Here is a 69324-nt window from a genome sequence, read left to right on the forward strand (position 1 = left end):
TATTTTGCGCTTCCTATGACGGTTTTCATCATAGGAAGCGCATGTTTTCTTTTGATAACAACTTTTTAAACAAAAGCATTATGCTTTGACTTTAGCTTTTTAACATCACTTGAAGAATGTAAGAGGTCAAAACACTCGTATATGTTCTTCTAATTTACCTTATAAGCGAAAACCATATAAAGAGCACTGTGGAAAAAATGTTGCTAGCGACAGGGATTAAAATTCAATTTAAATCAAAAAACTACATACAATTTTGAAGTCAAATCAAATACATTATTAAGACCAATTCATGCCTATTACATTAAAATTATTTGCATTCAAAACTTTCACCATGTTTTGCTGAAATCAGTTCTTAAACTGGTTTTCGAAAAAGTGAATTCTGCCCGAGTCGCGTGCTAATGCCTTACATTCCCCTAATTGCCTTTAAAAAGATGAAATGCCCGAAATCGGTCTTAGATCCAATTATAATGCTAACTAAGGGCTATAAGTTTCAAATTTTGAATAAATAAAATAAAGTCTTTGTAATTTTTTTCCTTTTAATTGTTTTGTAATTTTCTTTTATTTGTGTTTACTTTTATTTTATTTATGTTTACTTTATATGTGTATAAAGAAAATCAGAAATTTCAAGTTTATGACATACATATCCGACCATATAAGCTATTGTTGATCACCAGTCACGTCGATTTAGCCATATCCTTCGCCTCTCATTTTATCTATGCTTCCCCCTCCTCCTCCTATTCTTGAAAATATCTAATTGCTAACAATTTTGTCTCTTTTTCCTAAGATTTCAATTAAATGATCTTAAAAAAAATCATTTTCCTCTTCTTTAGAGTGTCCATAATGCGCTGTGCTTGGTGTTATCTCTCAGTATTTTAGTTAAATCTTCATAATAATATAGTTTTATTTAAATATGGGCACGATTTGTATTGGGACACGAACTTCCTATCTCTTATCGCCAAAGTTGTTTGTATAAATACAGCGCTTTCAGCCCTTCCAAAATCAATACAAAACGTACAAAGCCACGATGAAGATTTCCATAGTTGGTCTTGTCGCTCTGGCAGCTCTCTTTTGCACTTTGCAATTGGCCACAGCGGCTGTAAGCTTTGTACAGATTCATCATCCACATAAATACTAATTTCAATTTTATTTTATAGAGCTTTAGCTTGGCTGATGCTAAAAAGTTTTTCTTTCCACCCCAACTTTCAAAATTGTGTCCACCCTCACCTGGTTCTGGCTCAGGAAATGAAGACAATGCATCAACAGGAAGCGGAAATGGAGCTGGAGCTGGCGCTGGAAATGACACTACGGGATCGGCAGGAGCAACGCGAGCTTTACCTATACTTGGCTTACCCATTGGCAACATACTGCCTTAACAGTCGCATAACACTGGCAATGCAACCTTCCTCGCTTCACTAAGCATTTATATGCTAAATAATATTAACTATCCTGTAAATCCTGATTTATTTGCACTTAAATAAAGTATATCCCCCAAGCAATGTACGCTATTCATTCTATTTATTCGGAGTAAATTAGATGTAAGGTTAGATGAAACCCGAACGGACCTCGAGAGGCGACGCATAGGCTGATATGACCCTTACCTTTCCGGATGTGTGTTTGGATCTGGAGATTAGGTAACAGGTTTCGAAATCCTTAAGGATGTAGTAAGCAAGTAGTTAACCTGGCGCCCTCCTGGAGGCATCATCTAGTGATGCCAGTACCAGTATTCTTATCAGACAAGACACTAGAAGGCTTCAATCGCCTCGGATACATCGCATTTCCTGTGACCTGTGAGTATTTCCACTAACAGACTGCAATCTTTCCGTGGTAGGTGCAGAGTGTTTTGCAGATCGTAATGTTTCTTTAACTCGCTTTGGAGCGAACTTAGGAAACCGGCACGCTTTCCAACCAACCCGATGTCTCAGTAAGTTTTTCCGCAATCTCGTTGCTTAACTCCAGTTACTAGCCTGGTCCATGTGGGCATCGGAGATCCCAGTGCATCCTGCACCTTTTCTCATTGTGCAAAATAAGCAAATAAGATAATCGAATAATTTAAACGGCATTTGACAGGTAATTGTTGTTTAATTTATATCTGCATACGCCCACTAATTTGCCTTTTTATCAACAAAAGTTGAATAATTTTGTAGCTTTTTTTTGTTGATTTAATTAAATAAAAATATTTTGAACACGGAAAATGTATTATTTATTTTTATTTTTAAAATTAAAAATTACTGTTCTAATCTAAGATATACAAACTTTCCCAACTTCACCTGCACGAAGTTTTATTTACATACACTTACTGACAGAAACACAGATTTTAAATTATAAATTGTTGAATGTCATTTTGGGTCTATATAGTCTTGATACCAATTGATCTACACCTAGCGAGTGACGTCATAAAAATATTAATTTATGTATGTGGAAGTAAAAAATGTTTGAAGAATTGTTGCCTATTTAACTTGTCGAAAAATTCCCAAGTTCTTCACTAGGAATGGTGTGTTTGAAATATTAAGTGACAATATTAAAACCTCTTTGAGTTATGCTGGGCGTGATGATTGATAGATTTGCCTAGTATGCCACAAAAAAAAAATACAGCTTTATCCGCACACGATTCGTATGGGGACACTAACTCTTTTATCTAATGTCGCCAAAGTTGAAATGCAACGCTTTCAGACATTTCAAAATCACTCCGAAATATACAAAGTCAGGATGAAGATTTCTGTAGTTGGCCTAGCCTCATGGGCAGCTCTATGTATGTTTTATATAATAAAACAGTTTTTTACTTTACGAATTTGAATTTAATTTTATAGAGCTTGAAATGGAAATGGACCTGGAAGGCTGGAAATGAAACTGAGGGATCGATACCTATACTTGGTAGTTTTTATTGACAACCTATGTACTTCCTCTGCGCTTACAAATGACAAACACCAACTGCATTTAACAAATATATTATTTATTATATTACGGTATTAAAATTATATGGAAAATGAGAAAACCTTTGCTTACGTGTTAGGAGAAAAAAAACCAATCGATTAAGCATATGTACTAGGGTATTGACAATAAACAAGGAGAGATTTTAATGGGCTGATGAAAATATATTCGATCCAGAAAGGAAGATATGTACACCCATTTGAAAAAATAACCTAGCAGGAGAGAATAAGACCCCGACTTTCAAATAGATAAGATATAGTTGTTCAATCTGGTCCTTTCCGAATAGTATAATACAAGAAATCTGAAGAATACCAAATGCAATTTTTAATCTAAATGGATAAAAAAACGGAGATAAGAAAAGCGAAATAAAATTAAAGTTTTACAATGTTAATTTTCCGATTGTTCCTATGACAGCTACATATAGTCGTTCATTTTTCACAAAATATATAATGGAATTCTAGAGTAATAAAAAGTGTCGATGTGTCGAAGAAGATACAGATAATATTCTATCAATTTCGTTCGTCGTTCCTGTGGCATTTGGTAGTGCATCATTATAAACTTTGAAGTAATTTTTCTCAACTTTTTAGCATGAATAGATATTGTTTGCAAAATTACCAAAAATACACGCAGCACGATATATACACACCATATATGCATGCATGTACATACATAGGTATATCTGTATATTCCATGTCCAGGTGCTTATTTACCCAACCCCCTGACGGTTATTCGTGGGTCCATAATGTTCGGGGGTAACAGAAAAGTATTGTTGCCCTGCTGGGCCACTCTCAATTATTGTTTTATCTGCTCGCTTCCATTTCCGTTTCCATTACCGAGGCACTTTTATGGTCGCGCTCTTTTACTTGACTTGACCTGGCCCCGCTTCCAGCAAGGTCACTCCCAGACACGCCACACACACCGCCGTGAACACCCTGGCAGCACTCACGAACTTAGGCATACTTGGCGACTAATCAAGCCCAAAACCAAAACAACAAGGGCCATGGAACGGACACTGGGCTCTGGGAGCCGGAGGTGGGCGGCGGACAGGTCGGTCCTCTTTGTCAAATGTGTGTCATGACCTTACGCACAAACCAACACACTGGGCCAGGATGACAACTGCAAAGTGTGCGACGATATGGGCACTAAAGGAAGCTTAAACATTAAATTATTCTCAACGGAAAAGCTATAAAAAAACCTTGCATACATTTTCAGAATTCATCCACTGAGTGGATATGGAATGGAACAGGATAATAAGGTAACGGACGATATATAAAACATTAAAACAGGTTAGTTTCATAAGGATGTTTCAATTGCTACCACATCGTTGACCCATACTGGTGAACTCACACAGAAAACTACTCATAAAACCACGTGGTAGGAATACCTATAGGTATAAGTGGTGAGGTGGTCCAAGCACTCTGCAAGTGCTCTGGTGTCTCCTGTTCCGTTGGTTTCTGGCAGCTCCTGCAGCTGTTGTAATATGGCAGCCCCATATTGCGTGTGATCCTATTGCCCAATAGCTTGTTGAGCCTGTTGTGATCCTTCTTATATTCTTCTTACTTTGGGATAACAGCTCTTTTGAACGCTTCCAGTCGAAGTTTGGCAAACATAACTTCGATTTACCATGTTGGCTTATCCGTGACTATTCTCTGTTGGCCTTAGTTTTGAAATACTCAATTATTGCAGTGTGGACCGCTTTAAGCAGTATTGGTATACCTCTAATGTCACTACGTTCAGCCGAGCCCTTCCGGGCCAGCCCGTACGCCTTCCCAATCCTTGGTATGGGCTTCTTGGCATACTGTGAGAGCTTTGATAGCCGCTTGACTATCAGCCTAAATCGTCACTTTGGTATCCCTAAGGCCTCGATAGTCTTGCTGAGATCGGAAGACTGAAAGTCAATTCAATCCCAAAAAGTCCCAGCGAAAGTGCCAGCTCCCACACCACAGCTCATCTTAGAGCCATCGCATAGTAGCGCCTCTTGAACAAACATCGATGCAAAAATAGAAAAAAGTCATGTTCCAAGGATCCGAGTCTGTAATGAAAATAATTATTTTTCCGTAGAAGATTAATAAAACATAAAACTAGCTTTGTGGATCAACGATCAACGTTCGTTTAGTCAAGAAAGTACCCCTTCATGAACTTCTTGAGTAGATACGTAGTCCGGGCAAGGTCGTGTCTGTGCAGAATTTATTTGGGGAAAACATTTTCAAGGACTTGACACACTATCTCCTCCTAAATTCTGGACAAATCAAAATTAATTGACATAATTTATACGGCATTAAACCTAAAATATGTCGGAATATTAAATAAGACGAGCCGGAATGGGAAATACAAATTGAATTAATAACCTAATCAAAGCTCTGCGAAGACTTTAAAAGGCAGGTGGAATTTTCAATTAGGCGCAATCAAGATATGGCTAGAGTGGAGATAAATTCGACTTGAAATGATTTGTTATTGGAGCTGCAAACAACACACAAGGCTAGAGCTGTGGCACACGCACACATAATAAATGAAATCAAGTATTCAAATATGCTGCCATTTTCTCGACTAGAAGGGGCTCCATCCCGTCCTGGCAAGTGTTCAACCGCAACTAAGATGGCACTCAGTTCTTGGCACATCCTTGCTGCCTCCTCACCGGGATCCTTTCCCCCGGCTGACACTGACACTGAGACTGAGACTCACTCCTTTCCCCAGACTGAGACGCTACGCATCCCACATAAGTTTGCTATGGATTCTGTCAGAATGTTAATCCAATCCCATTGCGGTTGCTTTGTAGCCTCTCTATGCGAGTGTGTGTGTGTGTGTGGCCCGGGATGTGTTGATTTTTGGCTAAACAAAAAACCAAAGCCAGCCCCCGCAGCTACGCCCTGACACCACAGGCCTTAACCCTTAAGCTGTGACCATGCCCTATTTTAATGAGACGTACATATGTTTATGAAACAAAATACATAAAATTGGATTGTATATACTTGATTTTTTACCGGATCTTTTAGTTAATATTCCATATACCATATCTAAAAAAAACATCACATTCCGGTATAATATTTCAGTGGAAACGTTATTTATAGTTGCTTGGAGATAGCATGGAAGAATTCGCATAAAAGGGTTAAGCCCTTCTCCGGCAGCTCCGTCTTCGACTTTTGCTAATGAAATAGTCCCGCTCTTCTTTCCCCGAGCTCATGTGTTTGTTTTTCAGACCTAACATACAAAGGCGCCAGCTGAAAAAAGGGTACGACTTCCTCTTTCCAGCCATTTCCGGCGCTTTCTGTGGCTGCTTGCCTCTTTTCTTCGTCTTAGCCGCTCAGCTTCTGGTTGTTTTTTGGCCGCATTAAAATTCAAAATACGTTCACCAAAAGGCAAAAGCCAATTTCAACCTTCGCTGCCTGACAAAATTCATTTGGCAATCGACTGCGAACCACTGCACTATGGGGTTTTTGACCACTTTTTGTGGCATTTAATCATTTTTTAAAAGTTCTTTAAATTAAAAAAAAATAGTGGGATTGTATTAACAAAACATCGAACTGTTATGCCTCATACTCAAAATGTTAATACTTAACAGCATATGTTAGCAACAGAGCTGTAAAGTCAGCTGTTGCATCCGAAAGCCCGTCTGCTAAGTCTGCAATTTTTAGGAAGTGATCTTTGAAATTAAACTATTCGTGTAAGACACAATTTGCAACGGAAAAAACTAATGGACACTGATTTCACAGGTTTTAACTATATGTTAAATATATTAATTGTTTAAATTGCGCGTGTTTATACTGACATTTTGTCATTTTATAAATGCACCTTAAGCTGAATTTTGAGAAACAAATTTCAACTTTGGGAAGAGTTTTGAAATAGAAGTTCGCATTAGTTTTCAATGCGTCCAAGTGTATGTTGTAGCGTTGTCAATTCTGAGCAAAAATCAGTTAGTCTTATCGTGCACTTTTCCGCACTTTTTGTGTAATTTGAATTTTTCTTAGATAACCTCACTGTTTTCAACGCCAATTTGCTTGCTGTTTGTATGGGAAAACACTGAATTCCGGTCTTTTGGTTATTTTTGTTCCTAGAGAAAGCGTTGTCCGATTTTGTTCAAAATTGGTATATAGTATTAAAAGGGCAACAAATTTCAGCTCCTTAAATTTCATTAATTTATCTTAAGTTTTACCTGATCGTTTCTATGGGAGCTATAGGATATAGTTTCCTGACCCGAACGATTTTCATACTATATGTGCCTAGCGACAAAAAATGACGATATGTAAAGTTTCATGCCGATATCTCTAAATCTGACCAAGTTATTAATTAATGCCACAAAAACAGGTCAAAAACCCCATAGTGCACTGGTCCGGCTTTTTTTGTGTGTGTGTGTGGGGGGTGGGGGTCCTGCAGGAAATATTGGGGAATAGGATAGGGTTTTCGGGAGCTTCCCGAAATCCTCGAACTGAATTTCAGTGTCTCCGCCTCATGCATAGTCCATCGGCTCTTGCCATCCTTCTTGGCTGCAACGCGGGAAAAAACATATCTCTTCGAGCTTAAGACATACATACATACATACATGAAATATAAGGAATATTGAATATATATTTATATTTATTGTGTATTTAGATACACTGTTACCCAGCAGACAAAGAGCGGACATAGTGCGGATGGATCTGAAAAATGTCCCCTAAAAATATTAAATACGGACAAAGAATCGGACTTTCCGCATTATTTTCGCTAAATGCTCAAAAACGAAGGCGCAAACGGACGAACAGGGGACGAATGATGTCGTAAAAGGTCCGCAATCGATATCTTGTTCGGATTCTGAAAATTGGATTATAATTTAATATCGTTTATGAGCCAGAATCGGACGTTTTGTCCGCTTGAATCCCGCAAAACTATCGTTTTCAATATCATAAACGAACGTTTTTGTCTGCTGGTTAGCATCGAATTGAAAATTAAAATTTCCAGTATTTCCAATAAAGCGTTTTCTTATTAAGTCTATACAAAAACTTGAAAAAAAACGTATACATACATATATGAATTGGTATCGTGAAAATCTTCACAATGCAAGTTGATGTTTGAAGTTGTTTTGTCTTTTCTCCTCTCCCCTTTTTCTCTCTTGATTTTTCCCCTGGATTCGATTCGTTTGCAGTCCGCCAAATTGTGCGCTTCGTTTAGTTTTTCCTCTCTTAATGCGTATGTATGTGTGTGTGTGTGTTTTGCTGGCGCGTGTGTGTTGGTTAGTCAGCTGACAGCTGTAAGCTGAAAATTGCACGCACCAACAAATATACCCAGCAGGCATATTCCAGCTAAGTGAGTCTTGGGCTACGAAGACAACTTGAAATAATGAACTCGATGACATTACCATTCCCTTGAATATTTCATTAACAAGTTCAGAGTATGAAGCCACTCAAAATTAGGCAGTATCATATTGATTTTTTTTTAAAGATATTTTCCACACGAACTTTAGTAACTACCCTGCTATAACATTCATTTGTGTTGTAAATTAAAAAAAAAAGTCATTATAAAAATGTCAATCAAAAGAAAGAAAGCTTATTTAAATGCGGCGTCTGAAAATGTTCAAGAACGATTCGAGGTTAAATCGTCGAACTAATCCCAAACATTCTTGATTCAAGTATGAAAATTCTTAAAGCTTAAACAAATTCTTAAAAATTCTAAAAAAAAAAAATTCTTGATTCAAGCCAAAAAAATATAAATTTTTAGCTCACGTTCGCGACACTATTAGATTCGCCTCAGTGAAGAAGTTGGTAAGCGGATGGTCTGTGAATTCTGAGACTTGAGTTCGAATCCTGGCCGGGAATTAAGAAATGTAAGTACCTTTTAATAACATTTGTTTACTAATTTATGAGATTTATACCTCTATAATTACAGAAAATAAAATCGTTCACAAGGAAGTTTAGAAATAACATAATCTTAATTTAATATTGTTTAGTACTTAAATTAAGCAAGTCCGGCCTTGGCCCGAAATCATACCTACTTGAGTTTAAATTTGACAACAATAGCACGGCATGTTTGTGATAATTTCATCAACAAAAATTCATTAATAATTCATAAACAACTTACGTTTTTTTTTTACTGACAAAAGATCATTGAATTTTTCGTCAGAGTTTCATCGACCTATTTCAAAGAGTGAAAATGAGAGAGCGGAAAGTCGATTTTGGCGCGATTGTAGAATGGGAGCACGTTAATGAAATGACTATGAATTTGGCCTATTGATGATATAGGGTATACCTAATAAATATTAAAACTGAATTAAGTTTATAAATAACAAAAACTTTCTTAAACACTTTTTTTAGCATAGCTCAAAGCTGGAGACTTCGGTATGACTTTCGGCTTCCCTCACGACCACTGCTGGAGCCTTGAAAAACCAGAGCTCCCGGTCCTTTCCTTATATCCGTCCAATAGTCCTGGGTATACACTATTCGCCATCTTGCATGTGCGTCTTTACGGGGGGGTGGGGTTTATCTGACTTTTACGCATTGCAAAAAAAACAAAAAAAAAAAAAACGGAGAGAAAGGGAGGCGATGCGAAAAAGTTGGCTATGCTTCATGAAGTTTTGCCATCAATATTCCACTCCCCGCGAACCCTTGAGCCCGGCATACTGATTGTGTGGGTGCGTCCAGTGTGCGTGTGTGTGTTATGGACACGTTGTGGCGATAAATTTTGTCATGCTGCGTTATTGAACCCTTGAACCTTATAAAAATTTATAAATGTCAGTAAACTGCTGAAGGTCGTCAAACAGGTCTAAAGACCCGGCGCCCGGGACGTCAGGGCCTTTTCCCTTTGCCGGGGAACTTCACAAAAATGGAGATGAGAGATGAGGAGGCGGCCGCCACTGCTCAGTCAATGGACTGATGATGGAAGCCCCAGCTGGATCCCGGAATGCCGTTAGTCCTATATGTGTGAATCAGTAAATAAGTTCATCTGCAGAAGTGGAACTATGTATGCCTGATCTCTGGGGGAATGTACTCCCCACCCAGTTGAATCGGAAGGCAAGTCACTATTTATAATTTAGCACAATCAAATATTGATGAAAAACTTGTCATTTTATGGCTGTGCTTAAAAATGGAATTAAGAAATAGTTTTGACTTACAACTTAGGTCGCTTACTTTTCAATTTAAAGTAATCACTTCAGCAGGACAGTAGTGCAGCAGCAGAAAATGAAAAAAACGCCATTCGTTTAAACAATTTAATTTCTTCGGAGCACTTTTTATAATGCCATTAGAAATGAAAATTGACTTGGCAGGGATGCTCGTTTAAAAACCGAGTAATTTCCATGCAAAAGTGACCAGAGAAAAGATATTCAATTTTCTGATGAGTCGCATATAATAGCTCGGAGCTCTGCAACTTTATATCCCTATAGAATCCATTGCCCCTTTTTGGCAAAGCCAGCCTGCTAGCTAGTTAGAAGCTATTTCAAAAACTATAAATATGGAAATACTCACTTTGGTGCCGCAATGCCAAAAGAGCCAGTGAGTGGACAGAGAAATACGTTGTGCAAAACGGAAAGCACTGAAAAAATCACTTGGCAGAAATGAAAAACGAGTAAGAAAACAAGAAATTATTTTAAATGAAATTACAATTTTTACCAGAAAGTAGTGCAAAGTAGAGTAGGGTTCAGTTCTGACCCCGTCAAGTATATATATCCATGAATCATTCAATAAAACCATTTACACAAAACCTTTTAAATTATTTAAAATATAACTAAATTAAAATATTATATATTCTTTGCATAGCCTTAATCAGTCTGATTTCTTCCTCTGTGAAAATAAGCCCGGCGCGGGAAGTGCACCGGATAAAGAGGACACACAGAATGGAGATGAGGATGAGGATGAGGATGAGGACACAGCGCAGATGCCGCACCACGTCACTTGAATGCGCAAACACAAAGACTCGCATATGAGGCAAGGTCGGACTGGGCTTGGACCTAGGTTTTAGCCAAGATGAGTGCTGCGCTCTGTCTCGCCGAGGACCGCCAGGACTGATGGCGATGAGGACGAATGAGCTGCGACTCCGCACCTGCTCTCATAAACTTGAACATAATTCGCCGGGGTGTCCTTGACGGAATCCTCTTTAACTATAAGCTGGCAGGACTCAAGCCCAAAACGGTCGAGCACACTCGGCAAAAAATAAGTGAAAAGAAAATGACATACAATTTCAAAATCAATCAAAGAATAACATTTCAGCTCGAAGAGGGGAATACATACAGCATTCACAAATTTCAATTTCACAGAGCTTAAATATATTCTCTATCAGCATCAACAGCCAGGTCAATCTAGCCATGTCCGTTTACTTTTCTAATTTTTAACACAATATTTTCGACTTCTTAAAAACTTTTTTTATATTATATTTGTAGTCAGAAGTATAGTTTCATTACATTTAACTTGTACCTCTTATAATGTTTATTATATTAGATATTTCAAATCTAAAATTTAGTTATTTTATGCGCTTAATTTTTTTTAAATTTGATCAAAAGCAAATTATTATGTAATATGCATAAATATACAACTTTTATATATTTCCTTTTAGTTTTTCCCTTAATTTGAACAGAATGGATCGGTTCCTAATGATCCCCCTGCAAGCTTCGGCGTGCCCAAGTTAGCTTCATTTCTTGTTTATTTTGATACAACGAACATTATCTTTATCTTATCCTACATCTGACATAGATACGATGTGAAATATAAAAATGTTTTTGTTTTTTCACATAGGCATATCGAAAATCTGCCTTTGCAAGGGTATACAAAGTTCCGAAGCTGGTTTCCTTTCTTGTGATTTCTTTTTCGTTCAACTGTTAGAACGGAATCAGTGGTCAGTACTCTAGAGGACCTTCTCACATGGTATCCCTGCTCCTGGCCAAAAGGCTTTAGGTTTTACAAATGGTCAAACAGTTCAGAGAGAAATCCAGTCCTCGTTCCACGCCTGCCTGTATGTTTTCCCTCGTTAAAGATGTGAAACCGCCTGCTAAAGCTCACTCAAGTGAAAAATTTGAAAACGTCCAGTAATATGAAATGAAATGAAATGCGAAGCGAGGCGAGGAGTAGTAAAACACACACCACACAGCAAGGCCAGAAGGAACACAAAGACGGGAGTCCGAGTCAGTGGCCATAAACGAGCCAGGACAGAAAGCGGAAGCTCACGTACGGCATATTAAATAAATTGGCATGGCTGTGTGGTGCGGTAAGGACCTTACACCCAATTCCATACCACTCCTCACCATTCCGGCCCCGTCCCCGTATCCGCATCCCCGAAAGACACGAAGGCAACTTACCCGAGGCGAAGTGATTAGAAGGCAGTCATTAAAGACGACCACAATTTGATCACTTCAACTTGTTATCGGGGGCTTGCCGGGGCATACTAACAGAATTTTCCGAGTTTCCGTAATTTGCCACTGCAATTTAACGTTGTGGAAAGTTACTAGACACGCTTTTTTTTCGGTTTAAGTTTTCATAAAGTCCAGCCATCAATTTAGACAGAAAACACAGAAGTTGGGCCACTAAAAAAGGAAGTTACATGAGATTAAGACACACCAAGAAGGCCCATTTTTTGTGCTTAAAATGAAATATTATAAAAATGTATTAATCGTGTTTTAAAATATGAAATATTATTTTGAAAATAAAAATATATATGTTACTGAGTTCACTCACAAATAAGAGTATAACCACAACGGCAGAGTGCCGCAGCATCCTGAGGAGAAAACGTGAAAAAATGTCCGGGAAAGACAAATCGGTTTAACCTTCCTATACTACACTTCCTATACTACACCCGCACAATAAGCCCACAATTGAATTTATGTAAGCCCGAGTTCTAGCAGCAAAGTCTAGTGGCAAAAATCGAGAAAAAGGCAGTGAAAAAGTTTGCGGAGAACTTGGACTGCCTGGGCGTTTGTGTTATCGGTAATTATTTTGGTAGTTTTTCAAGCACTATCGCTACTTTGGGTTCTTGCTCTGCAACTAGCTCCAGCAGTCCACCAGCCTCGTCATTGCACCCCCACCCACACCCTCGGTCGAAGAGTGAACTAAGCTTATTTACCCATTCTTACTAATGGCCCGGGAGGAGTCCAGCGGACAGGCAGATAAATATGGAAGCGGGGCGAAAAGTGGTCCACCAGAGACAACTGCAGAAATACGATAAAGCAAAGACTAAACAGTACAGTGGGGCGATCGGATCGGAAATACTGGAATAATAATTAGAAATAGGTATACTTATGTAATTAAATAATAGTATAGAAAAGGAACAGTAACTTGAATACGTGGCAGAATAACACAAATAGAAAATAAACCATCTGTATTACATATGAACAGTACTCAAAAACTGACTAAGCACTCGGGAAATAAGATGTACTCTTGTCTAGAGAAAGCCGGGATGCCGTTGCTTGAGCCTTCATCTTGTTTTATAGTCATACATAGATTCGTAAAGCCATCCACTGTGCGAGTCCTTTGTCTTTGCCAGCCACTTGAATGTTTGCTGTTCGGAGCCAGGGCAGAATGCAGTTGCCCAACATATTTGACCCAAGTCGGAGGAAGCTCCCTTTTCCGTTCCCAATTTTCTCCCGCTCCTCGTCCTTTATTGTTAAGGTCCAGCTGTGGCATGCGTTTGTTTGCAAACTTGATGAACTATGCACTTCGTTGCTGCTTCTTCGGTGCTGCATTCCACCCGGATGCTTTTTCGACATCCTTTTCTATTTCCCTGTTGCCAATATAGTAGTACATAGAAGGCTCACAGTTTGGGCTGGTCAAGGTTGAGCCGTGAAATATTAACCCAGTCGATCACTCCCGAAAAAAAATTGGGAGAGCTGCAGCAAGTCCCTTTCGTGGGATGGAGCCTTGAGAAAAGTCTTACTTTTTACATCAATTTATCAGCATCAAAAATAATATTAAGTATGGTATGTATGAGTATCACAAAGTTTACAGCGCTCTCCTGTAAAGTACCATTTTGAAAATCGGTGTCACAATAAATTAAAATTTTAAACGGGCAAAACGAGCGACTTTTTAAAAAATTATTGTGGTGAAACGGCTAAAGATAAATTAATGTATTAAATACCATATAATAACACAACATTTGAACAATTTTTGATACCTTTGTATTGCAAAATATTTAGAGGTAGAGGAGTTATAGGGAATCTCCCGAGTTCCTCCAAAAAAAGTTGGTTTGCGGTGTACATCCTAACTGTTCTAAATGATAAGTGTCCCAAGGTACTCCGTGGCGTTTTTATTTACAAAATTTTTCCCCGATTTTTTATAAAAATTTAAAGTCAAAACCCCGATTTTTGACTAAAAAATTAAGTTAATTTGTCAAATTAGAAATATAATTAAATTAAACATTTAAAAAAACTCAACGTGAGTACATGTAAAACTACCTATAGCAGTTATGTTCCAAATTTCAAACCGATCAATTTCTTTTGATTGCCTTATTGTAATCGAACGATTCACCACCACCTCAAATATGGGTACTCCCTTGACTGACCCACAGCAATCCTTTTGAAAATATTTAAAATAAATATAATACTTTCTATTTCTCTTTTCTATGTACATTACAAATAAATGATTACAACTTAAATTATAAAATAATACAAATTGAATTATTTATTATTGAATAAAATACAGTAAGACCAAATTCGCATTGCTAGATGGCACATTCTCGACAACAAAAGCCATCTGTATCTCATAAGCACCCCAGGTATGGGTACTTATATCACGAAATGGTGGCATTATAATGTATTACACTTTTTTGATATCGGATGATTCTATTGACAGTTAGGAGTACACTGTAAATTAACTTTTTTGGAGGGGATTCGGGAGATTCCCTATAACTTTCATAACTCTAAATACATTTCAATCCAAAATTTAACAAAAAATTACTTAAATGTTCTATTATTATTAAAATTAATAAGCTAACTTTAGCCGTTTTGCTACAAAAATGTTTCTAAAAGTTTTCTGTTTTACACCGAATTAAACGGTAAATTAACTTAATTTTTTATACTGTTGCAGGTTATTATAGTTTTAGTCAGTATTTGCATCGCAGTGAAGAAAACATTTCCGACCTTATATAAAGTATATATATATATATATAGAATATATAGAGTATATATAGTTTTGCTCAGCATCAACAGCCAAGTTGATCTAGCCATGTCCGTCTGTCCGTTTCTACGCAAACTAGTCCTCAGCTTTAAGGCTAAATGAATGAAAATTTGCAGATAGTCTACTGAATACTCTTTACCATATAGCTGTCATAGGAACGATACGAAATATAAACTGGGAATGAAATTTAATCAAAGACAAATTTTTATTTACTATAAATATATATATTTTGTATATATCTCCTGTTAGTTTTTCGTTTCATTTGAACAAAATGAATCGATTCTTAATGATCCAATTGCAAATTGCAAGGGTATACTAACTTCGGCTTCCTTTCTTGATTATTACAAAAATGTAAAAAAAAAATTAAAGAACCATATGTGTTTTTCTTGTCTCCAGTAAAACTGTATGTGTTGATATTTTATTTCTGCTGTAGATAGCTATTTTACTTAACACTTCGCTTTGTGGTTTATTTGTCTGCGTACTTGTGTCGTACTTATGTTTCCTCATTTGTTTGGCTCTGATTTAATACGAGCAATGACACAATGTTGACGCAGCCGAGGACAGGCAATTTAACTAGGATGTCGCCGCTGCAGCGTCAAGGACGCGAGCATGGCAGTCGGATGGTCCGAAAGGTCCGCCCAGGACATCCTCTCCCCTCCGTGGTCCGTGTCCCATTAGGTGAGGGCCTTTGTCTTTGCTATCATTATCAACACCCTGCCATGTTGAGTTCTTTCTTTTTTTCTCGCCTCGCTGCTTATTCTTCCTCCCATCTCGTCACTCGCTCGTATTCTCATGCACGGAAAGAAAACTTTGGAGGCTCCTTGAGGCCCACGGTACGTATACGCAATGTCCAAGGCGCAGCATTTGTCGCTGCACTGGAATTCCCCAGGTGGTCTTGCGGCTTCTTCTTGGTATCCATCCAAGCAAGCACGAAATGACGCGGAATAGGTCCTTAGAGCCAGCTTATTGATGTTGAAAAATCTTTGCTTATTCACCCCTTTATTTGATTTTACATACATATCAATGTCATCACTTCCTGCCTAGATTTTCTCCCTGTGCAGCTGTTGCCGCCTATTTCGCTTTCGCCTTCGTTTCCACTCAGTTCAAGTGTTTTGCATTTTATGCTTGGAACGGGAATCAAATGAGAATAGCCAACTGAGTGGAAACCATAATGTACCCTGTTTCAGGGACAAACCTATACTGGCTCCAAATAAGAAATAAATTAAAAAATGTCTCTTACATATAACAATTAATAAATATAAAGACCGTGGCTAAAAAATATTTTAAATAATTAATTACTCTCCCCTTATAATTACGCACTTCAAGCACCCTAACTGTGCCCCATGGCCTATACCACGCGCTGATACCCTTTGGCGAGGAAAACGTTTGTTGCCACGTCTCCGTCATTATCATCTGCGCTGCACCACGGCAGTTGGCGTTCTTTTTTAAAAATTAACACAAGGCTAAGCCAACGCGGGGAATAGACATAAGAGAAATACGTCTTAGGAGCAAAAAGAAAAATGAAAGGAAATGTCATTTCTCACAATATTAAACCTGTACGCTAAATAATATAGAATTGCCTGAGTATATAAACGCCAAGGGCCAGATGTAGAGATTGTTTTGCAAAAGTCATGTATAAGCTGAATGAAAATATTTACCAAATTAGGACAACCCCCAGAGGAGTGCCAGGAATATTGTATATTCGCAACAAGAAGCGAAGCTGACTTCGGCATGTCGAATGTTGAATACCCTTGGAGCTTGCAATTGAATTGATTTCTTTTTAGTCAAATGAAAAGGAAAACTAACAGGAGATATGTATATACAAAATATATATAATTACAGACAGCATTTAACAATTTCTTTTAAATAAAAATTTAAAAACATATTATTAAATCGTATAAAATAACAATACTTGGGATTTGAAATATGTTATACTATAATAGAAAATATAAATATGTATGCTGAACAAACACAAAGTAATAACAACTATAACTACATTTACCTATACATATTATATTATATTCAGAGAATACTAGGTTACTCGAGTAATATGTCGTCCTCATGTCCTGAGATCGTCTGGAAGCCTTCGCTTGAGACTTGAAGCTGCGAGGCGTTCGTAACTCCGACTCGAGTGCCGGTTGATCTGCTCCCTGGTAGAGGGAATGTGGCGGTCACTTGCCTGGGCCTTGTTCCTAATGTACCAAGGTGCGCAGCATTCGGGTATGGACTCTTTGGACCTTCATGACTTTAGAGGCTGAAACCTTGCCCCACAATTGGATGCAGTATGTCACCGAGGACACAACAATTGATTTAAACAACAACATATTGTTGCCAAGGCTGAGCTTGCACGTAGGTCTAAGCACGCAGTTGAGCTTCCTAAGCTTAGAACGACATTTAGGTTCATCCTTCGTTGTGTGCTCTTTCCAGGTGGGTCGCTTGTCCAGGATCAGACCCAAATACTGCGCCTGTGGGGCTTGTGGGATGGGGAGGTCATCAAGATGAACCCTAGGAAGGATCTTTCCTCTTAGGGTGAAGTTGCAGTGCTGCGACATTCTCCCATTTATCTCAATATTCCACCTATGGGTCCACTTGCCGTACGAATCCAGAAATTCCTGGGTGATCATTGATGCTTGGATTCGACAAGAGGATTTTGTAAGGAAGGCAGTATCGTCAGCTTAGGTGGCCAGTAGTGGCTAGGTTCATTATGACATGATACATCTGAACAGGGTCTACAGAACTGGGCCCAGGACGCTTCCCTGCGGAACAATTCGAATGCTTAGCCTTTCCCCTCTCACCTCGACCATAAAACTACGATCGAGCAGGTAGGATTTTGGTAGTAGGAATTGGCCAAACGTGAAGTAGGGACTTCAACTTATGAAGTAATGCCATCATGCCAAACGCGGTCATGCTTATATTCAACAGCATTTAAAATGTGCTGGACAACTCGATGTGCTTGCTTTGGGGTCCCATGATGCTGCCTAAAATCAAACTGGTGGTCGGGAATGGCTACTTGGACGCTTCCTACTCCCATTATCCTACTAGGAAATATTCTCTCGAACATTTTAGAGAATGTGTGTAGCAAGCTTATCGGTCGGTTCTGGCTTTGGTATCATTGTTATATCAGCACACTTTCATTGGGAGAGGAAGTGGTGGAGTTAAAATGGAGAACAGGGGAAAGCTTTGGGAATTCTGCTAACAATGTCATAGAATCCCGTCGTTTTACTGCGATGAAGCTTTCGAATAAGAAAACAAATTTCTTCTGGACTTATGTGTTGGATCGGTAGCGCTTCCGGGGAAGCAGCATTTATGAAGGATAGTGTTTCTGCAACATCCTCGTGGTTTAAGAGGTCAAAAGGCGGAAAGCGTTTCTCTAGTTCGACCGCAAAATCTAACGAATAGACGGTCATGGCTAGATCGACTCGGCTGTTAACGCTAATCAAGAACATATCCACTTTATAGGGTCGGAAATGTCTCATTTCAAATAATATTATTAATTATTCCTAAAAAATTTAAAAAGTTACATATTGATCAAAATGAAACACAAGCAATCCTTGGAATCAAAATGTCACATCCAATCTCCGACGAGCCCGACCCGAGCCCCAAACTATTCAGTCTTTCTTCCGAGTTCGATCAGTTCACACCGATTAGCGGAACAAAATTTGTGTAGTAACTAAGTTTTTTGGTTAAAATTTGTGTTAGGTAAAAAAAAAGTCATAAAGCTGTAAATTCCGGCTAGTTAGTTTTTCAAGTCTTATTATTTTCCCATTTTCCATCCCAAAATTGTTCAAGTTTCTATTTAAATTTTTGATTTGTGAACGAAATGTCGAACGCCTTCTCTTACTGGAACGGGCAGCCCCTAAACGCGAATGTGTATCCCCAGATGGGGGATCTCATGCAACCGCAGCCCGGAAGGGGACCACCCGCCGGAGGATTCGGCGCTGGCAGGTGGCACGGCCAGGAGGCTACGACGCAGGCCCACTCCCCGGCTACGGCGCCTGGGCCATACCCCTCGGCCGGCGGAGCCGGGCTCGGCCTCTGCCAGGGCGCAAGCATGGTGATGCCGAACTTAAATCCCGGCGCCCAGATGGGCATGGGTGACTACGGCACCGTGAGCTCCCCGCTGACCTGCAACGTCCCAACCAACTTCTTCAGCCAAGGACAGAGCCAGTACGAGCCTTGCATCGATAACGGAGAAGCCTTCTGCGCCTACAACGGCATGGACATGAGCATGAACTATGGCGGCGGGCAGGGCCAGGCCCAGGGCAAGGGTGGCTTCTGGTAAGGATCGGCGCTTAGAACTCGACCAAGGGATGAGCTGGATCACTCAAGACACCGCCAAGCTTCTCCAGTCCACTCCACTCTGCTTCCACCATACAACACTTTTGGCCACTATTACCGAGCATTTCCGATGTTATATATCATGCTGTCTCGTATATAACATCGCCTGTTTCGTTTTCCACTGCAACACATTGCCCTCAAACCGTTGTTTTGGGTTCTGGTAGGGCTCAAGGGGAGTCGACGGCAACCGAGTTTAGGAGTCGGATCAAGCCCCTTTGTACAGTTCAATATTCTACTGAGACGCGCCACCGCCTACTTCGCTATCCGGTCAGTGTAAGGGTGGCTTCTGGCAGGGATCGGCAGTAGCAGCAGCAGCAGATCGCTTCAACTGGAACTAAGGAAGTCAACAGCGGCAGTAGGAGCTCACAGTTTTCAATGAAATCGAAGCAATACCCCCACGTACCCTATTGCATACACTTGGCTCGGTAATAGTGGCCCAATAAAGTATCGCCTGTTTCGTTCTTCCAAGTCTTTGTGTTATTTTTCGGTCACACACTGATAGAAATAAAATCTTAATACCCTGCAAGGGTTAATGTCATTTGGTTTTTAATTCATTAAGCGAACTTTAGCTGTTGCGCTGACAACAAGTTCAATCTACGTTATTGTGTTAACTTCGATATCGTTAGATAACTCACTTTAGTGCAAATGGATTTTTAATTGGGATTTACTAATCTAAATTAAGATTACATTTTCTTTGCAAATATTTATAATGGCGTGGTGTTTTGGTATCAGATCTTCCCTGAAATCTCTTTCCTGCTTTAATAAAAAAATCTGTACTCTTGTCTAGAGTTTATCTCATTGAAACTAAAACTAAACTTTCTTAAGAAGATATTTTGTTATTAGAAATGAGGAGCTTCTCAGGTGTTTAACGAACCGAAACAGAAATGAAAATAAAATTAAATATAATGGAGACCCAAAAATAATTTACAATAATTACGCAGTGCAAATGTGGAGGTGATTTATTCTATTTAGTTCGAAACTATTGCGGAAATTACTCTAAAACAGTATATATTTAAAGCTGATGACTGAAATTATTGCGTCACTTCAACAGGCCATACTTAGGAGTTAGGCTTTGGCAAATGCCATAGAATTATACACTTGGTAGCATATGTATGTGTTTAGCAAAGTGCCTTATTTGAACAAACAACACACTGGCCAGGCTAATTCTCATAATTTCCGCACAGAGTATCACTTTAATTGGGTCACCAGCCCCTTATACTTCTAAACCTGAGACGGAGTCAAAGTAAGCGTGCGTTCTGAGCACCAAGCACCATCATTTGAAGTCCCAAGACCAGATCTCAGTCGGAATACGGCCAAAAGCAATAGAAGCTGTCAGTGTAGCGTTCTCATGTATGCAAATGCGACGTCGCCAAGCCCCTTTCGACGGATGATGGGCAAGACTGATTGCCGCGAAATGATTTGCAGTTTCCGCACAAACTAGACACGCTAACACGTCCAAAGCCCAATCTACCGAAAGAAATGTGTTTTTTTTAATAAAAAAAAAAATAAATAAAAAAAAAATAAACAAAATTGTAAATTAAACAATGTATTACAACTAACGTTCAATTTTTAAGGTTAAGCTATTGCATTCATAAATTGTGACTTAAATTCATAATCATAACTCTTGCTCCTGTAAAAATGCTACCCGATTTTTATCTGTGTAATTTCCCAGAACTCGTTCCTAAAGCGGCTAATTGTCGCAACCAACCATCTCATCACATCTTATCCCAGGCTTATACATATATAAACCCGGGCGTCTTTCCAAGATCCGAACAAAAATCGATCAAAATTCAAGCGGTTAACATGGAACGCTGGCACAATCGCGTCGCAGTCGTTACGGGAGCAAGTTCCGGCATTGGATCTGCCATAGCCAAGGATCTGGTCAACGCCGGCATGACTGTAGTGGGCCTGGCCCGTCGGGTGGACAGAGTGAAGGAGCTGCAGAAGGAGCTGCCGATGGAGAAACGGAGCAAGCTTTTTGCTCTCTACTGCGACGTGGGCAGCGAGAGCTCTGTGAACGAGGCCTTCGACTGGATCATCCAGAAATTGGGTGCCGTCGACATCCTGGTAAACAATGCCGGAACCCTGCAGTCGGGTCACTTGGTGGACATGAACCCGGCCCAGATGCAGCTGGTGCTTCAGACCAACATCATGGGCATCGTTCTCTGTACCCAGCGGGCCGTCCGCTCGATGCGGGAGCGCAAGTTCGATGGCCATGTGGTGCTCATCAACAGCATCCTGGGCCACAAGACCATGACGGCCATGGAGGGTGTGGTGCCCGATGTCAACGTATATCCGCCTAGCAAGCACGCGGTTACGGCTCTGGCCGAAGGATATCGCCAGGAGTTTATCGGACTGGGCACCCGCATCAAGATAACGGTGGGTTTTGTTTTATTGAGCAACTGATTTTAATATATTGTGTATACTACACATTTATTTTTCATCTGCAGAGCGTCAGTCCGGGAGTAGTGGACACGGAGATTCTGCCCGACAGCATCCGGGAGGTGATCAAGGACCGCATGCTTCACTCGGAGGATATTTCGCAGGGCGTGCTCTATGCCATCGCCACGCCGCCTCATGTCCAAGTGCACGAATTGACCATAAAGCCGATAGGGGAAACCATGTAGAGATCTCCATGACGGTATTTGCTATTAATTACATTTTTTTAGCTTTATCATTTCTTTGTGACTCTGTTACTTATGCTTTGTGTTACTTTTGACACAGTTTTGTTTATTTGTTCTGTTTGTTTCTGTTTCTGTTTAAGGATTATGGATGCTTTCATTATTTTGTGAATATTAAGAGCCACAATGCAATATAAATTTAATAAATAAAGCACGATTTTTTATTAATTTTCTATTCCCCTACCTTTCCTCAATTTATAAATAAGCCCTTTGTATTTAACAAATTTTCTCAAGAACTAAAAACGTTTGTATAGCCTTTCAAAGGGTTTTATGTTTTTAGTCAGGAGTTTTCAACTCAGTGATGGACCCGAATGCGACCCTATAAAGTGTATATGTAGAGTCTTGATCAGCTTGAACAACCAAGTCTCCGTCTGTCCGTTTCTCCGATTCTATGTAAACCAGTCTTTCAGTTTTAGAGCTGTTTAAAGCAAGCTTTTGATATAGTTTTTATTGTGTATCATGTCAAAATTTTTTTAGAAAATGAAAATTCAATGGACCTTTATTGTCTTTCAACATATTTCCATCTATCCCAAGATGTTAATATAGTACACAAAAATTATCGTGAGTAGAACCAAGAAATTTGTTTGGCTTGAATTAAAGTGAGGCTGCTGTCTATCCATTTTGTTGTGGGACTTGGTAATTGTATGACAGTTCATATAACTGGACTTATTGTCACTTTTCGTACCAGTTTATGTGCGTTCGCGGACTGTAGTAACTGTCAGCTGCAGTAGTAGATACCGTAGCTTTTATTATCTCGCCCCTTTGCGCATACAATTCCCAACTGGTTCTTACATACCTAGAGATTGAATCGAGAGAATCATCGAAAACTGGTTAGTTTACATGTTTAAGGATGATTACAGTGATGAAAAGTTTCAAGACACACACATGCACACATGCGCTCGACTTGCTGAAATGCACCAAGTTCATTTCCAAAAAGGATTTCCTGTTAGAAGAGGCTCTCAACAACATTCAACATTTAAGGCTAATAAATTCAAATTATCAGGTAGCCGAAAAAACAAGTTTGTTGTTTTAGCATTGTTTTTAAGTATACTTACGTCAAGGTAGATCTAACAAGTCAACAAACTTGTTTAATGGGACTCCGGTTACATGTTCTTACCAACGGCCATAGTTATAATCGAGTCTGCTAAGAGGCTTACATTTCAGTTTCAAACATTATTTATAATTATAATTATAATAAAATTATACAGGCTCGTCGGCTTTGGGATGGAGCTCTTGCCCTCCTAGCCTTTGCCTCAAATGGAGCCATAAAATGATTGATAACAAGAAGAGAATCTTATTTTGGCTCCCCGATGTTTGTATACCCTTGCAGCTTGCAATTATAAGTAGATTATTACGCAGAAGCAACTCAAAGGGGAATTTTTACTTATATACTAGTGAGAATAGTCAGAGTCTGCAAGGTTTCATTCTGCCTTAAAACTGTGGAACTAGTTTGCGTAGAAACAAAAGGACAGACGTACATGGCTAGATCGACTCGGTTTTTGATGCTCATTGAGAATACACTTAGCAGTCGTAGCCAACACAATATGTTTTTATGCTATAGTCCATTATCTGCAAGACCCTTTCTGCTGCCGTTATCCTAGTGCATGACAATTACACTGAAAAAACGTATGCACATATGTTTCTATTGCGATGCTTTTACCATTAACTATGTATTTTCACACTTTTCCCCCGGCAACTAAAAAATTTATGTTTCCAAATTGAATATTCCTGCACAGACATCGTTTTGTAGCAAGTGAAAAAAGTGCTGGAAAAGACAAATACAAGTACGAACAAAAGAAAATGGCTTTCCGCATAATGGGCAGCCAACTAATTGCCATTGGCCCTAATAGCTCTAATTGACAATTTTTGTTGGCCACCCTGCAAATGGCCCTCTTAAAACAAAGAGTCGCACAACTGGAATTTTACACAGAAAAGGCGAGCAATAAATGGGCAAATAAAGAATGGAGTTTGGGAGACTCCTCCCATACTGAAATGAAATTTTCTGTGCTCAAAGAGTGTCATGTGCAATTGGGCAGCTCCAGGCAATGGCTTCATATGAGGAAACCGAATCATTAGAGCGTGCTCCTTCCAGCAAATTCCCTTGCACTGAAAGAAAAAAAGCCCTCCAACACATCTCAGTTTCAGGGAAACTGGGGGGAAACACAAATAATAAGTAAACCAAAAAATATACAAGTTTAGGACACTGAGTAGGACATTTGAGTAATTCTTAATGGGGTTTATATTATAGTAAAATAAAAGAAACTTGAATTTTTTCCTCTGTTTTTCCTACTGCCGCCGCACATTTGATTTTATTTGAGCTTTTTCCAAAACCGTGTCCGTCCGGAAACTCAATTTGTCAGACAAATGCGATAGAGCTGCAGCTGAAAATGAAAGAGCAGGACCAGTTGTCGCTCCAAGGACGCAGCAGCGGCAGAGGCATCCTTCTCTCGGCATCTGTATCCTTGGCTAAGTCTATTAAAGCTAAGTAAACACTTTTCTCAATGAACTGCAGATGCAATTCCAATAGACTTCAATCGAAAAATTACCGTCTCTTTTGTGTGGGCAAAAAGCAGCAGAACCTATAATGACAATAATAATCAAGAATAAGATACTCATATAAGGAATTAGATACTTAAAACAACTTACATTGCAGCGTAATTTCTGTACAACGAAATGCGTATATTTGTGTGTAGCTAACAAATGGATATATGATATGAATAATCTTTTGAGGGCGTGATCCCAAATATGATCATATAAGGTTGATAAACATGAGAGTTATATTAAACAAAATTGTTGCCTTGTTTGCTGAACATCAAGAAGTTGACAGCTATAATGTAGCTCAACATGCTTACGGATACATTTCCCTACTCAGAAAAAATTCTGGTGGGTTAAATGAACAATTTCTTTTGGTTGAATTACAGTAAAGCTACTGTCCATGTATTTTGTTGTTGGATTTGGTGACTGCACGACAGTTTATATGACAGTAAATTACAGTCACCCTTACGTACGAGATTATGTGTTTTTTTTGTTGTTGGCTTTGCGAACTGTAGTGACTGTCAGCTGCAGTTAAAAGACTGTAGGTTTTTCGTAATTACTTTTATGTATTATTTCTTCTTGTTTGATTTGTTTGTAAGTTATATACACTAATTTGTGTGATTTAATAACAATTTGTAGCTCTATAACTAGATTTAATTTAAAAATTCTTTCACAATTGGTGCAGTTTCTACTGTAAAATGGTTTATTTTACTATTTACTATTTACTATTAGCAATTTATCCAGTCTTGTTCTAGTTTCCACTTCCGCGGATTTGGATTTAACAGTCCTGTTCTTGTTTTTACTTTCGAAAAATCCTCACGGATTCGTAATCTCTGTTAAGTGTCTGTTCACTTCCGAGCAAAGCCGGAAACTTTTCGCTTGCCATTTGCCTGGTGCATTCAGATCCGTACAACAAGAAATTAATTATCTTAAAATACAATGCGATTATGTAAATTGCAAATGTTTATTGCATTTCAATCACTTATGTTTTAGAAATATTTTTGCTAAAGTGATTTTGCTCAAGGTAAACTACTTGACTGTTAACAAGAAAGGAAGCTAACTTCGGCACGCCGAAGTTTGTATACCCTTGCAGATTGGTTTTGATGTTTATATTATAGATTTAAATGCTGAATACACTCACAAAACAGAGTTTCATTACATTTTACCTATACTTATTATGATTACAGTTTGACAGTTACAGTTTTACATTCCCAGCTTTACATATTTTAGGCATTTACCGATCGCTTCTATGGCAGCTATATGATATAGTTGTCCGATTTTTATGAAATTTATAGCAAAATTCTAGAATAATAAAAAAAGCTTATATCTCAGAGTAGATAAAAATGCGTTGAAAAACAACGAAGCTATAATTTTTTTCCTATTAATTTCCCGATCGTTTCTATGGCAGCTATATCATATAGTCGTCCGATTTTCATAAAATTTTTACCAAAAATCAGAAATAATATCAAATGGCAATATCTAAAAAATGGTGCAAAATGCAAAATGTTGAAAAACAGCAGAGTTATAATTTTTTTTCTAAATATTTATCGAACATTTGTATGGCAGCTATATGATATAGTCGTCCGATCCGGCTTGTTCCGACATATATAGCAGTGAGAGCATATAGAAGACTATATGCAAAGTTTCATTCAGATAGCTTTAAAACTGAGGGACTAGTTTGCGTAGAAACAGACAGACGGACAGACGGACATGGCTTGATCGACTCGGCTGTTGATACTGATCAAGAATATAACATATGTATGTACGAATGTACTTTAACGTCCTTCCTTCCTTCACTGCGTTGCAAACTTCTGACTAAAACTATAATACCCTGCAAGGATATAAATATTAAGTTCAAACTTCGCGAAGCACTCGGCATTTTCGTTTCGGACTCCGCCCATGTAATTTGTAATTTGTTTTTGTTTTTCGAACACGCCTCCAGGAATCGGACGGGAAAGGAGTTTTGGTACTGCAGGGGTAGTATTTTTTGTACATACTTATGTATTTATGTATCTTTATACCTCCATTTGTGTTTTTTGTTCTTTGACTGCCTGGCCCGCTCCATCATCATCTTCATCACCCCGTTTTCCACAAAGTTGTTTTGACGGCCTCACAAGGCCGTAAGCTGTCAAAAGTTTTTTCTTACAAACATCCCATCCATTCTGATTCCAATTAGCTGTCATTATAGAAACTTAAGTAGAAAAACTCGTAGTGTCGTGTGTCGAGAAAAATTAAGAATATTATAATAATTAGTTGTCAGATTCTCGCGTTGCTCGTTGTGTGTTGAATAGCCACAAGAGCACGATGGGCATATTAGAAGAAATTATTGGAACAGAATGTTTTCTGTTCAAAATTAATAACTTTACAATATGGATATAAACATTAACTGAACAAACTTACGCATTTTTTAGAAGCACTCTCATATTTCATACAAAAATGTAGGGAATAGCTGCGTTCAGCAGAATCACTGATCAGAGATGGAGCAGTAATCAGTGATCAAGTGTGTTCTGGAGAAGGCTCATGATACATTTTGCCAACATATAAATAATCGGAACCTATCGTTATATAAGTTCAGAAATAAACCATTAAAAGAAGCAACATTTTAGCATCAGCTTTAAGCTTTAAAAATCTGCCAAATTCCCCATAGTGCAAAAGGTGAGCCTATAAATATAGCGTCATTAGACCAGGCCCAAACGATACAAACCAGACCCAGCGCCTAGGCCGTAGCCAGTTTAAAATCTCAAAGGGCGCCAAAAATATTTAAGATATTTGTTTTTATAAAAAAAAGCCTCATATCGCAAAACGAATGTGTGACCGTTACTCATCTTAGTAATTCTAATGCGTTCGATTTGAAGTTTCGACGATCAATATAAACATTTAATGTAAACAAAAACCGAACTGTTTTGATCATTTGTTTTTGCCTTTCATAAACATAGATTCAGTATAAAGGAGTCAAAACATTATTCTGAATATTCTGTACAATATTTTAAATCACTTTTCGCGTGATATTTATCGTTTCTTTCGAGAGCTTTTATGACTTAACAAAGAAATACGTTATTTTATTTCTTAACCGATTGGAAAAAAAAACACCTAAATAATAAGAAGAGAGCTCAAAAATTTCAAAGGGTGCCAAAAATGCCAAAAGAACGCCAACAGGCCCCTTGGCTACTACCCTGTCCCTGAATGTTTTGAATACTAATAATAAATTCATGCCAGCAGAACATTTTTTTCTCGCTTTAAAAGACGCTTACATTTGATTATAATTTATTTACGCTTTTTTATATTCGATGGAAATGGAAATTAATGGGAATTCAATTAGTTTGATTATTTTCTAGCCCGACGAGAGTCCGATGTCTCTGGCCAGCTTAATTAATATTAGATTTGTGTCAAATGACACCAAAAGAAAAAAGCTGAACTAATTACATTGTGTAAAATTTAATTTGCACTTTTTGTTCGTTGTTCGCCGTTCACTTTTCATGTGTGCATAATTTATTTTCCAATATATTTGTTGCCGTCCATCACCATAAAATGCCAATTTTTAATATATTTACATATATATATTTTATACGGCGTTACAAGTCGAATTCAATGAAAACAAAAACAGTTACACAAACATTAAAATGTCAATAAATTAATAATGAACAACATTGGTATTTGAATATCAATTGAATTTAACGTACTTAATCTGCTCTGGTAACTTTAGGGCAATATTAAACGCGCTTTAAATCATTAAATTGCGGATATTGACAGACCGTACTTGAACATTATAAGCGGGCAATCAAATGCTAGAAAGGCTACTTTAATTTCTAAACAGGTTCCTGCGAATAGCAGACCCAAAAGACATATATTTGAGATGTACATAAAATGTATCCTGGATCGGAGCCTGCAACGCCGGAGGCAGCTGCTGCTGCTGCAAGACCTCAGTACATGTGTTGGCGTGGTACGTGCAAAAGGCAAGCCATCAAATCGAAAAGAGGAAATCAAAATCAATGTCAATATTTTTTTGAGCCAAATCGAGGCTGGCAGAAAGGCGCTAAGTCAGGCCGGGCAATAAGGAAAATGAGCACGTGCGAGGAAAATCATGGGCGGACAGGATGGGAGGCCGGCGGAGCAACGTAACAGAAACAAACTTGGAAAAACTGTCGCCGGGCACAAAGGATGCGGGCTGAAACAATAAGTAACCAAAAAGGGTCGCTGGGAGGCAGGGGAAAGCGGGATGCTGAGGTAGACTGGCGTCATCATTTATCACGCACACAGCGAGAAAGGTCAAGCAAAGTGTTGTCCTTGGAGACATCAAAGAACTGTGCGACGGGGAAAACCATCTGCCAGCTGTTCCTCTTGGTCCTTGGAATGGGCCATGCACTCCGAAAAAAGCTTCAAACGGCCCTGAAGTCCACAAATACCGCCTGCTCAGGATATTTCCAGGCTATAACTAATGCGTCATTTAAAGTTATCATTCCCCCAAGATCCCTTCTAAATGGAATTTATTTTTTTAATTAATTAATATTACTTAAGTTTTTACGAGTGCAGGGAGAGCGGAAATTGTTGTGGAAATCATTATCGAAATGAAAACATCAATGATGTGAGGGGGGCCGCGATTGCAATTGGGCATTTCTGCTACCAGTTGGCCTCCTTTTTTGCGATAATTATCAAAGAAACCCAGCCTCTTCATCATTAATAAAAGTTCTGTCCCGCATATCGTAACAAACTTTTTGCTTTCCCTTCCGCCACGATTATGGGAAGAGCTTAATAAAGTTTTCCCCAGCCTCGCATGTGGGGATTGGGATTAGTTTTTAACAATTGTGTTTAACCATTTCAGCAAAGTTGGCTTGTTTCTGCGATCTAAATGTAACTAGAAAGAGTTTCTAGTGGACTAGGCGCAGTAAGGCCTAAGATTAAATGTAAATGTAAATAAATTATGCTGTTGATGACGGTGAAGTTAGATTAAAATCGATTAAATGCTTCTTCAATTCAACGATTTCATTGAATACTGTCCATATTTACAAGACAGTTTTCACCAAACAATAAATCGTACTGATATTTGTTATTTGGCAATTAAGTTTTAGTTTATTTTAAATTTCTGCAACATCTACATTTAAGTTGACAAATAGCCAAATATTTTTTCACATATCCACGTACCTTTTCATATCACCCACAATGCTTTGGCTACCGGGTACTTCACAGTCGGTCAATTGGCAGATTTTTGCTATTTTAAAATAACGGTTTTAACGGTATTATAAATATATTATCGGGTATCATGTAAACAGATATACTGATCATGTTCCGGCCAATTGAACTGTGCTCGAATCCTTGTGGCGACATATTCTCTTATGCAACCAGGCGTTGTGCTGCCTTTTCTGCGGTCACTTGCGCGCGGATCTCTAGGGGATCGACTCCCATTATGGTTTCAACTGACTTTGTGGGGGTTCATCTCAGCGCCCCTGTTATGCAGAGTAATGCCTGCCGCTGACTTCTCTCCATAAGCTTGTTAACACATTAAAACTCCATACTGCAGAGTTGCACGCACCACTGAGATGTAAATCTAGTGCATTAGAGCGGGTGAGAGGCTCCATGTGCTGCTAAGCATCTCGCTACGGTGGCCTAATTCAGCCTCTTTCTAGAACAATGCCGAGGTATTTGGCTTGTGTTTTCGGGGTCAGCCTGGTCTATTTCAATTTTTGGGGGGAACCTTTTGGATCTGTACCTTACTGAAGATTTGTAGGAAGCATTGGACAGAAGGGTAAAAAACGCTATATGTATATCAACCACCCAAAATTTAGTTTCTTTGATCCAAAGCGGTCATAAAACATAAGAGATTTGCCATAAAATATTAATTTATATTAAAAATTATTTAATTTTAATTATTTTTGATATATTTATGGTTAGGTGTGCCAATTGTTCAGAGGATTTAGCTGTATTTTTTGTTAGTGGAATGATATACATGAATCAAACTAAGCTCATTTAGTTGAAAATTGATTAATATATTGAAATAAAATTTGTTTCATTTTAAAATCGCTATATTTAGTGGAGAAAAACTGTGCCAAAGTCAGACATGCCAACTGTGCCAATACTTAAGTTCGTCACTGTAGATGTTACCCCCTTATATAACGTTTATACATAACATGTCAAAGTCATATTACCGCGACAGGTGATTGGCAAGCAAAGGTACAGTTCTCTCTCTAAAGAGCAAACATTTAAATAGTTCAAATGCTTTAAAGTTTAAATGGAACAAACCAGTGAACTAACAAACACTTGCGTAAAACGGTGTTATTAACCGTATTAAATTAAAAAAATATCGATTTTTGTTAAGAATACTTTAAAGATTGGTGGGTCTTAATCACCATTATCTTAACTTGGCGTCTTCCGTCATCTTGCTCTAATTTCCAATGCTTTGACGTCTATAGTCTAGACTCTAGACTAATGGGCATCCTTTTGAAGTAGTCCCAACATTCAGAATTAAAATTGTAACAATAAAATAAATAATAAATATATCATTGATTGTGTTTTTTAATGTTTTTTTTTGAAAATTTTATTTGTTTATACTTTTTGTTGCTTTATTACGCTGATTCCTATATTTTTTATTGTTTTATTTAATTTTTTAATTTACATTAAGTTATTTTGTGTGTAAGTTTTTTTTTTAAGTTTTGTTCTTTGTGCAAATAGAAGGGCCAAGACTCGTGTGGAATACCGCGTTCAATTTGCTTAAATAATTGTTTGCACATGATTTGTTTAATTTGCTCACGCTTTTAAATGTATATGTGTTTAAACATATATGTTATACAATATATTTAATATAATTATTTGCATTTATACATAAAAATAGTTTCTGTAGCACAAGTCATTCAGTTTAATTTTTCGCATTTCGTGATTTATTCTGTGATTTTGTGTTGCCTTTTCTTTCTTTTATGGCTGCTTCTGAAGACACACTGCACGACAAAGAGCGAGTGGCAAAGAGTTGCCTCAAAACGAAAGGGAAAGAGAGAGAGAGACAATTTGAAAATAAGGCCAACACATAATATGGCAAAGGGGATTTAACCGTAAAATCATATAAAAAGAGCCGAGTAGGATTCGTTTCTTGGCCAACTCGCCAACTTCTCGCGACGCTCGTTGAAACGTTTAATAAAATGCCTTAAATAAAAGCCAGCTTGAAAATGGAAAACTACAGTAGGTACATTTCCCTGATGGTAATTGGAAGAGGATGCAAATAAAAGTGAAGGAATTGCGGTTAAAAATTAGTTACACAGGGATAAAACGAACAGAAAGCAAGCTGCCTGAGAAGCAAGAAAAATAATGTACACGCGACAAGGGATCGTCATCTCGTCTCGAATTCGCATTGCATAAATATTAATATATACTTTTCGCTAACAACTGAACACAACAGAATATGCAAACATAAGGCCAGTGTAGTATTGCCAAAGACCATATAATAACAAAATAAGTAACGCCACTCGAATTTCACGTGCCATCTCTAGAGTTGTCTTTAGGCGTTCTAGATCTGTTCACCTACACTCTTTGATTTGTGCCAGCGAGAGAGCAGCGAGAGCAGCAATTCAAATTTATGCTTGTTAGGCATTTTGTTATTATCGTCTTTGGCATTGCCTTCTTCTGGGTGAATGTATACTTAATTAATATTATTAAAATTACATATACAAGCTATCGTGTCTGTGTGTGAGTACTATCCTCGTCGCAGGAATCTTGGACTGTTTAGAATCTCTCGTTATTTTTTGTTTTTTTTGTTAATATTACAGATTGCAGCGCCTTAACAAAGAAATTGTTATGATACAAATGTTTGTGTGGACCCTAGAACTCGTCATAATTTGCATGCGTTTTCACATGATTTTTTAGCCAGAGCGGTTCTTTGAAAATGTATCGTTCTTACAAATTTTAAACCTTTTTGCTATCTCCACTCGTCTCTTTTTTATCGTTCAGTTTCTGCCATTCCTAGTGTTTGTTTTGCCTTATTTTAGTTTCAGCTAGATTTCCCACATAGGGTGTGTTATTTTGAGTATGCCGCAGGAGGCTCGAATAAGGAATAACGCGACGTTGGTCATGGAACTCATCACATGGGTTCCAGAAAGGTTTAAATGTTATCTGAGCGGAATTTGTTTCCTTTTTAGCTGGGAAATGCATTCAATATTCAAAATTGTTCATTTTTTGACTTGATTTCGACGACACTCAAATTGTTTGCAAGCCCTTCTTAGGCAAATGACAAAGTTAAAGCTGAAGAAGGCTTGCTTACACAGGTTTGGTTGGCGTTCAGCTCTTTTTGAAATGAGAACACCTTGTCAGCTCATTTATTAGCATTTATAATTTTAATTTAACTCATAAAACATTCACTTAAGCAACTTGAGTGTTCTTTCTATATAGCTTAATTGTTTTGAATACTACTTTTCCCGGAAAACTGTGATCGAAACCCCGCAACAACTAGCAGACCATTGGATGATCTAGGAGCGGCTGCACTTAAGACTGTCTTCAGCGAGTCTCTGCCTTTCACTCTATGCTTGCATCATTTCTATGTTGTTTTTCTTATGTTTTGGTTCTGATGCTGGTGGTGGTGGTGGTGGTGTTGTGCAGCAGAACCTGTGCTGCTCAACACTCGCTCTGCGACAGATCGATCTCTTTCTTTACGCTGCGCGACAGTCGATCCAGCTCGGCGGCCGCATCCGTGCGCACGGCCAGCTTTTCGGGCGTCATCATGGCGTCGGTGCCGTTGGCCGCACGCCCAGCCCCGGCAGGACTGCCAGGACCCCCCGAACCAGCGCCTCCAGGGCCGCCGGACTTTTTGTGCAGCAGCGAGTTGAAAAAGTTGGCCAGAACTCCCTCGCCGCCGGGAGTGGCTGGCGTCAGTTTGGGATCGATCTGCAGGGGAGCAAGTCAAATAATAAACAGACAGTCATTCAAGAGGTGAAAACACCCCAGTACGCACCTTTTTGGGCGAGCTCTGTCCGGTGGCGCTGCCGGGTGTTCTGGGTCCGCTCTTGTTGCTGCCAACGCCGCCGCCTTGCGACCGCAGCGGCGACTCGCCGCGCACCTGATCACCCTGCTTGAGGATCTCCTGCTGGCGGGCCAAGAAGGCCTGTTCGTCCTCTGTCTGCACCTCTGCCTCGCGATTGGAAACCGCCTGAGGGTATGAGGGAATGTGTGAGAGTGAATGTGAGGGAGAGTTGCTACATTTGCTCGGTACTAACCTTTCGGGTGGGCGGAGCCTTGATTATGTCTGTGTAGGGATTCTCGGCCTTGACTCCGTGCATATTTTCATACAGAATACTAATCTTCTTCAGGCTATCCCAGCCAGCCGGACTAAAATGCATAAATTATTAAGTAAATGGATATTTGGTCGCAAGGACTGAGAGGGGGAAGATACCCACATGAGTACCGCATCCTTTTCAACGACTAGCGCTGGCGTACGGAATGGCAGACCGTAAATTCGATGCGTCAGATATTTGTAGAGGAGATCACAGTTTTTGTCTTCTTTGACGCTCGTGTAGAAGAGCGAGGTACCGTGCCGCAGGCAGAAGTTGCGTATCCACTGCTGGATAAAGTCGAAGTGCTCGTCGCGATACTCGTACTCCTTCTCCAGCGTCGTCATGTAGTCCGTCTGAAAGGGGACGAAATGAGGACATGGTTCGAGGCCATAGGTTCCCCCCAGCAGCACTGACCTTTGTGACCACCACGACAATGTCGAGGCCCAGGTTTGTAATTAGTGCGTCCTCCGTCAGCGGCAGCAGGTCGTCTTCATCGATCGAGTTGTTGCGCATCGTCCGCTTAACCGGCGATCCCGGATCGAGATCGTCGCCCACCTCGCAGTAGCTCTGCCACGTGGTGGCCAGGCGCTGGCGGGCCGCCTCCTTCTCTTTGGCGTCCAGCTGCAGGCCGTCAATGTGCTGCCCGAGAACTTTGATCCAATGGTTAAGCTGCTCCAGCCAGCCCCACGGCTGCGTCATCGAGACGGTGAGGATGACAAGTGTGTGTGCATAGTTCGTTTCATTGAGCGCAAAGTGCAGCAGGTTTGTGTGTCCTGGATCGCCGTCCAGGACCCAAACGCCCAAACGCGTCATGTCTGTACGGGGAACATTGATGGCAAGGAGTCAGCAAAATCCATACGTCCACTATACGAGCTTCACTCACCGTCTCTGTACTCGTCCTTGACATCGATGTAGGCATACTCCAGGCCAGAGCCCTTCTTCGGATCCTCGACGCCCTGCAGCTTGGCAATGAGTGTCGTCTTTCCGGTGGCATTGTCGCCTAATACTAGTACAGATTTGTTTGATGGAAGTTTTGTGCTGCCCTGCGTTTGTACTTCGTTCAGTATCGCTGACCTGCAAACCAATAAAAGGAAAAGTAAGTAAATATCAATATTATTCGGAGGATATAATATAATCTAATTGTAGTTATAACGGGGCTCTATTTTCCAGGGATCGCAAATAAGAGTTATCGGTAAAAAGTTACTACTACTACATAGCTGGAAATATGAAAATTTCAAGTATGCCATATTTTTTTAAATAAAATTTTAAAATAAAAAATTTTTCGGTAAAAATTTCATGAAAATTGGACGACTATATCTTATAGCTGCCATAGGAACGATCGGGAAATTAATAGGAAAAAAACTGTAACATCTTTGTTTTTCAACGTTTTTTCATCTACTCCGGGATGTAAGCTTATTTTATTATTTTATTCTAGAATTTATTATTCTAGAATTTTGGTATAAATTTCATAAAAATCAGACAACTATATCATATAGCTGCCATATAAACGATCGGTAGATGTAGAGAAAATGTAAAGCTGGGAATGCAAAACTGTAACTGTCAAACTGTACATAGTACAGGTATAGGTAAAATTTAATGAAATAATATCTGCAAGGGTATACAAACTTCGGCGCGCCCAAGTTAGCTTCCTTTCTTGTTGTGAATGAAATGAAAACATTATTCAGTCTTAGGGGAATTGCCATATTATAAAATAAAAATACAAATTTATTTAACATCTACATTATTAGTAAATGCAACAATAAAGGAAGCCAACCCCGAATTTGGTTTACCCTAAAATTCGCAGTCCTTGAACGTCGAACAATTTCGAAAAAGAAACCTATCGGAGAGATGTAAAACATTTCTATGTAACACAATTTTAGTAATTTACACAGTTTCTTATATAAACCTACCGATCGTTACTGTCACAGCAATATGATAGTCAGATTTTATAAAATGTACACCGAAAATTCGATGTCACAAAAGTTTACTTTATTTCCCGATATATATGTAGATATAGTCGTCCGATCTGGCCTGTCCCATTTACCCTATTATTCAGATATCTCGAAAACTGGGAGAATAGTTTGCATAGAAACGGCAGGGTGCTAGATCTACTAGGCTGTTGATGCTGATCGAAAATATATTTATAGCTTATTTATACCTTATTCAGCAAAGAAATTGTAGTTGTGGTCCAGCCCACCCTAGGTTTCAGAATAATGCTGATTTCATAATTAAAATTAAATATCAGCAACTCAACAGCTTAAGATCAGTTAGTTTAGTTGATAAATCGTCTTCCATGATCCTAGATTCGCAGGATTTGGGTAAAAAAAACTGTGCAACTCACGGATTACGAATTTCGCATTACACATTTCAGTTTCCGCCCTTCCGCGTAACCACCCACGCAAGTGGAATGAGGTCAGATCCGTCATTCATTATTTCCCTTTTCGCAACATTTCGCCATCAAGTTAATTTCCGTACCCCTAAAACCGAACTCACGGTCCGCTTTACTTCCCTGCACCAAATACTATATGGATGTGTAAAGGACCGCCTCTCATATTTTCACTCCCACTTTATCCACGATTCGTGCTTAATTTAGTGTTTTGGAACTACGTCAATATTGGACATGGTTTTGCATGCGATTTTCGAACGTCGCAGCTCTGTCTGCAATTCAATTAGACCAATTAAATAATTTTCAATTGACGTGAAATATTTCAGCTAATACCATCGTGATGGACAGCCGGACAGTCGGACTGGCGGGACATGCAAATTGACCCCAGGTCCTGAGTCCCAGCCCATCTCTCAACGAAACGTTACTCCCATTTTCCTGCGTTTTCCCAGCGACTGTGGGAATGAATATCGATTGCCGAGCACTTTTTCAGCTCGCTTCGATTGTTTTGTTTTGCTCGGTTCCTTTATTGGAAGCGGTGCCTTCTCATTTGCCTATGACTAGGGCACAGTGGTGCACAGTTCTTCTCATTTGCCTATGACTAGGGCACCGTGGTGCACAGTTATGTGGAAATTGTTTGTTATCGTATCGTCGGGAGTGTCACTTCTCATTTGCGAATACTTTGAAGTTTTCTCCTAGTCATTTGCATCAACCAGCCCTTTTAAACTCTTGAAGGGCTTTATTCGCCCGCGCATTAATGTGCAAACTATACCCTTAGTTTTGCAGATATCTGAAGAAAACTTTTCAGATACAGGCCTGTCCCAGTTTCCAATGAATTTGATAACATTTGCAGATTTTTCTAATCGAGCATTAATTTAATTCATAACATCCAAGGATACAGCATTTGAGGCCGCAAATAAACATTTTGAAATATTTTTATTTTCAGTCAGCTGTTCTGGTGGCAAAAATAGATCATGTATAAACTAATTTAAAATTGTATCAAAATTGTACGACTAAATCACAAAGCTGCCATTGCAAAGATCAGAAATATAATTCGAAAATATTTGGGAAATCGGCTTATTTTTCAAAAAAACACATACATATACATAACATGTTTTTTTTCTGTTAACAAATCGGAGAACTTTATGGCATATAGCTGCCATAGAAGCGATTTAACTATTAGTATAATGATACAATTATATAAGATAGTCCTGTTGGAAAAATAAGCCCCAGTTCAGCCTATCAACATTTAAGTGAGACGGGTAAAGTCTGTCAGTGTGTGAAATGGTAATAAAACGTGTGTTAACGAACAAGCACAAGCTGTCAAAATAAGCCCGAACGATTTCCCGACAGGACTACCTTGTATAATTGTTTCATGATTAGCCAATTTGTGATTTATAGTCTGAAAACAGTTGGATCAAAATGTAAACTGCAGCTTCCCGAAGTTAGTTTAATACTTTTAAAATGTTTATTGTCTTGTGTCACCTTTATATGGAAAAAATGAAGCTCCCATCAGTAGCAACGAATTTGTGCTGAGAGCCAATTTAATTTCGTTCTATTTTCTATAAATCCACATCCCATCCTGTTATTCACAAGCCAAGCACGCTGACCCATTTCCTGGAAAAATCAACCTCGCCCCACTGTGCGCGTCTCAGTGGTAAACGTACATTTTAGTGTTCTCCATTTAGTGGTGGGTGTTTAACTGCTAGCCACCGACTCGTGCCTCTCCTTGTGGCTCTCTTGACAGGTGGTGGCCAGCAGTGAATGGAGGCAGAGTGGTTCCCCCTCGTTGGCATGGTGCACGCGAAAAAGCCAAACGAAAACTACATTTTCCAGGCCAACACTCTAACACTTTCGTGGAGTGCTTTTGGATCTGTTGGGCGTGTTGGTTCAGCTGGTCACACGACTTAATCGCAATTCATATTTCTGTATTATTCCCAATCGAAGCAGATTGACGGAGCTGGCGGATTCCTTGCCTTTGTTTTAACACTAGCAATAGCGAACTTTCTGATCCCAGGATGAGTTTGCTGCTGAAACGTCGCTCGCGCAGCGAAACGCGCCCCAAGGAGATCCCGGAGAAGGCGAAACAGCCGGAAACGGAGACGAAAACAGAGAGACCGGACAAACAGCTGGATAGACCCCATCATAACGTCCGTCATCCCCATCCATATGCCAGTGAACAGAACCTGAATAAACTGGGCCTGGTTTCTGGCAGTGGCCTCATGGGAAGGCGCAAAACGTCGGCGGAGCTGATAAGCGAGGCCAAAATGTTTCTGGGAGAAGCTTCGGGTGCGATGCCACTGATGGCCACCGGCGGTGCTCGCCTGGTCAGTACCCGGCGACCCATTACGCCACGCGAGTCCGGTCGGGTTTTGTACGGCAAAGTCGCCTTGGCAGGACGGCCACCTAGCGCCTTCTCGTAGGTTCCACACTCGATAGAGACAATCTGCTACTTGTGACTCCTTTTCTGTTCTCATTTCAGTATGCGATATCTACAGAACGAGAAGCCCAGCACGCCGCGCCAACTGCCGGCCCTATCCGGCTCCGGCCATGCCACGCCCATGCCCACTAGGAATGGCGCCCTGCTGTGCCAGTCCAGCACAGAGACCCTAATCGAGCTCCTGAAGCAGCACAGAGGTCTTAAGGACTGCAGCGACGAGACAGTGCAGCACGTAAACGCCGTAAGTAGGAATGGACTTCCAGAATTTGTGGATATTTCGCAATGTAAATAAGTAAAGCACGCCTTCAAATGAATAAATCAATTGCAGATCCTCCAAGAACTCTACACTCGTGTGAGAAAACAGGAGCGCAGCTTTAAGCGTGGCTTTATTCTTGGAGGACTTTATGGACTAGTGGAATGCAGTTCACCGCGTGTTCTCTTGGCGGTGGCCCGTGTGGTTTTATCGGTGAGCTTCGCTTTATCTATTTCTTGATGACAAAACGTTTATCAGTATGGATCCCATTGCAGCTTCGTGTTACTGGCAGTAATCTGACTGGAGCCTGCAAACTGATCTTCAAGGTGGCCAGACACGAACAGCATGACGCCCTGTTCCATGAACACGATGTGCTGGAACTGCTGATCGATGGCTTGGGACACGCCTCGCCCTTGGATGACCCAGAAGCGTGCATCTATGCCTACGGCTGCATACGTTTTCTGACCGCCAGCAGTGCCCAAGACCGGGACGATGCACTAAACCGCAATTGGATTGGTCTGGAGAGTTCGGGGGCGAGTAATACACTTTCTGAGGCAGTAACATCGCCAGCTCTTGCCGCCATATCTGCTCCACTGTGTCCGCAAAAGTTGACGGGTCAGCAGACGCTGGTCTCCCGACTAGCTCGTCACGGAGCCGTAGAGCTGATGATTCTGCATCTGCAGATGCTGAACGAGGCAGGGGCCACAACGCGCCTGCAGGGGCCACCGCTGCACACTCTTTACCAGCTGTCGGCAGCGATGAGGGCTCTGGCGGATGTCTCCCAGCAGCAGCAGCGCTTGCAGCTCCAATTGCAGCTGGCATGTCCGCATCTCATTCGGGCAGCTGAGGTGTCGATGGGCGAGCTGGAGGTCCAGGCGAACGTAGTTCGCACTCTGAGGTGGGTTTTGATTTCTATTTAGTTTCGTTGTTGCAATCTTTAATCCTTTTAGCGTGCTTTCCGAAGACTCCGAGTGCTGTGAAACGCTGCACAATTACGCTGCCCGCATTGGCTTGCTCCTGGGTCCCTCCTGTGCTGGTGGCCAATGCAGTGAACGCTTTCTGGCCGTCCTGAGTCGGTTGGGATACATGCTGGGCAATATTCTGGCCAAGCACGAGAATGCTCGCATTCAGGTGAGTTTTCCTTGCGAAATTGTCATACAATTACTGTTTTTTCGTAGATATAGAAACCATTTATTGATGTTATCTGCAGTATTTCCAGAACGATGTGGCCATGGAGTATCTTTTGAATGTCTTGGAACAGCTAAACGATCGTTCGCCGACTAGTGTGGGCCTCTTGGATGCTCAAATCAAGCTAATACGAGTGGTGGCCAATATGAGTGTGAATCCAGAAGTGGGAGCAGGCCTGGGTATTGTCCGATCCTTGGGTTCCGTACTTCTTCAGCTTCTGAGCACAACCAGTAGCGAGTTGGAAAAGAAAAAAGTAAGCTTGTGGACCAAATATTCCAAGGCAGAAATGCAGTTACAATTTTAAAATGATTTCTTTTAGTCATCGGAGCAACACGAGCTTTTGCACGCCACCTTGGGAGCCCTTCACAACCTATGCTTTTATCAAGACAAGCAGGCGGCCATTCAGCCTTTGGCAAAGGGATCCCTCCAGAGTTTAATTGATGAGCTATCTGCTTCGCTGGCGAAGGTGCTGGCCTCGTGCCAGGCTACAGCGACGAAAGTGGAGTTGGCCAGAGTGCTGGGAAATCTAACGAGGAATGAAAGAGCTAGGCTATGCTTTTGTAGCTCTGGAGGATTGCCCCTAATAGTGCAGCAGTTAACAAAGCAGGCAGCTGGTCAGGACTACGAGCTCCGAACCTGTGCCATTGGTGTTCTTGTGAATCTCCTAGGCGATGGCGAGCAACGACGTCCATTTCTCCAACTGCGAGGAGCGGAACTTTTGTCCCTATTACTGCGTGGGTCTCTGGAGCAGGAGGATTGGTTTCTGGCCAACATAGTTTGTCAAGCGCTATGGAATCTTCTCATCGATGGGCAGTGTGCCGCCAAACTCTGCCAAAATGGCAATATTCTCGACGAAGTGAGCGATCTTCTGGCCGATTACCTCGACGAAGAACGAATACCAGCCGGAGACGAAGACGATCCTGGCGATAATCGCTACGAAGAGGAGGAAAAGCACGCTGAAACGGATACTGAAGCCCACGATGCCTTGTGGGAAGATTTTGCACTGGTGGCCACTGATCTGCTGGAACGCATCCAAAATAACTTCGATAGACAGCAGCAATCGCAACCCTCGGTACCACAAACCGATAACGAAGACGATAACGATGTATTCATCGAAGAAATGTAGTCAAAATTTGTTCGATAGTCTGCAGTTTTTCAATGTGTTTGCGTAAATAATTTTGTAATTATCTTGAACAAAAAACTAAACCAATAGAAACGCTTTAAAATACTCGATCCTATGCCTTACTTAATGGAAATCTTTTGCATTCAAAAATTCTAGCGAAAAAATAATCTAAATAGAAATAGACATGGTTCATAAAAAATGTGTACAGAAACAGAACTCGGTGTCAATGGGGAGTAAGGCTTCATGGAAATTAATACCTTATAAAGGATATGCCACTATCTGCCAAAACAATGACATCGGTAGTTTCCAAAGAGGAAATGTGCAAACATTTTTGTCGCTCCACAACACTAAGCTGCAAGCAAAAACTTCTTCATAGAAGGAAGGTCGGTGTATATAAATGAGCCGAAAAAGCTGAGTTTTGAAATAAACGATATCAAAGCTCGAAGTCTAGGTATAGAATGTCGATTAAAACATAAACACAATTATCAATGCTTTATAGACGCCATTATAAATACGCAATAGAGCAGTTACTTGAAAATAAGAGCTTGGACATTAAGTATTCTGCCTCCTGGATTTGAATTGGCCCTTTTGAAGTAATATTCCATAACTTTATATACCACGTATTTCCATTTTTATTTAAGATATTAGTTTTTATAAAAATAATAATAAAAAAACAGCTGACGCAATTGCGATAGCGATCGGGCTTCATAGAGCAAACAGCTGCTGTCTGCCAGATGTCCCTAATTCTGTTAACCAGTGTAATTTAAGCCAAACGACATTTTCAAGTGATGACAACATCGCTCACAAACGCACAGTGAGACCCCAGTTGGAAACCAACAGACACACACAACCACGTCTTAGAGCCAAGTTTGCCAGATTGGGCGATATAATTCCAATTGGACGTAGTATTATTGATGGGCACCCCATTAAGCTGGGCTTTATTCATAGATGAGAATGAGTGTGTGTGTGTGTGTGTGCGTGTTTGTGTGCGTGTGCAACAACGAAAATAAAAAAAATAATGCGAAAAAAGTTTATCGCTGTAGACAGCGCTGCCGCTGCCCTCGTTTTTTTTTTTTAGCAAAGTAGTGAATCATTCTCGCATGTTGTTTCTCTTTTTGGGCTCTCTCCCTGTTTCTCTCTCTCTCTCTCTGAATTGTTCTCTCTACCTTTCTTTATCAGTTGTTCTTGTTTTTTTGTAATGTTACTTATTTATCTATTTTGTTTAATTATAAATCTAACAAAACAAACAGCAAAGGAGAAACTTTACCAACATTTGAGGTTAGAGACAAGGAAAATATACATCAAATCAGCTGTTTTTAGGGGCACTGTGTGACAACATGAAAGGTGCAAGTGGGCGGTGCCGGCTGTTAAAAATGCAAACCACAATTACAAATAATTTGGTATCCAAAAATAAATAAATAAAAAAAAATTTAGTAGCACAAAAAAATAAGAATAATATAGAATATAAATTAAAAATAGAAAACTTCGAAACCTCGAACTACTACATAGTAGTTTTATTTCAAAAAAGATAATGTAAAGAAATAAATTAGAACTATGTAAATCCATAAAAAAAAACATTGCAAATAATTTAAAACTTATTTTAGGTCAGTAGATATCAGTTTGGCCATACATATTTTTTCCAGATTTAATCTAAACAAAAGATTGCATTGGAAACCTACACTAAAACTATACTCTTCTTCGCATTGCAAAAGTAACATTTCGAATTTATAATGTTTTCACATTAATTTGTGCAAACGTCAGCTAAAGAAAGTTTTAGTTTTTGTTTATTACTTTGGTGCATTTTTGTTTTATTTCTTTGCCGAGGTAGACTTACCATAGATTTTCCTTTTCCGTGGCGACATCCTTCTTCTTATTGGTAAACGATGAGGTCAGCGCATTTGTCTGCGTCCCACTGTCCAGAGCCATGGTGTTGTTGTTGCTATAGCTGCGTCGGACTGCTCCTATTGGAACGCTCGCTTCCTGGTCCAATTCCAAGTGAGGATGTGGGAGGCTGATGAGAGAGAGTGAGAGGAAGGGGAGATGGCGAAATGAAAAAGTTAGCAAACAAACAAAAACAAAAGCACTCGCGAAGAAGCGAGACAGACGGTGACGGTTGCAAGGTGTCGACTGCGCTGCCGGCTTCGCTGCCAGCGTCGCGAATGATTATATGTCTATTTAAATGATTTTATTTGTTTATAGCGCATGCACTCTGCACTGCAATCCCGCTACCGCTCCTTGGCCCGCTTTTTGTTGTTTCAGTTACGACGCACAGCTGCGGAATATTCCCTCTCTTTCTCTATTCTTCCATCACATTTTGTTGCCTTCTTGGTGCCCACTTTTTTCCATTTGTACGTACGCAGTTTTTCACACTCGTCGCTCTCCGGTGAAAACTCGCGGCCCAACGTTTTCCACGCACGTCTCTTCGCTAATGTTTTCAATCTCAGCAAAAAAAAAATAACAAAAACATGTACAGACGTTGTTGAGGCACACGAATAATAAGTTTTTCGCTATGAAATGAGTTATTTTGTACGACGAATCAGGCACAGTGTGTACACACGCGATTCGTACCGCCAGTGTGGTAACACTGCAGTGGCTGGCCAAAAAATACTGCAGGGCGCAGGGCTGCATGCGAGCTAGAGATGGGCACGATTGCAGTGCAGCCCAAGAGAAGGGAACTTTTTAATAATTTTTAGTTTCGTTACAAACAGTAGGAATTCCCTTGGCGACTTAATGACTGATTATATCAGCAACTGGAAACAGCTTATACGATATTTTCTGTTATTTAGCGACTCCAAGGCTGCTGAAAATATCGACTGAATACCTGAAAAGCCAGTGTGACTAACGAGTTCTCTAATACGGTATTCCCACAGAGCTAACATTACGTTGAACGAATGAGCCATTAGGATTTGATGTTCCGCAATTTCTCATTTTGTACCGCATCCGTTGTGCATTTAAATTTGACGCGCTTATTTTAGCGATAGTTTTTCGGTGCAACTCAGATTTCTTCTTCTTGACAGTGAAAATTTGGTCATTCACAACGATAATTGAGCCATATTATCCTTGTGCCTTCCTAATTTATTCACAGGACACTTCCTCTTCCTTGCAAATACAAAAATGTGATTGCCCAATTTCAAAAACTTTGTATTAGCGTCTAGCAATTTAATTAAATTAACATTTTCTGCTCTCTGAATGTCCAACTTAAACTTTTCCGCACATTATACTTCATTGCAGTTTCATAATTTTAAATATGTAAAGAAACTGCGAGATTCTTTTTTATTTAGTTTTTTATTCTTTCTCGAACCCTGCTCTGAAAATACTAAAAGTTTGCCCTCGTATAATCTCCTAACGCCATGCAATTTTCTAATATTTTAATTTCGAGTCTCGATACTGGCCTTTAAATCTGCGCTCACGAACAGCCGTTTGAAACTATTTGCCTCTCGCTTTCTCTCACGGATCTGAAAGGCTGTTTTACCCTCTCGATACCGTGTTTTATCAGGAAAATACAGTTTTTTGAGATTTTTTAAGTAGAAATTTAAATTTGCATCTGGCAGCACTGTATTTATTGATAGATTTGCGTGAGCCCGCTGGTATATTTAAATGGTCAACCTGCGGTCACACTGCCCTTGGTTTTAACTTTTATATATTTTAGTAATATTGCTCATAATACCCCCATTTTGTTACTCATATTTTCGGACATGCAGTTTACTAGCTTTTGCCTGGCTGTGATATTTCTCACTGGATTGGTACAAATCGATGGTAAGTTATTTTGAATGCAAGTGCCAACGAGTTCGTTTTCCCGTTGATGTCTTTTGTTTCAGCTGCATGTGTGTGTGCGCGCTGCACTTGTGTGTGTTCTATTTTCATTTTCACCTGTTAAAATCGGAAATCGGGAAAAGTTAACTAAAATGCTGCGATTATTGCCATTATTGCGAATTTGACCACTATTTGGGGTTTAAAAAAACGGTACATTTTTCTTATTTGTACGTCATCAAAGGAAAGGAAACTTTTCCACTTTTAATTTAAAGAGATCTTTATTGTAATTAAAATCTAACAGTTAAACATTTACCGACCTTTTCCATAAAAAACAAGAAAATATAATTTGTATACCCTTGATGTTTACAATTGGATCATTAAGAAATTAATTGAAAGTTGTATATTTATACGTAGCATAAAATAATTTGGTTCTGATAAAATTAAACCAAAAAATATGTTTTAACTAACTGGTTTCGGTGTTTTTCAACGTATTTTTAGCTACTCTGAGATTTACGTTTTTTTTTGTATTATTTTAAATCTGAAATAGAGTTATATTATACGATTAAACTTTTTTTTTAAATTTTATCAAAACCAAATTAATATATGCTATGTAACTTTTATATATGTATATTTATCTATTAGTTTGACCAGAATGGATCGATTCCCAATAATCCAACCGCAAACTCCAAGAGTAGTTAGCTTCCTCTCTTCTTTTTTATTAATTTCCCGATCGTTCATATGGCAGCTAAATGATATAGTCGTCCGATTTTCATAAAAAGCTGAAATTCGGAAAACATATATATTTACCATATCTCAAAAAAGCTGAAAATATGTTGGAAAACAGCAACAAATTTTCATTTTCGATCGTTTCTATTTCACTACATATATGTATGATCCGGTCCGATCCGACTTATATAGCAGAGAGAGTAGATAGAAGATTATATGCAAAGTTTCGTTCAGATAGCTTTAAAACTGAGAGACTACGGACAGATGGACATGGCTGTTGGCGTTGCAAACTTCTGACTAAAATTGTAATACCCTGAAAGGGTATAAATATATATATAATACAATACTTACATGTATGCAAATGAATTGCCTTTATTTCCTTTCTGCTTGTTATTTTTTTACTTTACTACCATGTCAGACAAACTAGTTTTTATATATTTGCGTAACGTAAATAACGAACTTTAATAGATGAAATAACTTTATATGTAACAAATTTTATTCCAGTTCTGGTTTTTGTTTATAAGAAATTCTGATATTTATCTGAAAAGTATCACTTGGCTAACTACGTACTTACAGTATGTTTTAAGTTTATTTGCAAGCAAGTTTTACGCTTTTCCTATGTTTAATAGATTTGTTAACTTGTCTTTTATTATTATTGTTTTAGGACTTCTGCGCCGTTGTTACCAATGCCGATCCCGCGGGGAGTTGGGCAGCTGCAAGGATCCCTTCACCTTCAATGCAACGGATGTGGAGAACGAACCAGGACTGTCGGCGATTCCCTGCGCCAGCGGATGGTGCGGCAAGGTGATCGAGGGCGGAGGCACCTACGCCATTGACGACTACGACCTGGCCATCCAGCGGATGTGCGTTCAGCGTGGTCCGGATGACAACATGGACCGCTGTGCAGACACCATATACAATTACAAGAAGGTCTATATGTGCTTTTGCCAGGGCGACTTGTGCAATGGGGCGAGTAGACTCCCCTCCCTCACCCTGCTGCCCCTACTAGCTGTGGCGTTGCCGCTTGTTCAGATGCGGATTCGCGACTAGAATAGTGCAATAATCCTCGCCTGCGATGTATATACATTTTTTTAATACTCATAAAAACGAAATGCAATATTCACCCTCCAATACTAAGAGTTGTCTCGTTTTTCAGCAATTCTTGTGTATTCATCCCATAATTTAAGCAATAACGTTGTGTAAATATGAGCAATTAAATCAAAATAAATACTTGAGAAAGCTATGCTTTGGTTTACTCGACATACAAAAAACTACACTTAATTTTGTATTATTCTACAAAACTATTATAACAAACGAAGGCATTGCAACTGAAAAGTTTTTTAATATTAATATTATATTTAATATTGCATCTCCTGCATAATTCAGGAACAAAGGTAATTCAAATGTAACTTTAAGACTTTGTTTTTTAAGAACTACTATTGGATTCACTCTATTAATTTAATGCAGAACCGTAAATAATGATTATCAATGTTTTCTTTAAACAAAAAAATCATCCACTTGGAAAAGCAGCAAAAAAAAAGTACGAAATATACCAATCGGCTACAATTTTGATGCTGATGCTAATCAATGATTGCTGCAATTTAGATTTTTATATATTAAACCAATTTTTATTATTTCACACAGAATTTCGATTAATGTGCTTCTTCGGGTATTAATATTTCAATCATTAAACATTGATTTTTATTTTTCCACTGCTGTAATGCGATAATCGCAATTACATACAAGCATATGTATGCAAATCAGATCCGTATATAGGTCGAAAGGTTACCAGCAAACCCAGAAAAAGTTCCTCTAGAAAGAAAATATGATGTACGTATATATTTATTAAATCACTTTTCCGTATGCACTTTCATTGACATACTTAAATAAGAGGTTTTAATAAAAAGATATAAAATATAGAAGAACAAAAGGTATTCATTTGCTCTTGCTCTTAAAAAAAAATTAAACGAAACGAAACAAAGCGAAGGCCGGCTTTTCACAAATGCCCTTGCCTCCTGCCCATTATTGGATAGATGACGCATTCATCTAACAACATATGACTTCTTAACTCACGTATGATAGGAATACTAGCTAAATACATAGGGATCCTGAGCCTGCTCACTTTCCTTCCCGCAACTTTTCAGCTTGCTCCCGCAAACACGGCGGACAGCGATTGCTCTGGGCTTGGATCTGGTTGCGACTTTTGGGAGGCTCATGGCATTCTATGTGGTAAAATCCCGAGCAAGTCTGACAGAACACCACCGGCTCCCTCTCTGGAAAGATACAAATTGAACAATTTCGATTAAATAACATTGCAAGGAGGTTTCTGAACGATATTTCTAAAATAATGCTTCTGACACAAAGATCTTATTATAAGGTGAATAATGACCGTACATTTAGATTTCCATATTGAAGAATTTTTTCTTCCCTCTCTCTCTCTATCGCTCCTTGGTGCGGATGGATCCGAAAAATGTCTGCTAAAATATATAAAATCCTCAAAAATAGACGCGCAAACGGACGAATAGCGGCCGAGTATTGCTAATTGTCAGGATAATACCCGCTAATGATGTCGTAAAAGGTCCGCAATTGAAATCTTATTCGGATTCCGAAAATTATAGCATTTTCAGCCACAAAACCCATGACAGGTGATTAACTTTATTATCGTTTATGAGCCTGAATCGGACGTTTTGTCCGCTTGAAACCCGCAAACTATCGTTTTCAATATCATAAACGAACCTTTTTCCTGCTGGGTAAGTGCGTACACCGCACAGGTCTAGAATGTTTGAGAAATCGTGTGAACACCTATTGCTGTGTACGTATAGGAGAACGGTTGACTCCAGAGCACCGTCTCTGTCTATTTGGCTTTCGAATAAAATTTATAGGGAACCTAAAACCGTTTCTCATCTTATTACAAGGGCTTTGCCGGCCTGCCAGTCTGCTAGTTGTCATTGCTTATTTCCCTGAATACGTAACGTTTCACTGAAGAATAAAATTTCTAATTTAAACGACGTTCCCTTGGGCCATTACCAGCTAGTTTAGCCTGATCTTTAGCTGTGATCTTACAAAGATTGAAGTCCTCACAAAAGTTAGGGTTTCAATTAAAAGTGATCATAACGACTCACCCACTCGGTGCTTGCATTCCTTGCATTCGCGGCACTTTCGGCACTTTGAGGAGCTGGACTCGCCATGCTGGCACGATATGTCGCCAACGGACGGGGCATCTCCGATTCCAGTTGAACCCGATCTCTTGCGATTGTACGCTCTTTTGGCCTGCAGGCGCTTCTCCTTCGGCGAGAGCAGGAATTCCGGCTTATCCTTGCACTTTTTGTGGCCACGGACACCTAGAACCAGTGTCTCCATGGCACTCAACTGCTGGCCATAGTGAAAATCGACACCGCTGGCATTCTGAACTGTCCGACGCTTGCGCTTGGAGTGTCTCTGATTGAGTTTCTTGACCACCTCCGGTGTGTAGAGACCAAAAAGTCCAAGGAAAGACTCCTGACCGTACTCCGACGGAAGGATGCGGGTCTCCCGCGGCTCATCGCGCCACTGGGCGGCGGATGCAAACAGCCTTTTCTGCTCCTGCTGCAGTTCGGCGCTCGAATCGTCAGAGCTGCCAGATGTTGAGCCCGCCGGCTGGAGCTGGGAATTCGATTGCGGATTGGGCGAGGATTTTCTGCCGATGTTCCTGGCCTTGTAGTTCTTCGCCGGCATCTGTACGGTCATGTGTGGCGTCGATTTCTTGGTTAAGGCATTCGATTGTACCTGCGATGAAGCAGCAGCAGCATTACTTTTTGTAATCTTCGAGGCAGCAGGCGACAGAGGAGGAGACGACGGATTCCCGATGTCCTTGTAGATTTTATTCAAACGACTAAATTCTAGACTAGTTAGCTCCATTACCTCATCGTCACAGAATGAGCGGGGCTGTTGCTTGGTTTTTCGGGCTCTTTTTAAGGCATAATGGAGGTTAGTGGGCCTCTGGGCCACGGCGTCGAATGGTGGAATTTGCGACGCCATCACCGTTGGGGTTATGGGAGCTAATGGCGGCGGTGAGCTACACGAGATGTTCTTTCTCTTGGCAGATAACGACGATTCGATGGCGTCGCTCTTGCTAATACGCTGTGAATGGTGCGTCAGTTCCGCCTGCGATTGGGACTGGTGCGGAGGAACCACCTCGTTCATTTTAGCCCAATGCGTCTTCGGGCCACGAGCCGCTGCTATTTGCTGTCCCAGGCCCAAAACGGGAGGCGCTAACATCAGAGGGATATTTTCATCCAGTTCGCTCAGCTTCAGGGGCGGCACACCGGCCTCGTCGTCCTGACTGAGCAGGAAATGTTTTCGGATGAGCATCTCTTCATTGGCGCGACTCACAACCGAGTGGGGACTGATCTGATAGCTAGCATCGGCAATCAAGGGCACTATTTGGTTTGAAACAAACTCATTGAGCACTGCCGGAACACTGGCAATGTTGTTCTCCTGCAGCTTTCGGTGGAATTCATCTAGGTCGTCGTTCAGGCGAAGCATCAGGAACTGGTGCTCGGCGTTGATTTCGTACACCTCATCCTCCAACTCGTCCAAGATGCGGCGCATCTGCACGGGATCCTACAAATAAGTTTAATCGTATAAAATAATTTTATTTTAGATTTGAAATATATAACAAATAAGCATTATAATTATAAATGCTGAAACAAGTAATATATGTACTAATAATATTATATTTGCAGTTTGACAAGCACAGTTTTACACTCGCAGCTTTACATTTACTCTGCATCTACTGATCGTTTCTATGGCAGCTATATGATATAGTTGTCCGATGTTCATAAAATTAATACCGAAATTCTGATATAATATAAAATGGCCACATCCCAAAAGGGATGAAAATACGTTGAAAAACAACAAAGTAATAATTTTTTTTTTCTAAAAATTTGTCGATCATTTCTATGGCAGCTATATGATATTGTCGTCCGATCTGGCCCGTTCCGATATTTGTATATACCAGTGAGAGTAGTCAGAAGACTGCAAATGTACATACATACATACATATGTATGTACATATATGCAAAGTTTCATTCAGATGAAGGAATATAATAATAAGGGACTTTAATTATCTTGAAAACGAACAATTGCCCAAATCAAACTTAGCACTGATTATAGTGCTAACCAAGACCTAACTACATATGCACATATAAGTTTCAAAGTTTTTAAAATTAAAATAAAGTCTTGTCGAGTTCGACATCAGAGAATTGCCCATATTTACATACATATGTACATTTATTTGTATGTAAATATGTATGTCTTTGAATACAATGTAGATTCTTAATTAAGTCAAATTAGTAATTTTCCCTAGTTAAAGTCTAAGAAACGCTTGTTCTCTACGTATTGGGACCAAACCTGCGTGATTAGCTCCTGGATTCGGTTATAAACTAGGAATTCTACGAAATTCACAGAGAACATATGTGTATACGTATGTACATAAATTTTACATACATACATACATATGTATGCATAGCGAAAACTTTACGTTTCTGAATGCGGAAAGCAGAACACCTGACCCAAAATGTTCATAGAAATAATAAAGTTCACTCGGGCTCGGGCAGACCAGACCCCGGATTCCGTCGCCGAAAACAATGGACACATAGAAAGAGATAGCCTGAAGGAGAGATATCCTCTCCTGTTTTTAACTCACCGCATCTGCCTGCTCCTTGAAGACCTCCGAGACCAACTGGGGAATAGAGCAGAAAGAAAGACAAAGGATTTGATCAAATAATAAATATTCGCTAATCAATGGAACCCATTACCCCTCCTCCGCTGCCCTCTACCACATTCCACGACAAAATTGCGACACCACTCACCGTGTGAACCTTGAGGAAATCGCGCATCGCACGCTGGCAGTAGATAATATCATCCTTAAGCTCCAGGGGCAGTACGTAGAACTTCTCGACGTAGTACTTGTACTCTTCGAAGTCCTCAGTTCCGCTCATGTCGTCCGATTATATGGCGGCTATATAACCCAGTCCAAATAACGCACGCGACTCTTTCCGATTCGACTTGACTTCGATTCGATTCGATTCACTTGTGGGATTTCATGTGCATGGGGAACTCTGCTCTTGTGGGGACGGATCGTCGGATTCAGTGAATTCGTCGTAGGACCCTTGCAATCCGTGCGACCGGAAATCGAGGGGAAACGAATACCGTGCTCCGAAAGCAGTGAAAGAGCGGAAGGTAAAAACGACAAATGCAAAATTAATTGTTGATTTTGATTTCTTTGCGGCAGTGTAACCGAATTCGCTCATTTAATAAAATGCTAACGCCTTTGCCCATTGCAATGTCTGGATTTTCCGTGGTCCCAAAAGGAAGCGCGCGATTTAAAATATGAAAATATTTTGTAACTAAATTCAAACGAAAGCTACAAAAAAAAAATTCAGGCCATTAACAAATTAACAAAAATCCGTAAGGAAAGGCGTAATTCAAGTACTAAAATTATTTCATTGTGTCGTATTTAAAAATTTGCAGTGACCTTAATATATACTTTTCAATTTGCCATGTTAAAAATCAATACATCAAATTAACATGCTTCTAAAGTTTAGAATCTAAACTTTAGATAATTAGGATAATTATATATTACTTGGGATATTCTTTACACGATTGTATGACAAAATTTCTAAATACATATATCAGCGATATGAGGAAGGGGAACGACTTAAAGTAATCGATCACTCAATTTTAAACAAACCTCATTTGAAAGTCATGGATATCATATTTATTCTTCTCGATAATCATTAACAATTTTATACTGCAATGCCTAAAAATCTTCAAATCTTTCTAATCTATAATGTTTTCCCACACAGTCCACCCGTGTAAAACCGATTTTTGCAGACGTAAAACCGCGATTCCTACAAAGCTCCATCCACCATCCAATAACAGCTGGACGATCAGCTGTGACTCATCCAGAACATTTACAAAGATGGTTGAAGTGGCTTCTGCGGAACTAAAATAATAGTTTGCCAACTATTTTGACTGCTCGAAAACAGGCAATTTTTTTTATTATTATTTTTTTTTTTTTTTAACAATGAGCAAATGCCCCAAAAATGTGTGGAAGGTGGTAGATGCTCACAAAATCTATTAAAATTAAAGTAGATCTAGGTGATTTATTTTAAATTGTAGCAATGCGGGAATTTTTTGGGAAAGAATATACTGGAAAGCAAGGACAAGTTTTTTGAATATATGCTTTCTACTTTAGCATCTTCCTTATTTCAATTGTTCCTTGCCTTTGTTTACATTTTCGTTGTGAATTTCATAATTTTTAATGGCAAGAAAAATAAACCGGAGTTGCAGCGAAAAACTATCGCCTAGATATTAGCAGAACATGCCACCAAAATTTGAAGAAGAGAAAAATAAGTAATTTCGGAACGACAAAACTCAATACCTACTGGGCAACGGATTGTCCACGGAGCTCTGTGGAAAGACCCTAATACCTTGGTACTATAATAAACGAAAATTTAGGATGTTTAACAAAAGCAAAAGTTATACAATAAAGTAGAAGGCAAAGCTGATCGATCAACTATAATTGGATGCGGAAGCAGTTTCATATTTGTGGAAAATCCCAACTGTTCCACACAAATGCACTAAGTGGGAAGACAGAATAATAATAAAAAATTGGTTTATTTATCGATAGTTCGTGCGATAGCTGTGAATTCTGGTCGTGGCCAAATCATCGCTGGCAAGACACTTAGCTCACGTCGCAACTCGGGCATCTCTAGTTTCGGATCCCAAAGCCAAACACTTTTAATTTTTTTTCCACTTACACATTAAGTAAAAAATTAGCTTAGTTGCGCATAATTACAGTCGGCAGCAGTTACTAGGCGTTGTACACACATCGGAAGAAAAAACACAGAATATATCCGGCAAAATTTGCAGTGGCCAAAATCAAAACAAGTGAAAATCGTCCAAGAAAGGATTAAGAAAGCCTTAAAACCATGTGTAAGTTGGTCGCTCAACAGTAAACAAAAGGACGAAATGATCACAAATATAAATTTACATAATTCAGGAGATTGAAAATTCTGTGGGACATTCTTTTGTTGTTGGTTTTGTGCGGGTGTTCGTATATGTATGTGTATGCGAGACAGTGAAAGAGAGAGGGACGTCTTGCTGACGCCCCAGCAACAAAAACAAATCAAAGCCAGACGAAAGTGGAATTTCTCCCAAAATTTGTTTGTTTTTGCTTTTCGCACACATTCTCCGTGAACAAACTGGACAAACAAGTTTTTTTTTTGTTGTGGTTTGTTTAGTTTTTTTTTGCGCCGGCTCTCCGCTAAAGCTTTTAAAACGGCAGTTTGCTTGTCTCCTCTTCTGTGTTCTTTCGCTCCACACCCGCTATTTACTTGTGTTTGTGTTTGTGCAAGTCCCGTTAAACTGGTTTAATTGCATTGTCCTCTACCCCACACAAACACATGAATAACGGTGCTAATATATAAGTTACGCTGCGATTTCTTTGCAAGTATTCACCCGTTAGACATGCTTATCAGCATCTGATGGAAAAAATAGGCACCCACTCACGTATGTACATACATATCTACACACATATGTACGTAGAAAAGTAAATAAATAATAAACACAAAGCATAGTAAATAGCGAGCAGAGATCCAAAGTGCATACCACATACGCACACACTCGGCCGATGGTCGTGAGCAGGAGGGTAATGGAGGCATGCACTTGCCAGAAAGACAATGCTTACAAAAATGGACTGTAACATTCATGTTAAAGGGAAAGGCTTAATATTTTAAGGATATTGTATCCAAGTTTTACATTGATCATATCAAATTGACGAAGTTATCAGAGTTCAACGGAGGTCGTTTGATGTTCAATCGTCGACCTTTTTTTAAATTAAAAATTTTTTTATATTTATTTTATTTCTACTTTAAATTTTGATTAAAAATGGGGAAAAAATTTTAAAAATAAAAACGCCACGTGAATACCTCGGGACATTTATCCTTTACCTTATGCATTCTAATTTTTTGATATCGGAAGTTTTTATGGACATAGGATCTACACCAAAACCCAACTTTTTTAGGGTCCTCAGGATATTCCCTATTGCCCAAAGACCTCTATATATTTTTTAATACAAAAAAAAAAACTTGTTCAAACCTATTATATAATATTTAATTAATTAAGCTAACTTTAGCCGTTTCGTCTTACAAATTTTTTTGAAAAATATTTAACCTTACCTTCAATCCATCATGTATTGCAAAAACTCTTCTACGGTCTTGTTCCTTTTAATTTTACCCACAATGCAATACTGGAAATCTCATATTCGGTTAAACTCAACTGTAGCTTTCCTACTTGTTTTTATATGGAAGTAGTAAACTGATATTATTTCAAGACAAGGTCAAGGTAATAACATTTCTAAATAAATAAACTTTTACTACATTCCTTTTTTTCCTTTTCCTAATTTTTAATTTCCGTCACCTTTAACCTATTTTTTTTTAATTATAAATATATATGTATATATTAATATATACATATATACATCTTTATATATACATATATACATCTTTTGATTGCCAATTATTGCTGAACGGTCAGCTGTTTTTGACTGTCGGAATGTTCTGTCTTAAGAAAATTATAAATACAGACGTTGCATTGTGAATTGGGCGATTTGTATTTTAATTGTTCCGAACCTATTGTTATACAATGGCAGGTGTTTTTAATACCAGGTAAAAGTGTGTTATAACTTAGTGCAATCCGAGGCTGTACATATGTACATACATATAAGGGAAGAATCCAAGAACGGAAGTCTAGTTACTTTTTTTTTTAATAAAAAAAAAATCTACATAATAGCTGAGTTAACATATCCATCTGCCCGGCCTTAAGAAACAACAAATCTCAAAAATTATAAGTCGGAGCTCCCAAAATTTGGCGACAGCATTTATTCTTTAAATTGGGTTTTTATCCTTTTTTTTAATCTGAATGCCTAAAATCTTAAGAATGAATATACTTCGATCATATTGGCTTGGGCTTTGGATGGGGACCATAGCTTGACAACTTGAGTTTAGCGAGTATCAACGTGATATATTTTTTTAAGGAAACTGAAAAGTAATAGTGTTATTTAAAATAACATTGTAAATTATATACCGTTCGCACATTTATTTCTCTGATACTTCCTCTGTTTTTACAGTATTTTGTAAATGGTTAACTTTTGTATAAGCCTTGTTCATGGGATTACATCACAGCAGACTGTAGTTTTTCGATTGTTTTTAAAATTGTTATATATTATTAGCGTATGAACTTATAAAAAAGAACTAAAAAAGGGATACAATAAAAAAGAACCAAAGTAGATTATAAAAAATTATACAGGAGTGTAAACCCAAATTAAAAGCGAGAAATAGGTTTTTTACTTTTGCCTCAGCTTTAATTTCAGTTTCAATTCTCATTCCGCACGCTGCTTGTTACCTGTTTCAAATTGGCATCAGCGAAATATATTTTTTATCTGCACCGTCACAAAAAATTCTCGTTTTTGGTTTCTTTTCTGGGTTCCCGTTCCTGTCACTGTATCCGTTACCGATTCTGATCCACCAGTTTGGGCGGTGAAGCGGGCGGTGGAGAAGCGGGCGGTGGAGAAGCGTGCGGTGCACCAGTTAGCCAGTCCAGAGGGACGACAACTCAAACTCAAGTTCAAAGACTCGAATACGAGTCTAAGCAAGATATGGCAGGGGAAGCCGCGGCAAGCACTATGCCACGCATCCGAGTCCGTTCGCACAAGTCACTCAAAATCTGGCGACCGCCACCACTCCAATTTACTTGCAGCTGAAACTAACACCGAGTCCGGCGGTAATAACAACAGCGCCATTGGTGGAAAGAACTCCACGGCCTGGTACGAGTTGGCCAGCAGCAGTGTCATCACCAACGACCTGCTTGGACAATGGCGCAAGAACTTCTACAGCGAACCAAAGAACCTGCTGGCGCAGAACGTCTGCTCCCGCGTGGACCCCTTTGATGTGTGCCTGTCGAGGAAGGTGCTGGAGACCACTAATCATGTGTTCAACTACAAGGTGGAAACCGAGGGCAAACCGATCACCAACCAAAGGAGTTCCGGAAGATGCTGGCTCTTTGCGGCCCTTAACTGCATTCGCCTGCCCTTCATGAAGAACTACAATCTGGACGAGTTCGAGTTTTCGCAGGCCTTCCTCTTCTATTGGGACAAGATCGAACGGTGCAACTACTTCCTCAACAACATCGTGAAAACGGCGCATCGGGGCGAGAAGGTCGACGGACGACTGGTGTCCTTCCTGCTCCTAGACCCCACCTCCGACGGCGGCCAGTGGGACATGCTGGTCAACCTGATAACCAAACACGGCCTCATGCCAAAGAAGTGCTTCCCCGAGAGCTTTAGCTGCGAGTCCAGCATACGAATGAATGCCATACTGAAGAGCAAGGTAAGGGAAATGGTTTGCTTTGTCCTTCATTCTTACCATTTGTATTTGAAATTAACGGTATCCTATAGCTCCGGGAGTACGCCCGCCACCTGCGCGTGCTGATGGATCAGAATCCCACGGGGGAGGAGATCACCGCCAAGATTGAGGAGCAAATGGCGGAGATATACAAGGTGGTTGGCATCTGCCTGGGCATTCCCTCCGAGACCTTTACCTGGGAGTACTACGATAAGAGCAAGAACTACCAGTCCATTGGCCCGGTCAGCTCGCTGGAATTCTACGAGCGCTATGTGAAGCCACATTTCAACGTGGAGGACAAGGTGTGTCTTGTTACCGATCCCCGGCCAACGAGCAGCTACGACCAGGCCTACACAGTCGACTGTCTGGGCAATGTGGTCGGCGGCAGACCTGTCCTATATAACAATCAGCCCGTGGATCTCCTCCTGGCCGTTGTCACCAAGTCGCTGAAAGACGGGGAGCCCGTTTGGTTTGGCTGTGAGGTCAGCAAGCGGTTTGCCTCCAAGCAGGGCATTGAGGATGTGGACGTGTGAGTGTTTCCCCGAATCCCTTCCATCCCTTTGATCAGTCACCAAATCACAGTGACCAAATCGTAGGATTACGTATAGCCCAGCAGACAAAAGAATTGATATTTAAAACGATAGTTTTGCTAGTTTCAAGCGGATAAAACGTCCGATTCAGGCTCATAAACGATAATAAAGTTCATCACCTGTCATGGGTTTTGTGACTGAAAATGCTAAAATTTTCGGAATCCGAATAAGATTTCGATTGTGGACCTTTTACGACTTCATTATCGGGTAAAATCCTGAGAATTCGCGATACTCGTTCGCTATTCGTCCGTTTTTGAGCATTTAGCGAAACTATTGCGGACATTTTTCGGATCCATCCACACTAAGTCCGCTCTTTGTCTGCTGGGAGGGTGTGATCACCCTTTTCACATTGTGTGGGTAATGGGAAGACATATACGTACTTGCACCTATGTTCCTTTTATTTTCCATACAATACAACTTATTGGGAATTGACAGGTACTTATAAAAATCAACAAACTTATGGGCATTTCCACAGTGGCGCACGGGACATTCGTACGCATTCAAAGAAAAAAACGCATAATATTAAATGAAAAAAAGCATATTGGAAGATTTTTGACATACATAGCAAAATCAATATCAAGAATATACAGACTTTATGGGGTTATTTCGGTGCGAAACGGTCACTTCTCAAAATATACAGAGGTAGTCAAAAGTATTTACACAAATGCACAACTATTTACACATCCCAACTTGTTTCAGTTGTTATTCTTTTTGTTGTTGACTTAATTTTCCATTTTTTTTTTTATCGCGTAGCTCGATCTATGCAGAAACAACTGAAGAGGAATACGAAAGATAACGGTTCATAGGACAATTGTTAAAGCAATCGAAAATATGTCTATTGTGGCCATAGCTTATTAAGCTCAATTCCACTCTTCATCGATGCCAAAGCTAAATTTTCTAATTATTGATAATGTAAATTACGATATTTTTGCTTAAAACATGAATATAATTGAATAGAATTAAATTTAGGGTGAAAACAAATTATGTGTAAATACGACACTTTACATTCACTTATTATTTTGCCTTTAGCAATATCCTATAAACCTTTTTGTATTCTTTTTTGGGGTAATCCTGCATAGATCAAGAAAATTGGTCAACAAAAACAAGAATAACAAGGAAAAGAAGTTGGGGGTGCAAATAGATCGTGGTGTAAATACTTTTGACTACCTCTGTAAATATAAAAATGTAATAGAAATTATGTGCCTTGCGTTTTAAAACGATTGGTCCAGTAGATAGTGAATTATCGTGTACACCGATAGATAAATAATACCTACATATAATGTGGTGTATAAAAATATGGAAACTAACATTAAGTGCCCCTTCTGCATAAGTATATATTTATATTTTCTTTCTTTGGTTTAGCCACGATTTCAAACTGGTCTTTGACATCGACATACAGACGACATTTTCCAAGGCGGATCGCCTGATCTACGGCGAATCAGCCATGACACATGCCATGGTCTTCACCGCCGTCTCTGTGGATGTGAGTGCCCTCTAAACCCGAATTCCCCTGAGCTCACTAATATACATTACTTGCTACTTGCAGAAAAGTGGCGTCGCCCAGAAGCTCCGGGTGGAGAACTCGTGGGGCGAGGATCGCGGCGAGAAGGGCTACCTGGTGATGAACGCCGATTGGTTCAGGGAGTTTGGATTCGAGGTGGTTGTGGACAAGAAGTATGTGCCCGAGGATGTGCTGCGCGTCTTCAACATGGTTCCGATAGTGCTGCCCGCTTGGGATCCTATGGGAACGCTGGCGCAGTAAGCCAGCTGATCGGCATATATATATAAATATACATGTATGTATATATATATGTGTATGTATATATGTATATGTATATGTATATATATTTTTAATTACAATATATATGTATACAAAGCTTTACGAGCTTTACTTTGTTGGCAGGGAGGCCAATTTTGTGTTTAGCCTAAGGATACAAGTTTCTCTCGGTTTTATTTCCCAAATTATTTCGATTTTTGATTACCCAGGCCGACAAAATGGAACAATTTCAAAGAACCACGAGCCCCGGAATATACTTTTCCAGAGTTTTTTAATGCGCTGCTCGAAATTAGTATTTTTTAACGATCAGTACAGGGTCTTATAGCATTGAGCCTGCCCTTTAAAATCAAGTTTCAAAATTCGGAAAAATTGTTATTTGGTCGAGATATCGTCTGTTGAATACATATAGATATCTTTGAAACCAATAATTTTTTTTTTAATTTTAAAAACACATTTTAAAGTCTGTATTGAAGTTACAACACCTCGAAGGCACCAGCGCATTTCAGGTGTATTCCGGTTCTTGTTATAAACATATGTCGGCCTGTGTTATGCAGCGGGCAATTGAAAATATACACATTACAAGCGAGAAATAAAAGCAAATAAATAATGTAAATGCATTTTTTACGTATATACAATTACACATTAAATAAATATATTGAAAACAATTTTTTTACCTAAGCTAACAGTGGAATAATGGAAGGAAAGGAGCACTAAGACGGTAGTCTCCGTCTCCGTTCTCCTTCCCTACTAGCTAATGCACGATTTTATCGTATCATAGGGGTTCTTAGTTTCCAATTTTGCGCTTCCCGCGCTGCTCATACTCATAGGCAAGCCTGTGCCAGATCCCATGACACATCCGCACCAGCCGCACATCCTTCTCCTCGTTGGCCCGCGCAAAGGCGTACTGCTCTCGGATCAGATGCTTCGCCACCCGCAACTGGCCCCGCTGGATCAGCGAGATGCTGTAGTACAGCTTGCAGCGCGCCTGCAGGAACGGATCGCCGAGCCGGAGGCCTATCTTCAGCTGCTGCAGCGATATCTTGCCGGCAGTCTCCGCCTGGAGGTGTATTTGGGATTCTTTAGACTGGTAATTCACGCGGGATACCACCCAGGGATACTCACGCATCTTTCGAACTGCTCTCCCAGGGCAGAGAATCCGCCGCCCAGCGTCGAGAGCCAGGACATCAGGTGCTCTACCTCGATGTGCTCCCACAAAGTGTGGGCCAGGATATGTGCCCACCGGTAATCGATGGTGTCCCTCTCCGGCGGATGAAATTCCAGCCAGATAAGCTGCACTCCGTGCACTTTCTTCAGGCGGTCCCCCATCACCCGTTGCTGGAGGAACTCGCGCAAGTAGTAGTTTCCGTTGATGGCATCGACCTCGACGGTCAGTCTGCGGAGCGGCTTCTTCGTTTGGGAGCAGCAGTCTCCAGCCTCCGGCTCCCGCCGATTATGGAAGTGGCAACGTTTCCAGTAGTCGCACACACAGACCGTTAAAGATGCGGACATCTGGAAGGGACTTGCCTATGTCAGAGCCCATTAATTTTGGCAAAATACTCACTGTGGTTGTGTGCTCACGTAGAAACATAGAGTTACTAAAATATAAAAGAATGTGGAAATGCCGGTGACTCCACAGGTTGCTTGGATTGGACGGGAAAGGGATATCCAGCAGGTAGCTCTGATTGGGAAACTTGTGTGGTTGACTATCGGACCACAGTCTCGGTTTATCTGCGTGATTTCTGTGATTTCAATTTGCGGTTTCCAACTTCTTGGAGTTTTCTGCTTTCCGCCATTTACAATATATTTTACAATTATTTAAGGTTGTTTTATACCACTTTTATCAGAGGTTAAACGCCGCTGGGCACTCCGGCTTTCCTGACCCTTGGTTAGGCTTGCGAGAATCCGGGTAAATATTAGGACAAGTTTTGTTATTAATAACCGCCCTTTTCCGAACTTTGTGCTGTAATCTACTTGAAATGTATAAATAAATGTATAAATTAACAAAAAATACAAATCGGTTTAGAATATCAGCTGTGCAGCCGTGGCGACCACTCGCGATAGTATCGATATACAAAAGCATGTTGGCGTGGAAGTTGATTGCCGCCGCGGTGGCTTTGAATCAGCTCAGAGCAGCAAATTAGAACGTGACTTGTCTTTGAAATATAGCCGGTTGTCAACAAAGTATTACAAATCAGAAAGAGAATTTTCCAGGGATTACGGATTCGTAACCAACATAATTTTAGGATTTTTTTCGTAGAAGATATGAGCATTCAAAGTTTAACTTTGTTTCGTTTTTCTAAACAAAATTGGTCTACTTCCAGGTAATATTAAAGAAAACCATAAAACCAATGGTCATGGTTTTTACTTTAAATGATAGATACATTCATAAACTGTTAAACAACCTAAAAGGTGTCAATTTTTTCACATTTTTCTGGCTAAACTAGTCTATAAAAGCTGAAGCCGATGAAAGCCACCGACTACACTATGTCTATAAGTTTCATAGATCTTTCCTGCGTCGAGCTGCGTCTGCGGAAATGCGAAGTAAAAAACCAAAACAACTCAGGGTAAAATATACCGGAATCTACTAAAAAGTATAGCAACTGCAACTGGAAATGAGGATCTCCTATTCAACACGTTGACTGCATCATCTGACCCGTTTAATGCATCTCCGGGGCATGTAATAGGGTCTTCCCACACAACGTTAAAGCACATTCACCGTCCGTTAAACAAACGGTCCTAAAGGTTTTGCCGTTCCGAATTTTCCAAAATGGACCGCCATTAGAACACATTAAAATCTAACCACGGTTTGTTTGGCGATAGTTTTTCGGTGCAACTCTGAAAATTTGACCACCACTTCGAAAGTGCATATACACATGGCGAGGAACAAATGAGAAATGGAATTTAAAATGTGGCGCCAAAGCTACAACCATGCCCAAAATAGTTGTTGGCGTTTTTTCTGTATATTCTTGCCCCAATATGTCCCCAATTGTTACTATTTAATATAAACCGCCTACCTCTACCTTATTTTAAAGATTTTGGATGCCTATACCACCTATAGAAACTCTTCGGGGAATTTGCTCTTTGTTAGAGAAAAATCATTAGAAAAACTAAAATTCCTTGTCATTTAATTCATTTAAATTTAGTGCGGATAAATTCTGACGCAATCTGTGCCTTTTGCTGTTGTACAACAGCCAAAATAGTTGGTAAATGCTCCATTTCAAATTTGCAACTGTCAATTCGACAGTCGAAATCTAAATTTATATTATATATAAAAAGATAAATATTTACTCGCATTCTATAGGTTGCCTTGACTTATTTGAATTTTGACAGAAAATAGGAGTAGATAATAAAACCAATAAAGAGGTTTTATTCGCTTAATAAATCCAATAAAATGTCCTCATGAAAACGCTTTAAACCGAAATTAAAGAATACAATGAACAATAGATTTAATGAATATTTAAAATTAGGTCCATATAAGATTTAATTCTCAGAATTGTTTTTTCATCACAGAAATTTTGAACATTTTGGGAGTTTCAACTTTGGCGTCGAATTCCAAAGACATGGGCAATGGTTCACGATTGGGACTATTTTTTAGTAGTGGCGTGATGTACTGAGAGTAGGTTCTACCGAAAATAATAAAGGTAAGTCCAATTATATAGGCCACGTAATTCAAAATGTCGGCCAACATCGGTTTTTTGTATTCTTAGGTATACCGCGGAACCTGTAGGTGATGGAAAATAGTTTTGTATAGGACTTTTACTCAGGAGCACCCAAATATCATGGAAAACTTGAAATGGTTCGTGGAAATTTTTGGCTGTGTAATCATTATAAGTGAAAAAATAAAAATCAACGTTTAATGATTATCTATTAATTTTAATATATTTTGCTTGCCATTAATAATGATAATTTTTTGAGCGATATTTTTTCGCTCAGAATTTCGCTCAATGTGTCATAACTTCTTTCTGAGAGGTTTCTTCGAAAAAATTGTAACATGCTTCTATGCATAGTAGAATTAAAAAAATATTGCCCTGGAGACGGTTGCCGATGAGCACCCGAAATCATGATAGAAAAACCAAAATAAAATTGACGAGCTGCCTCAACAACAACTTTAAAGAGATTGAACAATTTAAGCCCCAATGTACAATCTTATAAACTTAGTGTGTTTAACACACATACTATTGTCATTTCACTCAAACTTTAACACTATACCCGTCTCACGCACACTTTGATGAGTCGAACTAGGGCTTATTTTTTCCGAGTGGACTACCTTGTATAATTCTACTATGCTTCTATGAATCTATTCTATGAATCAAAAACAGACGAACCCAAAAATCACATTTTTAAATTTAAAAAATTTTAATACTATTTTTTTTAATTTATTGTTTTTTAATACATTTTTTTAAATTTATTATTATAATTTCTTATGAATCGAGAGCCGGCGAACCCAGAAAATGCATTAAAAAAATATTATTTCGATTTTGCTTCTTACATCGGTCAGCACCAATTTAAGAGCCGAAAACGACCCTTCCACGCTGACTTGAGTTGCTGATACGGCGTGAACAACTTTTGCCAGCATAAACAAATATGGTAAGGTAAATTTTTAGTCTCCCAATATTCCATAATGTCCATATTCAAGTCAACTTGCTTTGGATTGTAGTCTTATCAGTTCACTATGGCTGTCTTCTGAGTCAATAGAATTAAGGAAGTCAGTTACCAGCGAACAGATATTCGAAATTCGAATCCTCAATCGATTGCAGACTTTGGACTGGCCTTTCCGAACTTGATGATGGCCCAGGACTATCAAAACACCGCGGTGCCTCCTATGAACAAAGAAGTTCAGAATTGTCATAAAAAAATTAACGGAATAAATATAATGTTGAAATATAATTACCTGGGAATCCATCTTCAGAATTCGAACTATTAAAAGCTTCAGTTGAGCTCTGGCCTGCATCAAACTGATAGGATTCTTAAGCAAAACCCTTATTATTCGAGGGTCCAAATATAAACTGCAGACGACAACGTTGTTTTCTATAAGAGATGCCTCTCTAGATTCGATGCACGACTTTAGAATACTGCCATTTTTCTGCTTTACTGCCCCAACAGTAAGTTTTAGTCCTAACCACAGCTTGTAGAAGTCACCCATATATAGTTGTGTGCACTGCAATTTCTGAGTGGTAATGAAAGCTGGCTCTAGAACTTCAACTAGCCCTTTTAGATCTTCCCATTCGGTGTCTGTGAGCTTTAGGTTAGGGTCCCAATGCTCTTCACAAAACTGTTCAAAACCCAACATCTAATTGAGGGTATGGCAGAGACTTTTCAACAATTAAAGGCTTGTATGCAGGCTACGGGCTTTGTCAATTACTTCAAGCGACTCAAGCTCAAGCCAAATCATCAGAAGACTGATCAAGGTCGTCCGCTTCAACCGACTGGCTTAAGAGCTCAACGGTCTTTACCATATTACGTCCGTTGTCTGTTGTGACGGTATATATTTGGTCTTTGGTAATGCCAAAGCTATTTAAAAGGGACACAAATTTTGGCTCGTATGCTTTCTATTAAGCTCTATAAGGCCCAAAGTAAAAACAACAATTTCACTTCCATTATAAAATTGCTCATTGACTCCAAGAATACATCGATTACATCGAGTGGCTGTATCCATTTTTAATGAAATTATTTTGCCTTTTAAAAGACTCGTAATTTTGTCTTTTATTTTGGCACATTTTTCAGAAACAACATCCATAACGTTCCTGGTATTCACTTGCTTTTGAATCCAAAATAGTAAATGGCATTTTTTCGACCGTCACCGGATCAACGCAAGCCTCTTCACGGCACTTTGACTCATAGTTTTTCCGGAATATCATCTTCCTCTTGCTGGGCCAATTCAGACTGATATATGTATGTATTTCGTTGTGCTTGGATTTTAAATGCCGTTCCAGATTGCAATTATAGTTTCCAGAAAATGTTTTCTTGCATACTTTGCACTTCGATAAGTTTTGTCTCACGTCGAAATCAAAAAAACTCCGCGAAACATAACTCCGTTTACGACCCTTTTTTTTTTATTATTTGCAATTTTTTTAAGCGAGTACGATTAGCGAGCGGTTGCTTGTAAAGTTTAACTGCATCAACTGCCAAAACATACAGGTCCGGTAATCGTAAAATTTTTTCGTTTTCGTTTTGGGCGAAATCGAACCCGAAATCCGGTTTTCGGCAAAGTTCTGCTATCGGAATGTTTTCTCATCGTTTCTCACTGCTTAAACAGCTAACTTGTGTTTTTGGTAATTAGCAAACAACGTAAAGTACTGCCTTTTATATTTACAATTGCCTTTTTCTAAGCCAGAAAAAGCAAAAAATGGTAGAGCTTTGAGCTTTTATGTTGTAAAGAAGACAATGATGAGCATTAAACTAGGTACACTCATATGCAAAATAATACTAAGTAAAATTAAAATTATAAAATAAGTAAAATTAAAAAAAGTATTAACATTTTTTTTTTAATTTAAAAATGTGATTTTTGGGTTCGTCTGTTTTCGATTCATAGAAGCATGTAAAATTTTTTTCGAAGAAACCTCTCAGAAAGAAGTTATGACACATTGAGCGAAATTCTGAGCGAAAAAAAATTGCTCAAAAAATGATCATTATTTTTTGATCGAAGTTTTTTCGCTCAAGATAATAATTATTATTCTTTGAGCGAGTAAGTAAAACTCAAAAATTAATAATTAAAATTGGTTTAATGTATAAAAAAAATCTAGATTTCAGCAATCATTGAAAATCTCTTGAAAGAGCATTCAAATTGAAGCCGATTGGTATACTTCGTTTCTTTGTGCGACTTTTCCAAGTGAATGATTTTTTTTTTGTTTAAAGAAAACATTGATAATCATTATTTACGGTTTCTGCTTATAATTAGTAATAAGTAGTCAAAATGACAAAAGAAAAGAAAATTAAAAATTAAAATATATCACAATTTTTTTTACAGTACAAAATATATTTATTTGTTGTTTACAATGGTTCATATTGGTTATACTTGTAATATTTTGGAATAAGTTTTCAATATTCGTTCGGTATCTCACACAAATCGCCACGTTTTGAAGAAATCTATAAAACGTAAATTTTAGCTTTTAAATAAAAAATTGATTAATGTGCACTCACCTCACCATCAATATTCCTAAACGTGAAAAAAGTTAGTTATCTTTGGTATCTGTTATGCAAATTAAATGTTTTAAATTGAGTAAAAAATTAAATTAAATGTGTTGTAGTTCTCATAATTTTTTCATAAAAATGGAACCATTTAAGGTACCAAAAAAAATTAATCGCCACGTTTCATAAACACTCTACAAAATATACATTTTGGTTTTTTAGTTGAAAATTAATTAATAATTAATATGCACTCACCTATTGTTTTTACCACCTGTCTTTCCACCAGAAGTTACTCCGCTTTGTGAAACCTACAAAGCCATAAATATAAGCAACAAGAATTGAGGATAACTTCGCCGAGAAGGCAAAGTATTTATACCCTGGACTGGGAACGCAATGGGTGAGGGTCCTCCTGGTTCACCTCAAAGCTTGCCTTGATAGCTCCACGCTTCGATGACTTCTCCCGCAGCAACTGAGCATATGACGGAATAACCATTGAGGACGGATGGATGTCTATAAGAGCAGGGTCAGTCACCCTTTTTCTTTAAAGAGGATGACCAAATAAAGTATCTCTTAATGTAATTTGAAACTTTTAACTTACCGCGCTTAGCCCAGGACATATTTTTGAAAATTTTGTGCAAATACTGCTAAATAAAAAGACAAAAATTTTTCACAAAAAAATGGGTAAAACAAATACTACTAAAAATTTGGAGTGATTCAAAATATTTTCAGTTTCACGTTCACTCGACCGAGATCTAAAGCACACTGAATTTTGTTCACAGCCGTGTCTGAAATGTTATTTTTCATTTGACATTTGAAGTCCATGGACTATGTGATTTCTTTATTTTTTTTTAACAAAGGTTGTATCTCGTATGCATAGTAGAATTATACAAGGTAGTCCAGTCTGGTCCCAAATGTTTGAATTTTAGGGCTTATTTTGACAGCTCATGTTTATTCATTGAGATAAACTCAATGGGTTGAGTAGATTGTGTGCACAAATTTTATTCCTGTCAATCTGAGCTAATAAAAAAATAAAATAAAATGTCTTACTGCAATTTTTGTGGCACAAACGTTAAAGCCAAATTGATAAGAACACCTAAATGTGAATTTCGGCGAAAAACGTGGGAGGAAATTCTTAAATGCAGGCTTGATGGGAATACTAGAATTTGTGATACGCATTTTAATTCTTCACAATGGAAGATACCTAGCGAAGAAAGTACTGCTAAAAGAAGGCGACTGATCCGTGATGCTGTTCCGGAGATGCCTGAGCCAGCGGAAAGATTAGGCTACGCCAACGCAAGCTCGCAGACAGAGTAAGTTTCCCGAGATCTTAGGAAATACTTAATACAAGCAAAATATTTGTATTGAAGGAATAAAGCAATACCATCGTCAATACTTATGGAGAACGAGAGCCTAAAAAACCAAATTCGTATATTGAAAAATGAAATGGTTTCATTACGCCAGCAGGTTAATAACTACAAGGAATTGGAGGTGTCTCTGGATAAAATTTTTACTGAAACCCAAATAAAAATATTAAAGAGTGGAGGGAAAAGGTCAAATTTTAATTCAAGAGACATATCTGCAGCCATCTGTCTTCATGCCGCGGGACCTCGTGCGTACAACCACCTATATAAAAAAGGATTCCCTTTGCCGTGCCGGAGTACATTATATAATTGGGACCTTTATTTATAAAACTCCACTTCAGCAACAACTTTAAAGAGATTGAACAATTTAAGCCCCAATGTACAATCTTATAAACATAGTGTGTTTAACACACATACTATTGACATTTCACTCAAACTTTGAGACTATACCCGTCTCACGCACACTTTGATGAGTCGATCTAGGGCTTATTTTTTCCGACTGGACTACCTTGTATAATTCTACTATGCTCGTATGTATGTTCTTATGCATTTGTGATCTATGATAAAACATTCATATTCAAATCCTCTTTAGAGGACTTATCAACAAACAAACTCAGACAACCCAGTAACAACACAAACAAAGAAGCAGCGATTATTAAAAATTCGCTGATCCAAAGTGCCCACCTATCCTTACCACAAAATACAACCTTCTCTATCCCTCGTACTGTTCCCTGGTGGAACCAAAACCTGAATGGAGGACCCTTAAAAACAATACCAATACAGAAAACATGATCAAATATAAAAAAGGTAATGCAACATTCAAAAGGTCAATTAGGGATGCTAAAAAAGGCTCTATTATAAACTTAATTTCCGAAATCCAGCCAATCTCCGATCCTGCAAAATTATAACTAAACTCGGCAGCACTTCAACGACATCCTAGACTCCCACATTTCCTAATCCTATAAACTCAGCCTTGTACTATCAATCCCTAAACCCAATAAACCCTAAAACAATCCCAACTCCTACCGCCCCATTTCTCTTAACCTATGGTTAGCCAAAGTCCTTGACAAGGTTGTATCGAATAGGTTGTGGTGGTTTGTCTTAATAAACAACATCATTCTTAACAATCAATTCGGTTTCAAAAGAACCAGATCTGTTCAAGACAGTATACTTCATAAAATAATAAACATATATAAAATAAATAAAATAAAAAAACGTATTTCTGTTATCTCTCGCTCGCCTTTGCAAAGGCTTTTGACAAAATAGGTATTCACTCTCTCATTTACCAACTCGAAGAATGGAAACCCGGAAAAGAAGCTGCAGGGCTAACATCATCACAGGCTCCATCAACAACCCCACCACTGAT

The 69324-nt window shown here is 39.2% G+C and overlaps 8 protein-coding genes and 1 long non-coding RNA gene across 13 annotated transcripts; 6 read left to right on the plus strand and 3 right to left on the minus strand.

The window, feature by feature from the left end:
- Positions 1-8366: 8366 nt before the first annotated feature.
- Positions 8367-9325, plus strand: LOC138929160 (uncharacterized). Its single transcript, XR_011445605.1, has 3 exons — positions 8367-8722; positions 8785-9138; positions 9210-9325. It is a non-coding gene; the product is annotated as an uncharacterized lncRNA (long non-coding RNA).
- A 9268-nt stretch (positions 9326-18593) lies between these two features.
- Positions 18594-19796, plus strand: LOC108074122 (uncharacterized). Its single transcript, XM_017166023.3, has one exon. It carries the CDS (start codon positions 18811-18813, stop codon positions 19270-19272), a length of 462 nt encoding a protein of 153 aa, XP_017021512.1. The 5' UTR covers positions 18594-18810; the 3' UTR covers positions 19273-19796.
- A 1311-nt stretch (positions 19797-21107) lies between these two features.
- Positions 21108-22177, plus strand: Antdh (Antennal dehydrogenase). Of its 2 annotated transcripts, XM_017166021.3 has the most exons (3): positions 21108-21707; positions 21779-21969; positions 22093-22177. In XM_017166021.3, exons 1-2 carry the CDS (start codon positions 21132-21134, stop codon positions 21953-21955), a joined length of 753 nt encoding a protein of 250 aa, XP_017021510.1. In that variant the 5' UTR covers positions 21108-21131; the 3' UTR covers positions 21956-21969; positions 22093-22177. The 2 variants fall into 2 exon arrangements, with proteins under 2 accessions (XP_017021510.1, XP_017021511.1); XM_017166022.2 differs by having other exon boundaries at positions 21779-22177.
- A 10657-nt stretch (positions 22178-32834) lies between these two features.
- Dlic (dynein light intermediate chain) lies at positions 32835-46186 on the minus strand. Of its 2 annotated transcripts, none has more exons than XM_070288018.1 (8): positions 46007-46186; positions 43011-43187; positions 34673-34863; positions 34204-34604; positions 33913-34142; positions 33733-33844; positions 33471-33665; positions 32835-33403 (listed from the first exon to the last, which is right to left on the minus strand). In XM_070288018.1, exons 2-8 carry the CDS (start codon positions 43100-43102, stop codon positions 33134-33136), a joined length of 1491 nt encoding a protein of 496 aa, XP_070144119.1. In that variant the 5' UTR covers positions 43103-43187; positions 46007-46186; the 3' UTR covers positions 32835-33133. The 2 variants fall into 2 exon arrangements, with proteins under 2 accessions (XP_070144119.1, XP_017021515.1); XM_017166026.3 differs by lacking the exon at positions 46007-46186 and adding an exon at positions 43533-43728.
- On the plus strand, positions 37584-41257 carry LOC108074126 (armadillo repeat-containing protein 2). 2 transcript variants are annotated; one of them, XM_070288201.1, is made up of 8 exons: positions 37584-37616; positions 38123-38591; positions 38655-38853; positions 38941-39078; positions 39141-39763; positions 39816-39996; positions 40076-40306; positions 40373-41257. In XM_070288201.1, the coding sequence occupies exons 2-8, from the start codon at positions 38191-38193 to the stop codon at positions 41177-41179; spliced, it is 2580 nt and encodes an 859-aa protein (XP_070144302.1). In that variant the 5' UTR covers positions 37584-37616; positions 38123-38190; the 3' UTR covers positions 41180-41257. The 2 variants fall into 2 exon arrangements, with proteins under 2 accessions (XP_070144302.1, XP_017021514.1); XM_017166025.3 differs by lacking the exon at positions 37584-37616 and having other exon boundaries at positions 37953-38591.
- Positions 44771-46931, plus strand: rtv (QVR superfamily protein rtv). The gene is made up of 2 exons (XM_017166028.3): positions 44771-44932; positions 46320-46931. Exons 1-2 carry the CDS (start codon positions 44872-44874, stop codon positions 46703-46705), a joined length of 447 nt encoding a protein of 148 aa, XP_017021517.1. The 5' UTR covers positions 44771-44871; the 3' UTR covers positions 46706-46931.
- A 387-nt stretch (positions 46932-47318) lies between these two features.
- Lint-1 (l(3)mbt interacting protein 1) lies at positions 47319-51700 on the minus strand. 2 transcript variants are annotated; one of them, XM_041775090.2, is made up of 5 exons: positions 51508-51700; positions 51342-51377; positions 48778-50257; positions 47729-47928; positions 47319-47467 (listed from the first exon to the last, which is right to left on the minus strand). In XM_041775090.2, exons 1-4 carry the CDS (start codon positions 51634-51636, stop codon positions 47774-47776), a joined length of 1800 nt encoding a protein of 599 aa, XP_041631024.1. In that variant the 5' UTR covers positions 51637-51700; the 3' UTR covers positions 47319-47467; positions 47729-47773. The 2 variants fall into 2 exon arrangements, with proteins under 2 accessions (XP_041631024.1, XP_017021520.1); XM_017166031.2 differs by lacking the exon at positions 47319-47467 and having other exon boundaries at positions 47480-47928.
- A 1689-nt stretch (positions 51701-53389) lies between these two features.
- On the plus strand, positions 53390-60134 carry LOC108074129 (bleomycin hydrolase). Its single transcript, XM_017166029.3, has 5 exons — positions 53390-53635; positions 56459-57087; positions 57156-57631; positions 59055-59175; positions 59239-60134. The coding sequence occupies exons 1-5, from the start codon at positions 53632-53634 to the stop codon at positions 59452-59454; spliced, it is 1446 nt and encodes a 481-aa protein (XP_017021518.1). The 5' UTR covers positions 53390-53631; the 3' UTR covers positions 59455-60134.
- On the minus strand, positions 60060-61499 carry LOC108074130 (uncharacterized protein F58A4.6). Its single transcript, XM_017166030.3, has 3 exons — positions 61031-61499; positions 60592-60978; positions 60060-60526 (listed from the first exon to the last, which is right to left on the minus strand). The coding sequence occupies exons 1-3, from the start codon at positions 61055-61057 to the stop codon at positions 60254-60256; spliced, it is 687 nt and encodes a 228-aa protein (XP_017021519.1). The 5' UTR covers positions 61058-61499; the 3' UTR covers positions 60060-60253.
- Positions 61500-69324: the final 7825 nt, after the last annotated feature.

Source organism: Drosophila kikkawai, chromosome X, assembly GCF_030179895.1.
Source record: "Drosophila kikkawai strain 14028-0561.14 chromosome X, DkikHiC1v2, whole genome shotgun sequence".
Lineage (NCBI taxonomy): Eukaryota > Metazoa > Arthropoda > Insecta > Diptera > Drosophilidae > Drosophila > Drosophila kikkawai.

What these genes read in the sequence shown, in the direction of transcription:
- LOC108074122 (XM_017166023.3), top strand. Translation starts at nt 18,811, where the DNA reads ATGTCGAACGCCTTCTCTTACTGGAACGGGCAGCCCCTAAACGCGAAT.
- Antdh (XM_017166022.2), top strand. Translation starts at nt 21,132, where the DNA reads ATGGAACGCTGGCACAATCGCGTCGCAGTCGTTACGGGAGCAAGTTCC. An exon ending in GCACCCGCATCAAGATAACG is followed by an intron (nt 21,708 to 21,778) that starts GTGGGTTTTGTT and finishes TTTCATCTGCAG; the next exon opens with AGCGTCAGTCCGGGAGTAGT.
- LOC108074126 (XM_070288201.1), top strand. Translation starts at nt 38,191, where the DNA reads ATGAGTTTGCTGCTGAAACGTCGCTCGCGCAGCGAAACGCGCCCCAAG. An exon ending in TGGCCCGTGTGGTTTTATCG is followed by an intron (nt 39,079 to 39,140) that starts GTGAGCTTCGCT and finishes ATCCCATTGCAG; the next exon opens with CTTCGTGTTACTGGCAGTAA. An exon ending in GCGAGTTGGAAAAGAAAAAA is followed by an intron (nt 40,307 to 40,372) that starts GTAAGCTTGTGG and finishes GATTTCTTTTAG; the next exon opens with TCATCGGAGCAACACGAGCT.
- Dlic (XM_070288018.1), bottom strand. Translation starts at nt 43,102, where the DNA reads ATGGCTCTGGACAGTGGGACGCAGACAAATGCGCTGACCTCATCGTTT. An exon ending in CAAGGACGAGTACAGAGACG is followed by an intron (nt 34,605 to 34,672) that starts GTGAGTGAAGCT and finishes TTCCCCGTACAG; the next exon opens with ACATGACGCGTTTGGGCGTT. An exon ending in GAAAAGGATGCGGTACTCAT is followed by an intron (nt 33,845 to 33,912) that starts GTGGGTATCTTC and finishes TATGCATTTTAG; the next exon opens with TCCGGCTGGCTGGGATAGCC.
- rtv (XM_017166028.3), top strand. Translation starts at nt 44,872, where the DNA reads ATGCAGTTTACTAGCTTTTGCCTGGCTGTGATATTTCTCACTGGATTG. An exon ending in TGGATTGGTACAAATCGATG is followed by an intron (nt 44,933 to 46,319) that starts GTAAGTTATTTT and finishes TTATTGTTTTAG; the next exon opens with GACTTCTGCGCCGTTGTTAC.
- Lint-1 (XM_041775090.2), bottom strand. Translation starts at nt 51,636, where the DNA reads ATGAGCGGAACTGAGGACTTCGAAGAGTACAAGTACTACGTCGAGAAG. An exon ending in ATTTCCTCAAGGTTCACACG is followed by an intron (nt 51,378 to 51,507) that starts GTGAGTGGTGTC and finishes TCTATTCCCCAG; the next exon opens with TTGGTCTCGGAGGTCTTCAA. An exon ending in GGAATGCAAGCACCGAGTGG is followed by an intron (nt 47,929 to 48,777) that starts GTGAGTCGTTAT and finishes GTATCTTTCCAG; the next exon opens with AGAGGGAGCCGGTGGTGTTC.
- LOC108074129 (XM_017166029.3), top strand. An exon ending in ATGCCATACTGAAGAGCAAG is followed by an intron (nt 57,088 to 57,155) that starts GTAAGGGAAATG and finishes GGTATCCTATAG; the next exon opens with CTCCGGGAGTACGCCCGCCA. An exon ending in GGCATTGAGGATGTGGACGT is followed by an intron (nt 57,632 to 59,054) that starts GTGAGTGTTTCC and finishes TCTTTGGTTTAG; the next exon opens with CCACGATTTCAAACTGGTCT.
- LOC108074130 (XM_017166030.3), bottom strand. Translation starts at nt 61,057, where the DNA reads ATGTTTCTACGTGAGCACACAACCACA. An exon ending in TACGTGAGCACACAACCACA is followed by an intron (nt 60,979 to 61,030) that starts GTGAGTATTTTG and finishes AGTCCCTTCCAG; the next exon opens with ATGTCCGCATCTTTAACGGT. An exon ending in GAGAGCAGTTCGAAAGATGC is followed by an intron (nt 60,527 to 60,591) that starts GTGAGTATCCCT and finishes ATACACCTCCAG; the next exon opens with GCGGAGACTGCCGGCAAGAT.